Source organism: Rhineura floridana, chromosome 3, assembly GCF_030035675.1.
Source record: "Rhineura floridana isolate rRhiFlo1 chromosome 3, rRhiFlo1.hap2, whole genome shotgun sequence".
In the NCBI taxonomy this organism is placed as follows: domain Eukaryota; kingdom Metazoa; phylum Chordata; class Lepidosauria; order Squamata; family Rhineuridae; genus Rhineura; species Rhineura floridana.
In genome coordinates, this window is record NC_084482.1 from 132,728,898 (window position 1) to 132,800,986 (window position 72,089).

Here is a 72,089-nt window from a genome sequence, read left to right on the forward strand (position 1 = left end):
CCAGTGGTAAGCAGGGCAAAAATGAGCAGAATGGTAAATGTGAATTTTGCCTTTGGACAGTAGGCTAGTTTCATTGCGCTCACACACCTCTCTCTGTCCTCCATATAGGTAAGCAAGAAGCATTAACAGAGTTCAAGGACACCTTCCAGCCCAGCAAAAACCCTCAAGGATGGTGCAAAGCAAGACTGGCGAAGGGTGTGGGAGTATGGCCTTGGGAGAATCCTGACAACCAGGTAAAGGGGCCTGGAGGCCTGCATTTGGTCCCCAGGCCTGAGGTTCCCCATCCCTGGATTAGAAGTAAAGGTGCTAGCCAGTTCCTAGGGCTAGTATAATGTTTTAGGGTGGCATGGGAACAGTACAAGCTTCAAGAGGTGTGCCTCCCAGTCCCTCACTATGCTGAGGTGTGACCCTTGGAGCACACAGTGTCACCACTTGACAATAAATATGTCTTGGACCAGTTCTGTGAACAGTCAGATTCCTCTGCCGGTTGCCTTGCACATCACTTTGATTCTCTATGGGCACTAGTTCCTCTTCTGTAGAGGAAACTGGGAGGGGGGGATAGCATACAGAGGAAATGTTGATAAATTGTTGAGATCTTCCAGTCCTGCAGTAATGGGCTCATAATTAATGATAACTAGGGAAGAGATATGAGGTGGAGCTGGGTATAGAAGATATGGAATGCCAAGCATTTGATTGTTTTACTATTCTGCTTATATGGGTTTTTTTTAAATTACAGTTTATAAAGGGCTGGTGCTCCCTCTGTTAATATCTCCAACTAATGCATTTGAAGGCTTTTTATAAACACCCATAGAAGTGTAGTCCCTTTCTATGGCAACTTGTAACCACCAGATGAATGTACTGTAAAACTCTACTATGTAAGTTCACTGTTGTTAAATAACTTTACATTTGGGATTGTTCTTTTGGATGTTGCCATTTCGCTCTTTCCTCCCTATATATAATGTTTCAGGCACTACAAATACTGCAAGAGTATGTACTTCCATTGTATTCCTGTTTATATCAGCTGCCAGTAGAAATATTACTTATTACATTTATTGCTTATATCCTTCCTTTCTCCTGTTGAACCTATTATTCTGAGGTGGTCTCAAATCCAGGCACTGACTAGGAACAGACCTATTGATTATCTGCAAGCTTGCTGTATGTGTTATCATACCATACAACTATCAGTTCTTCCCTGTCCTTGTGACTTTTTCCACTTATGGCATGGAGCCAACAGGGGGGACCAGAAAAATAAGTAGCAGAGTCTCCCCAGTGGCTGCTCAGGCATGGACTCCCACTTTCCTTCCTCACTTGGCCTACACATTTGGTCTTCACAGCTTCTACAACCTACTTCCTTTTTGTGCTATAAACAAAATGTACATAGGGAAACAGAATGCGGCATACTTGCTGCACATGATCACTGATCAGTGAAGCAGAAGGCAGGGTGGCAGATCAAAGACAGCCACAACACAGAGCAATGCAAAAGTGGTGTGACTTGAATGTTAGTACTCTCTTAGATGAAAGCAGCACGCGCTCGTGCACACACACACACACACACACACACACACACAAAGAGTGCCCCAGGGGACTCTCTCCTTACCTGGCAGCATACCGATCATTTGATGGTAGATGAGCAGTGGCTCTGGGGCTTAATCATTTCCCTTCAAAGAAGGCAGAAAGTTACATGACCTCCGTGGAAGAGTGCAGGAGAACAGGAATGGAGAACAGTAGGATGGCAGGAGGAGGACCAGGCAAAAAGACAGAATGTATTTGCCATTTTCATGTTTTCTAAGCAGAAGTCTCCTGTTTGAAGATACAAGCTACCTCTATGGCCAGGGTAGGTTGTCTAGAATAGGTGCAGGGCCCTAAACTTGCTAATGTGAGGATCTGGCTGAGTTGCATTTCCATGTACCCCAGTATCACCTGCAAAATATCTGCTACAGCTGGCAGCTATGAAAAGGGGCTAAGCAGCACAGTGATTTGCTTATCCAGCCAGCACTCTCAAAGATTATAGAACCAATCTGGTAATGTTATATCATGCAGGAGAATCTGCAGCTATATTCCATGTGACCCAGTTTCCATGAGAGTTGTATTAAAAATAAAGCCGTGGTTAAAAAGTGACTGATAAATATTTTAATAGGGCCCCAGAATATTTCCCCCTCTAAAATTGATATAAATTTGCATTCATTTATTAGCTTGAAAAAGTGGAAGGAAATACTTTAAGCACTGCATCCTGAATAGTTCTGTCTCTTGAAGACTTTACACTTTTTCCTGTGTTAGCTGAACAAAGAAATGCAGAAAAATGTGGAAAATGAGCAAGGCATGAGGTATCTATTGAGTCTGATTGGCATATCTAGGTTGTCAAAGAAGTAAGCAAGGTGTAAAAGTGTATGAGTAGCTTGAAATGAGCATAACTGGATAGTAATAGCGGTAACATATGTTGCTTTTTGCATATGGGTGCTAAACAGTAGCATATTTGCAGGTGACTGAAAACCCCAGTACATTTGTGCATCATTAACAGAGATGAGACGATTGACTCACAGTGCTGTCCCTTCTTGATGACATCATAGAGTAAACCTACTTCATCAGATGCATGAAGTGTAAATACAGACATAATGAAGGAACTATACATAATCCAAGAAATAAATAAAAATAGTTGTGGAAAATCCAACTAAGAGTTTTTTTCCAGGCTACAAACCCTAGCCCTGAATTCTATATTATTTCAGTGTTTAGAGTGTCTGGGTGATGTATTTCTGGTTTATCATAAAGTAAGAGGAAACTGTGAATGCCAGAGCTTAATTCAGAGTCAGTCTTTAGAGTTTTTGTTTTGGTTTGGCATGTTCCTCCCTGCTCTGCGTTCACAATACATCTAAATGACAGGCCTTTGGAAGGAATTTTATAGAGCAGCTATGCTTAATAAAAGGGTTTGGCTAGTTCCTGCCTCTTTTCCTTTGTTTTCACTTTTGGAAAGATAATCAGATTAGGTGAGACTACTACCTTCTCTGAAAAGCTGGCTCAATGCCTGACACCTGGACTTGAAGGCCTGGCGTTCTTCAAAAGCACTTAGCATATATTGCAGGTCACAGTTATCTTCTATAAGAAACTTTCCAGTAAACTCAAACCAGTCGTACAATTGCCAAGATCGGAATGGAAACAGAGAGGATATCTCATAAAGTGTGGACAATGAAAAACTACTTTGCTCTAGTTTTGATCTTCTACTCAAGATTTACTGGGTGCCCCAGAGGCTGTATCATAAGCAGCTAAGAATCCTGCCTCTCCCATGCTGGCAATGTGAAAGCTCTTTAGTGCCCAAGATGTGGAATTGCCCTGCAATGCTTGTTTTTGTGTGTGGAGTATATGTACCCATTTGTTTAGTTTTAGAATCATGTCAGCTGTAACCCTATTAAAGCATACATTCCTATTGTGTGGAATCAAGACATAGATCGTGACAGATAGATCTTGAGACCAGCCATAGGTACCAAGAGGCTAATTTTACAAAGCTAGAAGACAAGGAAACCTCCTTCAGTTGTTCACCAGAAGACGCAGGATTTGATTAATCTTTCTACTTGTCATGGTAGACAACACCACCAAGCAGGGAGTTCATGTGTCCTACTTTTCAGAGAGTTCTGTATTTGAAGGCATGTCCAGAGACCAAGTCCAATTTAATGTTAAAGGACCATAAAGAAGGAGGTATATTGTATTTCTATTATTTAAATTATAGTAATTATTTCTAAACTTGCATCTAAACATATAAATTAGTATATACAAATCTATGTCACCTTTGTCCATTTTTGTATGGGATGCATTTCCTTCTTTTTGGCAATGCAAAAGGGATGACCCTGCCAGAAAGACACATATTGTAGCCAGAGCTTGGGAAAGTTATTTTTTTGAACTACAACTCCCACCAGCCCAGTCCAGTGGCCATGCTGGCTGGGGCTGATGGGAGTTGTAGTTCAAAAAAGTAACTTTTCCAAGCTCTGATTGTAGCATATGGATGAGTTATATTAACTCCTATGCCTTGGTTTCTATTAGTGACAGCTTAGGTTATTTTACTTGTCAGCAGAGGAATATCATGAGCAATGTATCAGCTGGACCTCCTTCCTTCCTTCCTTCCTTCCTTCCTTCCTTTTCTCTTTCCTCTTACCCTCCCTCTTCCTGAAAACTGGGGCATGCTTCCTTTGCTTCTATTTCCCCTACCTCTGCTATCTTTCCCCCTTACTGTAATGTCTTTTTAAAATTGGCAGTGTGTTCATTTATTATGTTGGAAAATTCTAAAAGAAAAAAGTGCAGTAAATAAATCTTAAATGCTACTAGAAGCCACAAATGTGGTCAAAGCATTGCCTTACACAATCAAACCTTTTGAAAATCAGAGTAATACCTGATTCTCTGGAAGCTGATGAGAGTTTGGGAAGCTGTTCTTGATATCTTTTGTAGGGCACGCCTCTGCAGGAGATGGACATCAGTAGTGTGGACTGATTAACCTCAGGCCTGCTGTGTCAACTTATTGTTTCTGAGTCCAGTGGCTGTTTTGTAAAGCGGATGAAGGGCACCATAGGCAGTGGCAGGGGAGCTGAAATAGATGGGCCTGCCAAGAATAATGCTGGCCTTAACCATGCAGTAATATGAAGAAATCACTTTGGGAATCAGATGCCCAGTGGCTGCTGTTTTCCTCTTTCCAGGAAAAGGACACTAGTCACTCCTTCTTTCCGGAAAACTTTGGGAATTATCATTCTATAAGCAGGGCCCTGCAACAGGATGTTGCAGTCTATCTCTGTTGAGTGTGTTACCTGAGCCTGTGGCTGGGGGTTTGGAAAACCAGCTAGCATTAAAGACATGAGCTCCTGCTGTAACTTTATTTATTTAAGTTACTGAAAAATGCAACCAGTCTGCATGCAAGTCAATATCTTGGGGACTGCCTGAACCCTTATACAGTATCCCAGTTCATTCACTGAGATCATCTGAAGTAGCAGCTTTGGTCATCCCGGGGATGACCATGAGTTAGAGAGGCTCATTTAACCTCGACACAAAATCGAGCCTTCAGTGTCATTAGCCCAGTCCTCTGGAATGCTCTGCCAACAGAGTTTCAGCAGGTGCCTTCTGTTTTAACTTTTGAGCACCTGCTGAAAACGTTTCTGTTCTGCCAGCTTATGCAGGCAATTAAGAACATGTTCCCCCCCCGCAACAATTGACCTTTGTTTTCCTTGCATTTTTAATGTTTTTTATTCTATGGTTGTCATTGTTTTAAATGTGTTGTAAACTGCTTTGACGTTTTTAACGATATAGTGGTATACAAGTATTTTTTATAAATAAATAAATAATAAAAGATTTCAGCGCTTGATTTGGCCTGGGAGGAGGTCTGCAGGAGCAATTTTATTTATTATTAAATTTATATCCCGCTCATCCTCCCAAAAGGAGCCCAGGGCAGCACTTCCTCCCAAATTTAGATAGACCCACCTCTGGACTACATTGCAGGGCTGTGAAAAGCTACCCGTTCAGCACAGTTGTCTCACCTGCAAGATGTGTATAACAGTCAAATTATGCTATTCTCTTAGCCCAACCTATAATGTGGAATTAAACGCAATGGATAACATGGCAGAGGTTTTGTAAGTCTGTCTCTCAGCATAAGTGTGTTATGCTTATATCCTGCTTGTGGGCTTTCCATAGGCATCTGACTGGCCACTGTAAGAACAGAATGCTGGACTAGGTAAGTCTTTGGTCTGATACAGCAGAGCTAAGATTCTTAACTTCATCCCAACTCCCAAGCTGTAGCAGAGATCTAATACCTCTGGACAACACATCGGGGTGTTGTAAACCACTCAGATCCTGGTGCAGTATTCAGTGTGAATGCTACACAAGGCTGTTGTCCTTTTTAATGTTTGTGCTTTTCAGTGTTTTGGTAGAAAACTTTGTGTATGTGTGTGTATGTGAGAGAGTGAGTGAATGAACCAGACGCTTTTAAGTATAACACTTAATAACCATTAACTCATCCGCCACATATCATGTTGGCTCATTGGATGGCTTCTTCTGCCTGCTGGGTTTGTCCAGTCCTGTTCTGACAGGTCTCTTTATCTGGCTCCAACTTACTGCCGCTTCCTCTCTGTCTCCAGTTTGTGTAGGAGGTGTTTGTCTTTCCTAACTTGTGCTGACTTCAGTGTGTGCCTGTCTGTGCCCAAACATGCACTGATAACCCAGTTTAGGACTAAAGCTCTCCTGCAGTTATTTACGTACCAAGATCTCTTTATTGTTGTTAATGGAAGTGCACAGACATTTGAAGGGCGTGGAGTGGGGGTTGTTATTTAAGGCAGATGAAGCAAAGTTTTTCATTTCTATCCAAAAGCTGTCTCAAGTTACTAAATATGCCAAGTCTGGAGCATTTCTCAGAAAAAGATATTGCCTTTCCTAAGGCAGAGTTTGACACTGGGAAGTAAATTTGAGAGAGAGAGAAGGAACAACAAATTGACCATGCTGCAAATACTAATACCTCAAATGAGAAGAGAACTGGTTGATCTTATTTATTTATTTAATTTATATCCCGCCCTCCTCCCAAAAGGAGTCCAGGGTAGCAAGTTTCAAATAGTGGCAAACTTAAAATGTAAAAAGGTCTTCCAGTTCAGGACTGGAATGGTTAATATCTGGGATATTTTAGGAACAGATTTAGGTTGCTTCCAGATATTGGCTTTCCCATCCACTCTTCCCCACTGCAGCCCACTTGCAGGCCTTGAAACACCTCTCCTCAGAAAGGATTTGGGATGTGGTGTGGTAGCCATGGTGGGAATGTGGGATTATTTATTTATTTCCAATATTTATAAACCACTTTTTCACAGTAGATGGTCACACTGCGACTTACACAACCATCAATGAAACAATCCATCAATCGACTTCCGGGAAGGGTGACTTAGCCTGTGCCTGCTTTTGAGACGGGCTCCTGCCTCAAAAGAAGCTTATTCAGATATATCAGTCAGATTTTTTCTTTTTTTGACTGATTAAACTTCTCCCGGGTAGGGAGAAACGAAGAGATTAACCTCAAAGCCTATTTTTGTTGGGACGACCAGATCTCATTAATTTATGGGACGAGGTCCAGCCGACGAAGGTGGGACGGATTTTTAACAACAAGCTCTATCTGATAAAGCGAACGTTCATCTTATCTTCTAAGAGAGAACGCACTAACAGGCAAGCACCCTTCTTTCTATATTTTTCTTTTACTTGACTTAAATTGTTGCTGTTTAAAAGAGATTTGCCAGATTGATCGGTTTTTGACATCTCACTGGGGAGCCATAACTTCTCTCTGCTACTCACTAATTAATAGCTTATCTCTGTTTTTGTTGCAAAAAGCTGTCCTGGATTTGCATTCTAAAGATATACACAGAAGAGGGATTTCTATTCCAGATTTTTATTTTGAAGAATATTATATTGTCTGAGACTACTCTCTTTTTGGTCTATTTTATTTTGACGAATCTGTTTCCTGACGACCGCCATTAATTGTTTCGATCCTGGGAACTGCATTTTGTTTACTTAAGCATGGAGAGATAAGGCTGTCTGCTCTGTTTATACTGTGATGTCACCAAGTTTGGAGTATTAACCCAATTGTTGCTGAAATAAGAAGTGGTTTTCCTATATTTTTCTTTTAAAATGGCAATTAAGAAAGTGGCTGAGAAGCTGGAAATAACTATGTTTCAGAAAATAATGGATGAGATTGAGATAACGAAACAAAACCTGCGACAGGGTTGTAAGGAGCTGAAAATTGAATTGAGTAAAATGAAGCAGGAGATTAAAGATATAGGGGTCCCTGTGAGAGAGGTGACCCTGGAAGGGGTCCCTGTGAGAGAGGAGACCCCGGAGATTGGAACAAACGTGGAACAGGAAAAAGATTTGGAGTCTATGGACTTTAGAAACAAAATCTATTGTTTGGAGACACAGGAGATTAAAGACATAGGGGTCCTTGTGAGAGAGGAGACCCTGGAGACTGGAACAGGGGTCCCTGTGAGAGAGGAGACCCTGGAGACTGGAACAGGGGTCCCTGTGAGAGAGGAGATCCCGGAGATTGGAACAAACGTGGAACAGGAACAAGATTTGGAGTCTATGGACTTTAGAAATAAAATCTATTGTTTGGAACTCAATGTTATCTCTGAAGAAATTAATGAAGATTCTAGAGATAAAGTTATCAATGGCATGGATAATCTTCTGGACTGGAATGATGTGATGGAGCCCAATATAGAGAAAATCTATGGAATTAACTGCAGCCATGTGACAATGGAAAAACTTTCAAGAGATGACCCAGTGTATTTTGAAAAAAAGAACAGAGATATGATTTTACAGCAGTATTTCAGCAACCTATTCAGAATGGATGGCAAGAAAATATTTGGGATAGAGGTAATTCCCATCAGACTCTTACTATATGACTATGGCTTTGACAGCAAGATTATTATGGAATACTGATAATGGAAGATTGGATACTGAAATTACTGGACTTAACAAGACTACTGAAGATGGAAGATGGAAAATGGAACTAATAGGGATAATAGAACAATGGCTACTGAAATTACTGAACCTAACAGATTCTGATGTGATGGATTAATTGAAATGTTTATTTTGACTATGGTTATGACAATAAGATTATCATAATTAGTAATGAGATGGATTAATCGATATGCTTATCTGGAAAAAAAAATTGATAGATATATTTCTTAAAGAATTGAAACCTCTCTTTGACTTTTTGTGGAAAGAATAAAGTAATGTTTATGAGATTTGATGATTAAGTAAGATAACTACTGGAGGAAAGTGATTTTATAATATGACTTAAGAGACAGGATTGTTATATATTATAGACTTATAACTGATTTGATCTTTGACAAATGGGAAGTCAATATTTTACTCTTTATTTTTTATTTTTGTTTTTTTTTTTTTCTCTTTTTTTCTTTTTGTTTAACTATTTTTGATTTTGTTTTTTGTCTTTGAATGTTTTATGATTTTGTCTTGTATGTTTTATGAAAATCTGAATAAAAATTATTGAAAAAAAAAAAAATGAAACAATCCATCAATCAAAATAACACAGTGTTCAAAACAAACAAAAACCACAGGTAAAATTATAAATTCAGTTAATAGGCATAGTACAACTTATCTAAAACAAGGTGCTGAAATAAAAAGATCTTTGTCAAGCACCTGAAGCTCAACAGAAATACTGAAGTATTAATGTGTGTTTAATGGGTAGAGGCAGCTTGCCATGAGCAAACACTGTCATCAGTGGCAGGCTTGTGGGGAGGCAGAGTCTAAACATCCTTTCCCCCCACAGCACAGCCCTAATCCAAAGCCACAGATATGCTCCAGGAGAGGATGATTAGATTGGGGCTGTGACACAAGGGGGAAAAGTTAGACTCCCTCCTTCCCCTATGCTCCTGGTCTCAAATTGAGCTCCTTATGACTGTGCTTAGAAGAAAATTAAGTTGGGAGAACCAGCTGAGAAGTCTTTCACATAATATCTAGTTAGGCTCAAAGAATGAAACTAAATGGGGACTGGGAGATCCATGAATAGGATATTCTGCATTTTTTTTTAAAAAAAAGATCAAAGCTGCTGTGAAGAGCCCCCAAGTATAAGGGGAGGTGTGGGTTAAGTCTTTCCTCTACACCACTTTAGCTGTAGGGGTGGAGGTGGGCGGAATTTCTTTTCTGTAATACATCTTATTTTTTATTTTTTAAAAATTGACAGGCTGAAAATTTAGAGGGGTGCCCCCCTAACCCCCCTGGCTACTGACCTGCCACTTCCCAATCGAAATCACCTCTCCCAAAGCTGTTCTTAGCCGCATAAGGCAAATTATACAGGCATCTACAAAACAAATAGCTTCGGCTAGAAGATACAATTTATTAGGGAAAAGGGCACAGAGAAAGGCTTAACCTTTCCTCCCCCAGCACTAGGGTCTGCTCTGATCAGATTCTCTCACATACGGAGTGGCTTCTTTGATTAAAGAAAAAAAAGCAATCATTGATGATCCTGTTTGCAGGTTCTAAGTGACAGTAACCACATATGTGCTGTCTGAGGCAATGGTCCATTTTATGTGCAGTTTGTGTGCTCTTGCCAAGAGTAAGTGGTAGAAGGGAAAGGAAAAGGAGGTGAGGGGAGCTAGAGACAAGGAGTGGGTCTCAACAGATGCTTAGAAATACTTCATTGAAATGAGCTCAATGCGTTTCAAGTGTACAACACTTCTTAAGGGCCTTCCTCCTTATTTGTAGGGTTAAAATTAACCTGGCAACAACAAAAAGTGGCTAGCATCCAAACCAGGAAAAAGGAGGGGCCAAAGCCAAGATGCTGGAAAAATAGAAATTTATTGTATTGTAAGCCCAACGCGTTTCAGCCTGTTAATTTTCAGGCCCCTGATGAAGGCCTGAAAATTAACAGGCTGAAACGCATTGGGCTAATACAATAAATTTCTATTTTTCCAGCATCTTGGCTTTGGCCCCTCCTTCTCTTTCCTTTTTTTAAAATTAACTTGCCCACTTAAATCAGCCCCTTAGCCAAGGTGGGGCAAATGGGGCCCCACCCCCGAGCTGTGCCCCCCATTTAAAAAAATAATTGTCTTTTTAATTTGTGCCATGGCAGACAGTGATAGCCTTCATATAAGGAATGACAGCTTGTTTAAAGAATAGGAGCAATCTAAGAGTAGGACCCTCAAAAAATTCAGTGAATAAGGCAGGGTGAGTGCCTTATCTAGAAGAACCCCCAGAAGTCTCCTCATTCAAGATTTTCCCTGACTCAGGGTAGATTTTTCATGTTCACAGTCACCCTATAATTACTTAAGTCAGTGGTTCCTAACCTCTCCCCCCACCCCTGGACCACTTGAAAACTGCCGATAGTCTTGGCGGACGACTGAATGATTTTTCTGTCTGTTGTGGCAATTATAATGTGTTGTGCCAGGCGCTGTAGGATTTTCAGTTGTGTTTTCACTGCTTATTTCATTTCTTGCATTGTATTTTATTGTATTACAATTTCCATTTCATAGAGTTCGATCCATTTCAATCATGGTTTAGACCTGGTTTTGGCACAGAAACTGCTTTGGTTGCCCTGTATAATGATTTCTGTCAGGAGATCGGGGATATGTATCCCTATTAATCCTCCTTGGCCTCTCAACGGCTTTCGACACCATCGACCATGGTATTCTTCTGGAACGACTGTCCAAGTTGGGGATGGGTGGCACTGCTCTGCAGATGGTCGTTTTTAGAGGGAGGTACTTGGGGATGCCAGTCATTTAATTCCTAGTGTTCATACTAAATTTTCTGCTAACCTGACCTTTACATACCCCTTCAGTAAGCTAACACACTTTCTGCATGGAGAAGGTGTGAGGGGGACTGTCACTGCCTTTCCTTTCCCCTGGCCTGGCCCTCATATCCCCTCACCAGTGAGTGTGTGTGTAGGGATTAGCTGGTGCTATGCACCTCTCCCCACAAAATGCCCCACTTAGAAATGTGGCTGCCCTACCTAACAAGAAAGGCTGGCTACAGGGCTGGCTTAAATGCTCATCAATAGCAACCCTTTCTTGATTTCAATATTGATTGGTTACTAAATATCCTAGTAGTTGCTATTTGACAATGACGTTCAGTGGTACTTAATATCTGACAGTGTTTTATATTTGACATTTCAATATTTATATGCAGCATTTGATATTTAACAGACAGTGATACTTCATATTTTCTCTTTGTACTTTACAATTAGTCTATATTTTATAATTAGAATTGTATATGCTGAGTACAACAAGAAGGTATCTGTGATAAAATGATAGAAGGGTGTAAGTGACAAGAGCCCATGCCACTGCGGATGTGTTCTGAGCAGGGTGAAAGTGATTCACCCACACTTCTTTTTTTGCAGAAAGTGCAGGGGAAGAGTGGTGTCAGAGGCTCAGGACCTATCCTGCACCCCTTCCTTTTCTGCCACATACTGGGGTGATGGTGGTGGAGTATGTTTGATTAGCACAGGGCAGAATGATACATAGTGATTTCATTAGGATGATACCAGACAAGTGTAAGATGTACAAAAATAGGATAGACTCTCACCATTCACAACTGGTAACCACAGAATAGAGGTTAGAACTAGTAGGATGAATCTTGAAAAATGAAAAGGGCCACATACACACAGCCAATGCAACATGAGATAGCTTGCAACATATTTTATGTTTCACAATTATGGTCTTAATTCACTGATATTTTTATTTGGAATGCTAATGCAGTTGTTCTAGTTAACTGCATTAAATTACTACTTCCTGTATTTATGGATTTTAGGAATATGTTAGCCATACTTGGAATATACCCACTGAAATAGTCTACTATTTTTGATGGATCTACTTTGAGTAGAACTTAGTTGGCTACAACCCTTTTTTATTTTGCCAAACACTTTGAAGGTTTTAACCTTTAAAGTTACCATAATCGTATTTTAAATAAATAAAACTACTTTCTGATTGAATATTTCAGAAGTGTAAGTCAGTTGCTTTTTAAATGGTTAGAGATTAATTTTCTTTAAACAGGTTCAAAATAACTAATAATGTTTTGTGGTGTTTCCCTGTGTTGTGTGTGCGTGTTATGTGCCTTTAAGTCGATTATGACATGGCAACCCTATGAATCAGCGACCTCCAATAACATTTGTTATAAACCACCCGGTTCAGAACTTGTAAGTTCAGGTCTGTGGCTTCCTTTATGGAATCAATCCATCTCTTGTTTGGTCTTCCTCTTTTTCTACTCCCTTCTGTTTTTCCCAGCATTATTATCTTTTCTAGTGAATCATGTCTTCTCATTATGTGTCCAAAGTATGATAACCTCATTTTCATCATTTTAGCTTCTAGTGATAGAACAAACTAAACTAGAACTAACACCCAATTATTTGTCTTTTTCACGGTCCGTGGTATCTGCAAGGCTCTCCTCCTACACCACATTTCAAATGAGTTGATTTTTCTCTTATCCGCTTTTTTCACTGTCCAACTTTCACATCCATATATAGAGATTGGGAATACTATGGTGTGAATGATCCTGACTTTAGTGTTCAGTGATACATCTTTGCATTGAGGATCTTTTCTAGTTCTCTCATAGCTGCCCTCCCCAGTCCTAGCCTTCTTCTAATTTCTTGGCTATTGTCTCCATTTTGGTTAACTACTGTCATTCATTGGCGATCACTCGTGGCAGAGTAAGATTGTCTTTCAAGATAAAGCCTTTAACAATGGGTCCATAAGTGGAGGCCAATTCTGGATCCACACAGCCTCCCACAGTGAAGGCACAGATTTCCAGATGGAAGATGGTCACAGTGAGGATTTGTTTGATGTGCCTTCTGCTTAGCTCGTTTGTCCCATTCGCCCTGTATTCATGCTTCTTAGAAGTCCACAGCACCTTTGATGACAGCCAACCTCCATTTGGGACATTCATGAGCCAAGACTTCCCAGTTCTCAGTGTTCATGTTACATTTTTTTTAGATTCGCTTTAAGAACATCTTTAAACCTCTTTTGCTGTCCACTGATATTCTGTTTTCCATTCTCAAGTTGAGAGTAAAGTAGCTGCTTTGGAAGACAGTGATCAGGCATTTGAACAACATGGCTGGCCCAGCGAAGTTGATGTTGAAGGATCATTGTTTCAGCACTGGTAGTCTTTGCTTCTTCCCAAATGCTAACATTAGTCCGTCTGTCTTCCCAAGTAATTTGCAGAATTTTCCAGAGGCAGCGTTGGTGGAATCTTTCAAGAAGTTGGGAGTGGCGTTTATAAATGGTCCATGTTTCACAGGTGTACAGTAAGGTTGGTAGTACAATGGCTTTGTAAATGAGCATTTTGGTCTCCCTGTGAATATCCTGATCCTCGAACACTCTACACTTCATTCGGGAGAATGCGGCACTCACAGAGCTCAGACGATGTTGAATTTCAGCATTGATGTCAGCTTTTACAGAGAGATGGCTGCCAAGATAGGGGAAGTGATCAACGTTCTCCAGCATCACACCATTAAGCTGGATTGATGGTGCTACACAGGGACTAGTTCACACCTGTTGATTAAACACTTTGGCTTTTTTAATATTAAGTGAGAGCCCAAGCTTTCCATATGCTTCTGCAAAGACATTTAGGATAGTTTGAAGATCTTTCTCTGAATGCGTGGAGACTACATTATCATTGGCATATTGAAGTTCTACGAAAGAGGTTGACATTACCATACTTTTTGCTTTCAGCCTACTGAGATTAAAAAGCTTTCCATCTGTTCAATATATGATTTCCACACCAGTAGGAATTTCCCCCTCAATAAGGTGTAGAATCATAGCAATGAAGATAGCAAATATGACACATTGCTCTATTTCTCCTTTTCTTCAGGTGAGGCTGTCAATGTGCTGAACCAGTGCCTGGCTGCGACAATGGACTGAATGAGGGCTAATAAACTGAGGCTCAATCCAGACAAGACTGAGATGCTGCTAGTGGGCAGTTCTTCTGACTGGATGTTGGATGTCCAACCTGTCCTGGATGGGGTTGCACTCCCCCTGAAGGAGCAGGTTCGTAGCTTTGGGGTTCTGCTAGAACCATCTCTGTCACTTGAGGCTCAGGTAGCCTCGGTGGCACGGAGTGCCTTCTACCAACTTCGGTTGGTGGCTCAGCTATGCCCCTATCTGGACAGGGATAATCTGGCTTCAGTTGCCCATGCTCTGGCAACCTCCAAGATAGATGACTGCAATGCACTCTACATGGGGCTGCCTTTGAAGACGGTTCGGAAGCTGCAGCTTGTGCAACAGGGACCAGACGGTTCGAACATATAACACTGATTCTGGCCCACTTGCATTGGCTGCCTGTATATTTCTGAGCTCGATTCAAGGTGCTGGTTTTAACCTATAAAGCCTTACATGGCTTAGGACCACAGTACCTGATGGAACGCCACTCCCAACATGAACCCACCTGTACATTGCGGTCATCATCCAAGGCCCTCCTACGGGTGCTTCCTCCAAGGGAAGCTGGGAGTCTGTCAACAAGGGAGAGGGCCTTTTCAGTGGTGGCCCGCAAATTATGGAATGATCTCCTTGACGTGGTGCGCCTGATGCCAACACTGTTATCGTTTCGGTGCCAGGTCAAGCCTTTCCTCTTCTCCCAGGCATTTTAGCATGTGTTTTTAAATTGCTTTTTTTAAAAATGTGTTTTTAAATTTGTATATTTGTTTTTAATGTTTTTAATTGTTGTAAACCGCTCAGAGAGCTTCGGCTATGGGGCGGTATACAAATGCAATAAATAAATAAATAAATCCCTGTTTTATGCCTGATCTGACTCTGAATGGATTGCTCTGAAAGCCATTGTTATCCAAAATTGTTGCTGTCACGTTGTTATGAAGGAGTTGCAAAATATTCACAAATTTATCAGGGCATCCAGTTTTCAGAAGGATGGTCCAGAGAGCAGTAAGACTCACAGTATCAAAGGACTTAGTCAGATCAATAAATGCCATATATAAAGGTCAATTCTGCTCTGGGCATTTTTCTTGAAGCTGTTGTGCAGTGAAGATCATGTCCACTGTCCCCCTGAACGGGCGGAAACAATTTGAGATTCAAGGAGGACATCCTCTGAGATCGGCAGGAGGCGATTTGCAAGGTTCCTTGCAAGGATTTTACCTGTGGTAGCAAGACCTCCATAGTTCCCACAATCTGTTCTATCACCCTTCTTAAAAAGGGTGATAATTATGGCATCCCTAAAGTCTTCCAGGATCTCCTCCCTCATCCAGATTTTTTCGATGAGCTTATGAAGTTGTTGTGTAAGTTTAGTCCTATCTTCAGCAGGAATCCCATCAGGTCCACTAGCTTTGTTGTTCTTCATTTGATTGATGGCTTTACTGACTTCATCCAAATTAGGGGATACTGCAAGCTCATCTCTAGTTTGTTGTTGTGGAATTTGCGAGAAGCCACAATAGAGTTAAATGCCAAGGTAATCCTTGACAAGTTCAATGACCTCATTGTCAACTTTAAAGTTACATAAATATTCTGTTGTCATTACATTAGTCTTCTTGACATTCAGCTGTAGTCCTGCTGTTTTGCTTTCATCTTTAACTTTTGTCAGCATTCATTTCAAATCATTACTGGTTTCTGCTGGCAGTATGGTATTGTCTGCATATCTTAAATTATTGTTATTTCTCCCTCCAATCTTCACAACTCCTTCATCTTGGTCCAATCCCGCTTTCCATATATATTCTGCGTATAGATTAAACAAATAGGGTGATAAAATACACCCCTGTCTCACACCCTTTCCAATTGGGAACCAATCAGCTTCTCCATATTCTGCCCTTACAGTAGCCTCTTGTCCAGAGTATTGATTGCACATCAGGATAATCAGATGCTGTGGCACCCCCATTTCTTTTAAAGCATTCCATAGTTTTTCATGATCTACACAGTCAAAGGCTTTGCTGTAGTCTATAAAGCACAGGGTGATTTTCTTCTGAAATTCCTTGGTCCGTTCCATTATCCAACGTATGTTTGCAATATGATCTCTGGTGCCTCTTCCCTTTCTGAATCCAGCTTGGACATCTGGCATTTCTTGCTCCATATATGGTAAGAGCCTTTGTTGTAGAATCTTGAGCATTACTTTACTTGGATGGAATATTAAGGCAACAGTTCGATAATTGCAGCATTCCCTGGGATCCCCTTTCTTTGGAATTGGGATGTATATTGAATGCTTACAGTCTGTGGGCCATTGCTTTATTTTCCATATTTGTCAAAATTTGGACAGGTTCACTCTCAGTAACTTGTAGCAACTCTATTGGTATGCCATCTATTCCTGGTGATCTGTTTCTTCCCAGTATTTTAAGAGCAGCTTTCACCTCACTTTCTAACATTTCTGGTTCTTCATCATATGGCTCCTCTGTGAATGAATCTATCATTCTTATTTATTATTATATATTATTTTATTTATACCCCACCCTTCCTTCCAGCCGGAGCCCAGGGCAGCAAACAGAAACACTAAAAACACTTTAAAACATCATAAAAAGACCTTAAAATACATTAAAACAAAACAACATTAAAAACAATTAAAAAAAAACTTTAAAAACATATTTTAAAAAAGGGTTAAAGATATTAAAAGACATATTAAAAGCTATTCTAACACAGACGCAGACTGGGATAGGTCTCAACTTAAAAGGCTTGTTGGAAGAGGAAAGTCTTCAAAAGGCGCCGAAAAGATAGCAAAGATGGCGCCTGCCTAATATTTAAGGAGAGGGAATTCCACAGGGTAGGTGCAACCACACTAAAGGTCCATTTCCTATATTGTACAGAATGAACCTCCTGATAAGATGGTATCTGGAGGAGGTCCTCACCTGCAGAGCACAGTGATCAACTGGGTATATAAGGGGTAAGACGGTCTTTCAGGTATCCTGGTCCTGAGCTATATAGGGCTTTGTACACCAAAACTAGACCCTTGAACTTGGCCTGGTAGGAAATGGGCAGCCAGTGCAGTTTTTTCAGCAGCGGGGTGACATGTTGGCGATACCCTGCCCCAGTGAGCAGTCTCGCCGCTGCATTTTGCACCAGCTGCAGCTTCCGGACCAACCTCAAGGGCAGCCCCACATAGAGCGCATCACAGTAATCCAGCCTAGAGGTTACCAGTGCGTTGTGGACAACAGTGGTCAGGCTATCCTGGTCCAGAAACGGCCACAGCTGTCTTATCAGCCAAAGCTGGTAAAAGGCACTCTTAGCCACAGAGGTCACCTGGGCCTCTAGCGACAAAGATGGATCCAGGAGCACCCCCAGACTATGGACCTGCTCTTTCAGAGGGAGTACAACCCCATCCAAAGCAGGCAACTGACCAATTATCCGAACTCGGAAACCACCAACCCACAGTGCCTCCGTCTTGCTAGGATTCAGACTCAGTTTATTGGCCCTCTTCGAGCCCACCACCGAGTCCAAGCACTGGTCCAGGGCTTGCACGGCCTCTCCTGATTCAGATGTTATGGAGAAATAGAGCTGGGTGTCGTCAGCATACTGCTGACACCTCGCCCCAAATCTCCTGATGACTGCTCCCAAGGGCTTCATATAGATGTTAAACAGCATGGGGGACAAGATGATACCCTGCGGCACCCCACAGTCACCCAATGCTGTTCTCTGAAAGCAACCTTGGAGATAGGATTGGAACCACTGTAAAACAGTTCCTCCAATACCCAGCTCACCAAGTCAGCCCAGAAGGATACCATGGTCAATGGTATCAAAAGCCGCTGAGAGATCAAGTAAGAATAATAGGGTCGCACTCCTTCTGTCCTTCTCCCGATAAAGGTCATCCATCAGGGCAACCAAGGCTGATTTAGTCCCATAACCAGACCTGAACCCAGACTGGGATGGGTCAAGATAATCTGTTTCATCCAAGAGTACTTGCAATTGCTGCGCCACAACCCTCTCAATCACCTTCCCTAAAAAGGGAGTATTTGCAACCGGTCGGTAGTTGTCACAAACCAATGGGTCCAGGGTGGGCTTTTTCAGGAGTGGTCGGATCACTGCCTCTTTCAAGGCGACTGGAACCACTTACTCCCACAATGATGCGTTGACCACACCCTGGATCCACTCGGTTAAACCCCCTCGGCAAGCTTTAATAAGCCAAGAAGGGCAAGGGTCCAGAGGACACGTTGCTGGTCGGAAGCACCTTGTCTACGTCATCAGGCCGCATCAACTGAAACCGTTCCCAAGAAGTTGCAGCAGACATTGCACTGGACACCTGATTGGGGACTACAGTAGATGAGGACGGGGCATCAAGACTGCTATGGAGGCGAGCAACTTTACCCTCAAAGTGCCTTGCAAACAATTCACAGTGGGCTTCCGAAGGGTCTAAAACTCCATTGCCTGCAGTTGATGCCAACAGACTCCTGACAATATGGAAAAGCTCCACCGGGCGGCTACTTGAGAATGCGATGGAGGCAGAGAAGTGGGCCTTCTTTGCCGCCCTCACTGCCACACAGTAGGCACGGTTATGATGTTTTACTCGTGCCTGATCAGCCTCACAGCACATCTTTCGCCACTTGTGCTCTATCCGTCGTCCAGCCTGTTTCATATCCCTTAGCTCACTGGTGTACCAAGGTGCAGACCGGGCTCCACAATGCTGGAGAGGGCGCTCAGGGGCAACTGTGTCAAGAGCCTGATGCTCCTCACTGTTCCACAGTGTGACAAGGGCTTCAACAGGGTCACCTGCTCTATCTATTGTGAACTCCAGCAGGGCATTCAGGAATCCAGTGGATTCCATTAGGCTTTGCGGGCGGACCATCTTAATCTGTCCACCACTCCTGCAGGGAAGGATTGGAGCCATAAGTCTAAATTTCATCAGCAGTCTTCTGTATCTTTCACAGTTGTGCAGGGGGAAGGGAGAATTCCACTTTGTGGTTTTTCCCATTACAGGGTTGCAAGAACACCTGCACTTGGCTGACTTTCTCTTCTCCTAAAGATACAGGATCAGTCCCAGGCCTTGAACCTGGCAACCCTACTCCTGACCCAGCCAGCAGCTGATGCATGAGGCTGCAAGATTGACTGCAGCCTCTCTCTGGATCCAGGGTCAGGCAGGGGGTCCCAGCCCTTGCAGCACTTACCAGGGACTTCAGCTGTCTTGAGAGACAGCATCCCAAAGGAGCAAGCAGCAAGCACCCAGATGCTCAGATACTCACTCCCAGGGAAGGTCTTCTTCAGTCCCCTAGTGCTGCAGCTGTTTTATATAGTTCTTCAGTGTATTGCTTCCATCTTCCTTTTATTGTATCTCGGTCAGTCAGTGCATTCCCCTATTGATTATTCAACATCCCTACTCATGGTTTAAATTTCCTTTTCATTTCTGTAATCTTTTGGAATAGGGCTCTTGTTCTACCTTTTTCCCATTCTCTTCTATTTCTATACAATAACTATTGTAACTGGAGAACAATAGACATGGGTGTCTTGCTAGAGGGCACTGGGTCTCTTTTCAATGGATAAAACAGAGATGGGTGGCAACAAAGTTAAACCAATCAGAAAAAATATTGTCTTAAGTGATGGTAATAATGGTCTAACCAAGACAGTGCCCAACAAATCTAAAGCTCTTGTATTTCATTAGGTTTTGAATGTTTCAGTCAATGTAAAAATAAATAAATCCACAAATATGAAATTGCAACAAATTTACCCCTCCAGCAATATTCTGTTTTAGCTTCAGTATAGCGGAAGTCTTTTCTATATGATCTAGGCATGGCATATTCTGTTTATGATGTCCATACTGGAAGTTGTTTGATATAAACAATAATATTCTGTTCCTCCCTCTGGAAAGTAGGTCTCCTCCTCCAAAGCTCTTGCAAGCCATGCAAAGCTGCTGTCTGAGCCTGAACACTTTCTCCATGGGTGAGGCCTCTTTTGTTGCTTGTAGGTCAGTGGAGAAACATGCTTGTTAAGGTAGATGAGCACTATTATCTGAGTCCATCAGCAGTGAAAGCAGAAGAATGAGTGCCGATAGCGAAAGCCAAGTTATGATATTTCTCATTATGAGACTGAATAGCTCCTGCCCACACATTACCTGGCTTTCACCACCATCATTAGTCCCTTGTCTTCATGGGAACTAACTTCCTCCCAGTGTTTTAGGTAACAAATGATCTAACCAGTTGAGTGAGTAGGCACACCCTTTGGGACCGAACAAGAAAGGCCCTTTCTTCTACTTAGCTGTTGTCATCATAGATCTACAGCTGACTGATGCTGCCGAGTAATAGTGTTTTATTTGTTTAAATAATTTTCAACCTGGCTCTTCAGCAAAAACAAAATGAAACAAAACAAAACACAGTTCACAACTGAAAATAAATGACACAAAAGGAAAATGGATTGGAAGGAAAGAAAAAAGAAGCAAACTCAGGTACTAGTTTCTAGTTACAAGTTCGTCTAATGAGTGGCTCTGATGGAAAGAGTTCAAGAAGAAGAAGAGCCAAAAGGTGCTGGTCTCTGAGTTGTGCTGATGGAGTGGCCCTGCATCCTTCTCTTTCCCCCTTTGCTACATCCTAATGGAACGGCTGCTACTAGGTGACAGTTGAAGGACAGATGAGCCTGATAGTGGCCCTGCATCTCTTTTCTCCTCTTTCTGGAGTGGTTGGGTTGTATCCAGCTAAGTTCTACTTGGGGTAGACTCACTGAAATTAATGGACCTAAGTTAGTCATGTCCAGTAATTTCAGTGGGTCTTCTCTGAGTAGGCCTGCATTGGATACAGCACAAATTTTCCCAAAACTCTTGATTTACTCATCAAAAGCTATGTGAAGTGGCTGTTGCTGACTGACCAGGTAGAGTTAGGGTTAATAATTCACACCCATAGCATCTAGAACAACATGTCACAAAGGACCCATATCTTGCCAATGTGCACATGTCCTAGCATTTCCTTTAAAACAGCTTCTTAATGAGATCACATACTTGTAAACTATTTTCCATACGAGGAATGGGTGAATCTGTCAAATTTCATTTCTCTAAATTTCTCATTTTTCCAGTCTCAGTTTTCTACATTTCCACATCAGTCTGGGACATTTTTTTAAGTCATGAAAATTAAGCATTTTATTATGAATTTCTCTCAATATACATATTTTTGTATGCAATTTTGCCTATTATACAAATGTTTATATATGGCTGCCCATTAGCTACCGGGTTAGGTTCAAGGTTCTGGTTTGGTGCACAAAGCCCTATGAAGCTTGGAACCAGGATACCTGAAAGATCGTCTTCTCCCTTATATACCCAGTTGATTACTGTGCTCTGCAGGTGAGGGCCTCCTGCAGATACCATCTTATCAGGAGGTCCATTCTGCACAACATAGCAAATGGACCTTTAGTGTAGTGGCACCAACACCTTGGAATTCCCTCCCTTTAAATATTAAACAGGCACCATCTCTGTTATCTTTTTGACACCTATTTAAGACCTTCCTCTTTCAATAAGATGGATGGAAGAAATGAATTATTATTATTATTATTATTATTAACAACAACAACAACAATATTTATATTCCACCCTTCCTCCCAGTAGGGAGTGAATTAGCAATGGACTACAGTGAATGTACAGTGAATTAGCAACCTAATCATATGACTAATCATATGACTTTCTGTATCAGTGTGGAAGTGTATTGGATGGGACGTGACAAGAATCGGCATTTAACTACTCTGGGTGGGGTTGCACTCCCTCTGAATGGGCAAGTATGTAGCTTGAGGGGTTCTCTCAGATCCCTCTGTTGGAGACATAAGTGACCTCACTAGAAAGGAGTACCTATTACTACCTTCAACTGGTATGTCAGCTTTGATAGTTCCTGGACAGGGATAGCTTAGCCACCATGATTTGTGCGCTGGTAACCTCAAGAATGGAACACCTTGCCCTTAGGGTTGGCTCAGCCACAGCAGAATGCAGTGGCTAGGTTGCTCAGTGGGGTTTCCTGCCGAGTGAGCATAACACCTGTGCTGAAGGAATTCCACTGGATGCTGATTAACTACTGAGCCAGGTTTAAGGTGTTAGCTTTGATATATAAAGGTCTAAACAGCTCGGGACGAGGTCACCTGATGGAACAGTCTTTCCCTTGTAGACTGCTCAGCTAACTGCAGTCTGTGGGTGGGGCCCTTCTGACTATTCCACAAACTGCAGAGGCAGAGGAGGGCCTGTGTTGCCTACTATGTGAAATGCTCTCTCCCTTTAAATTTGGCAAGGTGGGGTGTTTTCACTGCGAGTGAAAGTTGTACCTATTCACTCAGGCCTTTCCTGATCACTGATGCCCGTATTACCAGTTCCTAATATGCTTGGTTATTTTACTGATTTTTGCTGTTCATTATTGATTTTTATTGGATATTATTTTTGATAATGTGAACTGCTGTGATATTTTTCTGTAAACGAGAAGCAATATAAAAATCTTAATAAATTAATAGGAAATGCTGTACACATCATTCCAAAGCATTATGGTCTTATCTTGGTATCTTGTAGGGTTGTGAGATGATTGTAGTCTTGCAGGTAGAAAGTGGCTAATAGTCCTTTGAAACAGTTAGGAATGGTTTGCATTAATTTTATGAAAGGAAATCTCATTATGACACAAATATTAAAACACAATAATGTGATTGCTGTATTTTCTGTAGTATTTTGTTCAAAAAATGCCTTTTTAAAAACTGGATCTAACTTGAAGATTCCCTTTAATAATTAATATGTGTAAACATTTATTTGTGTTTCAAATACAATGCTTACCAGGGTCTGTGTCTGAAATTATGTATTGATAGTTTCACTTTAGCACCAACTCTTCATCAACAAATATGAAAATAATCATACATGCAATTGGCAAGGAAAGGTTTTTGCTCTTGAAGTATAGATTGTTCTCTGCAATTACTGGGTACCTGCCTGAGAGGGCTGATTTAAACATAAAAGAGTAAATAGCAGCCTAGTCTTCTGATGAATAGTCCCTTTTTGGCTAGAAATAGGTTTTTACAAAACTTTGAGCTGTATTTTGTTCTGAACACTGGTGGACAATGAAAACCCAACAGTGCTGAATTATTAAAAAGCGATCATTGACACCTGAAGATTGTATAATATTATTATTTATGTATTTATTTATTTATTACACTTTTATACCGCCCCATAGCCGAAGCTCTCTGGACGGTTTACAACATAAAAGCAATATACCATCACATCTGGTACAATTGATAGTAAAAGAAAATGAATATATCACATTTTAAATAAACATAACTGAACAATAAATTGCAAGCAATATACATATTCACTAATAAGCAAAAAACCTTGCGGTTTAAGAACGTACCTATAGCCCACAGGTATTTCTATCAAACTTTAAAAAGCAGGGAAATTGGGCAGCTATAGTGTATGCACCAGGGGAGCAGGAGACCTGAACTCCTCTCTGAGATATTGTGCTGTCCTACAAATTGGTCAAAATGCAAACACCATTTGGGTTGGTCTTTCACGGTCCAATCCACTTCCTGTGTAGTTTGGAAGAATTTGGTACCATGTGCCTCTGAGCATATGGTGAGTGGTGGCAACACCTGCAATCAGCCCAAATAATAGAAAGAAGACATGTGCTGTGCTGATCTTGTTTTAGCAGGGAGGAAGCAACATCATTAAGACACCACTCACCATACTTATCTACACAGTCAAAGGCTTTGCTGTATTCTTTAAAGCACACAGTGATTTTCTTCTGAAATTCCTTGCTTCATTCCATTATCCAACGTACGAGGTATGATCTCTGGTGCCTCTTCCCTTTCTAAATCCAGCTTTGACATCTAGCATTTCTTGCTCCATATATGGTAAGAGCCTTTGTTGTAGAATCTTGAGCATTACTTTACTTGGATGGGATATTAAGGCAACAGTTCGATAATTACAGCATTCCCTGGGATCCCCTTTCTTTGGAATTGGGATGTATATTGAATGTTTCTAGTCTGTGGACCATTTTTTTCTTTTCCATATTTGTTGACAGATTTTTTCAAAATTTGGACAGATTCAGTCTAACTAGCTTGTAGCAACTCTATTGGTATGCCATCTGTTCCTGGTGATTTGTTTCTTCCCAGTATTTTAAGAGCAGTTTTCACCTCACATTCTAAGATTTTTGGTTCCTCATCATACTGTTCCTCTGTGAATAAATCTGTCATCCTTGCATCTCTTTTATATAGTTCTTCATTGTATTGCTTCCATCTTCCTTTTATTTTATCTCTGTCAGTCAGTGTGCTCCCCTGTTGATTATTCAACATCCCTACTCATGGTTTAAATTTCCCTTTAATCTTTTGGAAGAGGGTTCTACCCTTTTTGTTGTCCTCTTCTATTTCTATACAGTAACTATTGTAATAGTTTTCTTTGCCCTACGCACTAGTTGCTGTATAGTTGCATTTAGGGTTCTGACCGTGTTTCTATCTCTTTTTGCTTTTTCTTTCCTTCTCTCTTTAACAATTTTAAGAGTTTCTTCAGTCATCCACTGAGATCTTTCTCTCTTTTTAACTAGAGGTATTGTCTTTTTGCCTTCTTCCCTGATAATGTCTCTGACTTCACTCCATAGTTCTACTGGTTCTCTGTCAACTAAGTTTAAAGCTTCAAATCTGTTCCTTATTTGATCTTTATATTATTCTGGGATATTATTTAAATTGTATTTTGGTGTTATGATTGCTTTGTTCTTCTTTAGTTTTACTCTGATTTTTGATACGACCAATTCATGATCTGTACCGCAGTCTGCTCCTGGTCTTGTTTTCACAGAAAGTATGGAACTTTTCCATCTTCCGCTACCAATTATATAATCAATTTGATTCCTGTATTGACCATTTGGTGATGTCCATGTGTACAGTCGCCTTTTTGGTTGCTCAGAAAATGTGTTTGCAAGAAACAAATTCTTGGCTTTACAGAATTCAATAAGTCTTTCTCCTGCTTCATTTCTATCTTCTAAGCCCCGTTTCCCCACAATTCCTAGTTCTTCTCTGTTCCCTACGTTTGCATTCCAATCCCCTATGATTATCAGCACATCTTGTTTTGGTGTATGATCAATTTCTTCCTGTACTTCTCCATCAAGTCTTTCCAATTGCTCTTCTGTGTTTGCTGTTGGAGCATAGACTTGGATGATGGTTATGTTAATAGGTTTTCCGTTTAATCTCATTGATATCACTCACTCAGACCTTGCGTTATATCTCCTATTTGCTTTTGTTGCATCACTTCTCACTATCAAAACAACACTGTTTCTTCTTAAAATCTCATTTCCTGCATAAAATATTTTGTAGTTGCCTGATTGAAAATGTCCCATTCCCGTCCATTTTAATTCACTCATGCAAGACTAGGTCACAAAACAAACACTGCTCTGGAATGAGTTTCCACTGATTTGGCCTTAACTACTGCTACCCCTACTGTGGGCCACTGAGGTGTAGAGAGTCATGGTTTATTTCAGTAAGGATTCCTCTTGAGGATTCCATCTGATTCCCTTCCATCGATGCCTACATGGCACCTGTTAACCTAGAACAAGAATGTGAGAATATGGATCTTCTCTGTACTCCCACACAGTGTTCCTGCTGAAATACCAATCATGTAACAATCTGGCACTAATCTTAGGCATGCTGATTATATTAATGATTCTTTTAATCAATTGCCTATCCTCATTTGGTGAATGCATGTGCTAGATACTCCTTATTAATGGGGAGGCACCTCGAAAGAAGATCTGATCATGCTCCCAGCGGAGCCTGAGGGTGTTGATGAGGAAGAGGAACAAGAGGAGAAAGTAGCCTCTCAAAGAAAGGAAGGATGTAAAAGCCACTTTATCTCAGACTAATTGCATCTTTATTCCTTGGGTAATAAGCATGCTCAGTGCAGCTCTTGTTTATTGTGTAAATTAGTACATTCATATCGCTTCATGCATTTGATGAAGTGGACTCCATTCCAAAAAAGCTTATTAAGGCGTAATAAATGTGTGATTCTTTCAGTTGCCAGAACACTTTGTTGTTCTTACATTTAAATTGTGTGAGAGAACTAGCAGAAGACAACTTATATTGCTGTTCAGGCAGACACTGTTTGAATGTGCAAGATATCATTGTGGCTTACTGCTGAGGATAATTCTGCATGTAGGGATTCACAATAAAGAAAACGGAAGCTCAAACACGCATGTGTATATTTTCCAGTGATTACTAAGTGTATGCATTTCTTCTGGACAGCTTAAAATAAGGAATGCTTGTTTTAAATAACCTACAGATGTGCATCCTACTAGTACATATGTGTCAAAGATCCATCCATCTATACTTTAATTGCTTAAAATATAGATTTAAAAGAATTTTGAGCACAAATTATTAAGATTTTTTTGTTGAATTATACAGATGCATACCATCTACACAGTTATATCTTTCAAAATTTTAATATAGTGGCAAAAATGCTGTTAACACAGTTCTTGCATGAAAATAACAATATAGAAAGGCCTTTTGTATTGCCATCTCTCTTCACTAAGGGCACCACCTGCTGGGAAGCTTTCATGTGCTAAGCCCACAGAAGCCTCTGTGAGCTCCCTCCCATTCATTTCAAAAGGCTTGTGTGTAAGAGAACATCTTGGTGGATTGTGTGAAACGGTCTCCTTATACCAGGGGTGTGGAACCTTTTTTAGCCCCTGAGGGCCAAATTCCCTTCTGGGCAAACCTCCGAGGACCACATGCCAGTAGTGGGGGGATCCAGTTAATGTAAATATTACTTTTGTACAGTAGACTAGTTTCTACAGACACTTACACACCCGCCCCTATCCTGCATCTGGACAACTGAGAGGGATAATCAGAATTCAAACACACATTTTAGCCAGGCAAAACATGGGGGTAAGAAGCAGTGTCAGTAAAGAGGGTGTCCTGGGGAGAGTTCCAAGGGCCAGACAGAGAGGCCTGGAAGCCCATATTCAGGCCCAGCCCTGAGGGTCCCCCCCTCCTGTCTTATACTGCCCAACTCTGATTTCTAGTGCTGAGACAAAATGGCTGAGAGGCTAGGGAATGGTGCTTTTGCTGCCCACAAGGAATTTTGGGGGCAGGATCAGTCAATGCTTTAGCCAGTCCTGGCTGATCTGCTATCTAGTATTTTCTTTTTTTTAAGGATTTAAAGATGGTTTCAAACTATTGCATATCCCTTCAAGCCCTCAAAACAAGCTGGGCTGAAAAGTCTAAATAAATATGTGTAATCGTAGGAATCAACATGATTAAGTTTCTATAGGAACATAAGGAGACAAATTCTGCAATGCAATGATTTATTGAGCTAATGCTCTAACACAGTTGAACAATTAATAACACCCTTCAAGGTGTGTGCTCCTATTATTTTACTTAAGCAAAGTGCAATACCACACCCCAAAGTAATGTTGCAAGTTCTTGAGAACCAACAATGTCTGACCAGCATGTCCACACATGTTTGGACTTGTTAAAACACCATTATCCTCCCGCCTCTTTGGCCCATGAGAACATGTTTAGTGACCCACTTGTTGGTTTTGTTTCATATATCTTATTGCATTTCCTGATTGTTTTTCCATCTGTTTACTTAAGATGTCACATTAGTGATGATTAACATCACAAAATAGAGAGTTTGATAATGGCATAGCCTGTTTGGAACTTTAATGTGAAGACTTGGAAGAGCAATGACAGTAATGACCTGACCCTATTATTTGGTCAAGCAAATAATGGCTCAGAATGCAGTATACCAGCTACCGCACCAAAATCATGGCAAAAACTATGAAATTATGTGAAGGGACTGATTTGCTGCCACAAATATTTAGGATCATAAGAACTACCTTGTGGGAGCAAACCAATATCCCCTTCTCTCAGCATTCTGTCTCCAGCCACGGTCAGTTGGATGCCTCTGGGATCTTCATGAGTAGCGTATAGCCCAGAGCTTGGAAAAGTTACTTTTTTGAACTACAACTCCCATCAGCCCAATCCAGTGGCCATGCTGGCTGGGGCTGATGGGAGTTGTAGTTCAAAAAAAGTAACTTTTCCAAGCTCTGGTATAGCCACCCCTATGTATTATCATCAACACAGGGCAGTCAGAGCTACACTTCCATTGACTGTGTATCAAATATTGGATACCAATCCTCCATGACACTTTTTTTTTAAAAAGACTACAAATGCTGTTGACCAGGGGTAGCAAAAATGGTGTCCTCCTGTTGTTTGATTACAGCTCTCATTGTCCCTGTTCATTGGCTGTGCTGGCTGAGGCTGGTGGGAATTGTAGTCCATCAATATCTGGAGGAGACCACATTGGCTATCCTTGCTACTGGCCATCACCTTATCTTGTAGCAGTGGAATTGCTATTTCAGTAATTTGTGTAAAGAAGTATTTCTTTCTGTTTTTTCCCTGTCTGGACCTACTGGAGGCTTGACTCCAAGGGACAACAAAGGGCAAAAGTGCTTCCCTTCTAAATATTTCCCCATTTCCTGTTGCACATTTTAGTCACAGTAGATTAAGATTTTTAATTCTGCTTTAAATCTGGGCTTTACATTGTTTTATTATTTAAGAAAGGTGTTTTTTAACTGACTTCTGTTTTTTTTATTGTTGACTTTAGTTCTTATATATTGTATTTTTAATATTGGTTTTGTTTGTAAGCTGCCCAAAGGAAAATTTATTGATGGGCAGTCATATAAATTTGAAATAAATGTATCGCCTAGATTAAATCTTTGCTAACCTAATAGCAACCCCTTCTTTCCCCCAAACTTTTTCTGGAGTCACTCCCTTGACCTGCTGTCAGTGACCCTGACTTCTGCTGTACATTCTGCTCTTTCTGATCATGGTATATAATTCTATCATGTCTCCCTCTATTTGTTTAGAAACCTTTCTTGTAGAGAAGATGGTTTCCAGTGTCCTTGATCCTTCTGTTTGCCATTTCTGTACCTTTTGAATGTTTGTGGTCTGTTGTCCAATGCTACAATGGCTACCATCTGTAGCTTTCCAATACCTTTCTTTTCTAGTCTTGTTGCTCTTTACCTAGAGGAGACTGGGATTGAACATAGGCTCTTATGCATAGTCTCTATCACCAAGCTCTGCATCCCTTTTCCAGCATTGTGATACCTTTTTGGGATAGAATAACCAGAAATGTATAATATACTCCTCCCCCCCGCTTTGCACATTTTCCTAATAATATTATATATGCAATTTTTTTCACTCTTTCCTCATAATTCCTAATGCTGGATTTGCTTTTTCACTGTCTCATCCCATGGAGCTGACATTTTCAGTTCTCTTCTCTGAGTAGTTAGAATCAGGATGCCAGGAAGAAGCCATGAAATCTTGGATATTCTCTCTCTTTGAAGTACCATAAAATACGATTAGTTTCTTCAGGTACTGAACTCTCTTCATTTGCATGCCCCAGAGAGCTTCACACTGTTGTCCATTATGTAGCTTTCTAGGTTTGCATAATAGCCAACAATAAAGTGGTGTGAACAAAGTCACAGCTCTTCTTGCAAAATATAATTTTATCCATGTGCTTTTAAAATGAATATATGTTCCTAATTATATAACTTCCTGTTCCTATAAACTATTTCTTCACAGCACTATTTGCGGAAGCTAGCAATTTACTTCTAAACTGAAACGTCTCTACATCAGTGGAATGTACTGTCTCATAATGAGCAGAGTTGTGGATTTATACATCCAGGTGGAAATTTTTATGAGATGTAATGATTGAAACTCCATTAGATTTAGAATCAAGGCATAAGGTTTGGACAATTTATGCAGCAAAACCCAGAAGAAACCCAAAATTGCTCCTGTAAGGCTCCCAGTTAGCCTTCCTTCTGCGCTGCTATGTAAACACCATCAGCCAGAGGACGAAGCATCTCATGAAAGAGAAGACCAGCTTGCCCCCCATCCATTGGCCAGAAAAGGTCTGCTCCAACTGCCAGCTGCCCTAGAACTGCAGAGCAGAAGAGAAGCACATCCTGGCCTTTGTCATCAGCCAGAGGATTAAGAGCTATTGGTGTGTGTGTGCGTGCAGTTTTTCATATTTGTGATTTTCTATTTTGTATGATTGCAGTCTGTTGTAATCTGCCTTGATGATTCTTCAATTAAAAAGGCAGAATCTAAATCTTTGGATAAATGAAGCAGTTGTGTCTGTAGCCAAACCCATATTCCATTTATTAATTGGGATCACAACTACCAGTGATTTCACATATGGCATTCTCTTTTAAAAGTTGCTTACCGAGCCCAATTCAAGGTGTTGGTTTTAACCTTTAAATCCCTATACGGTTTTGGACCAGTCTATCTGAAGGAGCGCCTCCAGCATCGGCAGGGATGCCGCTCAACAAGATCAGCCTCAGAAGACCTTCTCTCGATCCCACCGGTTAAAACAGCTAGGGTGGTGAGGACCAGAGGGAGGGCCTTTTCAATAGTGGCCCCCACCCTATGGAATTCTCTCCCAAATGATCTCCGCCATGCCCCTTCTATGATGAGCTTCCGCCGGACTTTGAAGACCTGGCTTTTCTGGCAGGCCTTTGGAATGGGTTAAGTTTTACTGTTGGGTTCTTAAATTTTAATTTTTTAATGTTCAATGTATTTATCTTGTACGTCGCCCAGAGTGGCTGGTCAACCAGCCAGATGGGCGACTAATAAATATAATATAATAATAATAATAATAATAAAGGAAAAATGCTGGTGTAAGAAAAACCAAACAACAACCCAGTGTATGCTGGTGAATAACATCAAGTGTAAAGAACACTTGAGTGTATACTCATTGGGAACTCACTGCCAATAGTACCTTCAGGGCTGGTCCTACCATTAGGTAGAATGAGGTACAGGCGGCCACCTCAAGTAGCTAATTTAGGTTGTCACAGAAGGGCAGCAAGTCATTAGAAGCATTTGTGGGATTTTGCTGCCTCAGGTGCCCAAATTACTTTGATGGCCTTTGGTTCTATGAACCTTAACTGTGTGTGTGTGTGCCCCATTTGCTGTTCTACCTCAGGCAGCAAAGTGCCCTGGGCTGGTCCAGGCCTTTCCAATTAAGTGTTCAAAAGAAATACTTGTGTGATTTTCACACATGGTGAACTATGTATTGAAAAAATATTAGAGTGATTCCATATTTTACATGGCAATATCCTACATTTTTTTTTTCCTGCAGCAAATATGTAGAATGTGAGCAACAGGCATGCATTCTTAAATACCCATGTTACATGCACTTCTGAGCAATGATTGGGCCATAGCACCTCAATGCATGTGCATTTAAGCATGCAAGTCTGCTATTCATACTACCAGGTTTGCTTTGGGGAGCATCAGTGTAACACCAGTGTAGTGTGAACACAATTGTGACATGAAATGTAGAGCTGTAGGTACAGCCAGAGAGGAGAAAGGGTAGCTTTTGCTAATCAATATAATGCCCTGTGTTGGTTTCGGGTGCCTTGCAGGAATTTATTTTACCCTACATTCATAAGGGAATTGTATTGATTGAAGGGCCATTTAGTGAGGATTCTTGAGGAAGGTTTGGGGAGCTTTCCCTACAATTACTACTTACTAAACTGAAAATTCTGACTCTAGAGCTTGAAAATTTTCAGCTGAAAAATAATACTGGAAATCATTTGTGATGAGCCATGTGAATGGAGAACTCCAGGGAGCAAAAACGAATCACAGGAACAGTGTGTGAATTATTTACAGGCTCTCGAAAATCAGTCACTGAATAATTAAATATGATGAACAAAGTCATTAAAAAGTGGAGATTCTCTTAGTCAGTTTATGAACGGAAAAAGCAAATGGATAATAAATTCAAATGTTTAATAAATCACTTGGTGTAAGTAGTTCAGCCAGCTCTGGTTCCACTTCATTGTAGTTTCTTCAGTGCCGCCCTGGGCTCCTACTGGGAGGAAGGGCAGCATATAAATCAAATAATACATACATACATGCAAGAGAGAAGGGGAGTTGGGAGTTGTTTCAATAGAGTTTTCGAGTGTCAATGAATAACTAATAAACTTTCTGTTTAATACTTAGTTTCTCTCTAGCTGTTTTCATTGTAATCAGACATCATAATGTGAAGTTGCTTTGAACCTAGCTCTTCTCTGACACCTTCAAAAAATGGATATAAGTTGGAACAACACCAGCGCTTTTCTGGAGCCGAGTGGCTGACAGCACTAGCAGTATAGTATAGTTTGAGTGGAAAGACACAACTTTAGTTCTTAATGTTTCAAAAAAGTTGGCAATAAGAAGGGAACAGTTCAAGTTCAGAGCAAGCTTGGGGAAGGAGGAGATTTGGTCCGTAGCTAAAACATAGCTTTGCATGGTAAAAGATCACATGTTAAATCCTCATCTGGGGCAGCTGGTGGGGGAGGGGCACTACTGCACACCTGGCCTCCTGTTAGTGGTGTCTCATTTTCTGGGAGGGAGAGGGGGTGGGGTAAGGCAGTAGGGAGGTTGGCACCGTGCAGGCATAGCAGCAGAGCCACCTACTACTACCACCCTGACCTCCCAATTGCCTCGTCCCTTCCCTCTCCCTCCCAGTAAATGCAAGGATTACACTGTTGGGAGGCCAGGTACACAACATCATCCCTCCCCACAAGCTGCCCCTGATCCCCAGCATGTCCATGCAGATGTGGGAAGATCTTTGTCTGAAATCTTGGAGAGCTGCTCTCAGTGACAACTATACTGAACTAGATGGACGAATGATTTGATTCGGTATAAGGGCAGTATCACACGTTTCTAAATTACTGTTTGTGCTCTGCACCCTAGAGGGGTGACCACATTACTTTGTTGCAGGGAAGCCAATGTAGAGTCTTGTGGCACTTTAAAGAGTAACAAATTTATTGTGGCATAAGCTTTCATGGACTAGAGTCCATTGCATGAGATGCACTGAAATCCCATTAGCCAGCTATCAGGAACGTAGGTACAGATACATGTTTTTACCAGCCAGCAAAAGGAAGCCAAAAGATGTCTCCTAGTAGATTTCCCTTGGCACAGGGTATTCCACAAGGTGGGTACCACTATTGATAAGGTCATGCTCTGGGCTCTCATGGTTCTCACCTCAGTAAACAGGGAAACATTGAGGAGGCCAGCATCTCCAGATCTCAAAGTAAGGAGGATGAACATAAAGGATTAGGTGTTTCTTAAAGTATGCTGGGCCCAGGCCATTCCAGGCTTTAAAGGAGGGATGGAAAATCTGTGACCCCGTCAGATATTGTTCAACTACCACTTCCATAATCCCTGACAATTGGCCATGCTGGCTGGTGCTGATGAAAGTTGGAGTCCATCAAAATCTTGTGGGCTATGGGTTCCCCATCCCTGCTTTTAAAAAAGCAATCTCCAGCATATTGATCTGGGCCTAGAAGCAAAATGGAAGGCAATGCAGATGAGCTAAGATTTGTGCAATGTGCTCTCTGGCCAGTCACAGTGAAAAGCCATCCCCCCTCATTTTTTCACTCAATGTAGCTAGTGAGTGGGACAAGATGGGACCAGCACTTCTAGGTTAGGATCTGCCAGCACAGACTCATTCTAGAGCAATACCCACCCATCCAGCACCCAGTGAGCTCATTCTACAAAACTTGATGTTAAAGCCACACCTTGCACAAATATTACACATGGCAAAATAAATAAATAAATTGTGAACTTACCCAACAGAATAACATTTCTCATCACTCTGGGTTGTTCAGAACTGCTGCTAGGACAATTACCTATTGTAATAACATCAGACAGGTCATTGAGTGAGCACGGAGGAAACATGCAATTAGCTTAAGGATACCTGCAGGGAAGGGAGGATGTCTGGTATATATAAGAGTTGCATATCTAAAGGAGCTGACCTCTTCTGAAGCAAGTAAGTGTGATACTGTCACCAAGCATAAAGACAGAGCTCAAGCTAGAGATATAGCTGACAAATCTGTCGATTTTGGCTTCTCTCTTTGTTATTTTTCCATTCTTTAGTCCAGTTCTTCACATTTCCACATCTGTTTGTGAATTTGTTTTTAAAATGTCCTCTTGAAAACTTTTGCCTAACATGCATGTTTTTGCAAGCAATTGTCCCACGTGTAAATACTATTACATATAAAATTATCATTGTATTCAATTTCTTTACCCAAGGCTAAGCACATCTTCATGAAACCTCAAAAATGTAATAGTGCTCATGATGTAATAGTGCTCATGAAGCTCTGTGTTAATAACAAAACAAGGAGTGAAAACTAGCAGGGCTTCCTTCTTCACAGCAATGTGAAGCCCACCATTTCATGAAGATTTGTTTTGTTTCTTTCTCCATTTATTTCAGTTCTTAAGTTGTTTATCTCCCTCTAGAGTGGCATATTTATCCTCCCTTTAAGACTCAGATTTTGTTGGTTCTTTGCTTTCAGCGTGAGATCAGAAATTACAACAATAAAATCAGTCAGAGAGAAATGACGTCCCTTACTTGCAAAGGAGATTGAAAAAAATAAAAGGAAAGGAAAATGCCACATCTCTGCTGAATTCTGCAGGAGACTACAAATGGGAACGTCCGATCCTCCAGATTTTAGTACATGCATTCATGTAGGGTAGTTATGTATGTTGGAAGCCACTGGGAAGTTTGAGGCTTTGGGTGGGGTAGCATCTTTGCACCCATTTCTGAAAACATCCAAATAAAGGGACTGTCATGAGTCCCATGGAAAGGGTATGAAATGACATGAGTGATGAGGAGCAGTCAGACTGCGAATTGGAGGAAGGCACTGGTGACATGCCTTTGGGCGTATTTGAGCCTGCAGACTCCTGAGCCATGGACCGTGATAGTTCAGCCCCTATAGACTCAGCTGTGTCTGCAGAGGCACTGCCTGTTCAGGAAGTTGCTTCTCTGCTCTCTCTTAGTCCCCCTTCCTCGCTCACGCCATCATCATCACACAGCCCTGTTCCTCCTTGGGAGGAGGACCTTGTTGGGGTGATTCAACCCCCTTCCTTGCTAATTCCGCCACTACCACCACACAGCTCCCCTCCCGAGGAGGAAGATATTGCTGAAGCAGTCTAGCCCCCCCCACTGTGGACCTGTAAGTGCTTGCGCCATCAGTCTCAGTGATCTCTCACTATCCCTCTGACAGGAGTGCTCATTTGCGCATGCTCTCTCCATAGTGACTTGCAGGCCATGCAAGTAGAGCGCCTGTCCATCCTTAATTGAAGTCGGTGAGGAGGCATGACTAGTTGCTGTGACAATGTCTGTAGCCTGGTCTAGTCATGTGTACTTAAGTTCTGTAGAGATGCTGATTACTGTGCAACCTGTAAGCTGACTCATGAAGCACTCCGAGCTGAGACCATCTATTAAACAAGTAAAAATACAAGTTCGAGTCTGACTTTCATGGGTTCGGGCAGGACAGGGACTTTTCAGGAAATTCTATGCAAATTTTATAATACAGAGCTCAGTATTTGCTGGTGATTCTCTGAGGGTACTTAGTTCCATGAAGTCTTCTGCCAAAGCTGGTGTGGGACTATCTGATAAAGGTCACACATTCTTTAGCAGTAATGATTTTTCATATATTCTTTAAAAATTCCTGATAAAGTGCTATAGGATTGTTGTTTCTTAACCCAGAATGAAGCTGGCATATATTAAATACTGTGTACAGCTAATGGGCAGATATTGATAATTTCTCTTGTGCCATGTCCACAACTTGCCTTCCCTTTTTAAAAATAATTTTCTTAGATCTCCCTGACCCCGCACACTGTTTTCCAGCCTGGATGAGAGCTGGATGTTGGTCTTTTGTTTAGCAGGTCTGCAGAATCATGGTTCGCTTTGGATTCCTATATCCTTTTATGATGCAAACGAGTAATGAGGTGGAATCCCTTTATTTATTTTCCATACTTTTTGATGGAGTGGCATCCTCCACCTGGTGACCTGCTCTGCCTGCTAGCTTTTGGGTTTCCAAAAAAACAGGTTCAGGTGCCGCATCCACATTCTGCCAGGTAGCCGGTAGTGGTGCCTTGGCGGCGGCCCAAGCAACACCTGTCGACTGCTGGCAGGGAGCAGGAGCTCTGGAGGCACCATTTCTTTTGTCTTCATGCCTGTGATTAAAGAAAATAACTCTACATCTTTCCTGTGATGAAGGGGAGGGAAGGCTGGATGAAGGACTTCAAAATATTTCTAGAATAAAAAAGATGGAGAAAGAAATAGGAAAGAGTTTCAAGTGCATGTAGAAGTGGATTCTATTATCAATTTTTGGAGTGGGATATGTTTAAAAAATTGTTAATGTTTGGAGTTGAAAGGAATTCAGCATACATAATTCGTAATAATATTCATAAAAAGAGGAATCTAACCACACTGGTCTATAGAGGCTGCTGTTCTTTCCTTCTCTCTAGCTGCTACAGAGCCTGCTCTGGATTTGCTTCTTGCCAGGGAACAAGGCCCTGTGTTTTGGGCAAGCATCAGCAGATCCATCCACTAGGCTTGTGGGACATTTGGGGCGGTATTCAACTAAAGCATCCTGTCAGTGCAAGGATTTCTGCTTGTGCAACAGGACTTCCCCCCACTCTCTCCCCCTGTGCACACCCCACATCCTCCCCATCTCTGCTCCAAAGGGTTGGGGGAACCTGTAGAAGAGCAGGTTTAGGGGGTGCACAGGAGGTGAAGGGGCGAGGAAAGTCCCATTGCACAGTGGAAATCCTTGTGCTGATGGAACCATGACATAGTGCTATGCTGGATACAACCCTTCAAGTAAAGGTTATTATGGAACTGTGGTTCTCAGTCTTAAGGTACAATGGTGTTGGGATGGAGATAACTCCCTTCCTCTTGAATTGCCAAGTGAAATCAGGCAGGTGGCTACCAAGGTGAGGAGGCCTTTTCAGTGGTGGCTCCCCAGCTATGGAATAGTCTCCACAGAGAGGCTTGCCTGGTTCCTTCTCTATCATCTGTTCAGTGTCAGGTGAAGAACTGTTTATTTGACCAGGCTTTTAAACTGTGCTTTACATCTTGTTTTACACGTCTCTGTGTGCTCTCTCTTATGCGGTCTCTGTTGCAATTAAAGGTTTTTGTTGTCTTTTATTGTTTTTGTTGAGTTTAATGATTACATATTGTAGTTTTAACATTTTCTTGCTTGTATTCTGCCCAGGGAATATTTAATAAATGAACAGATCTGAAAGAAAGCTTGAAGACAGCGTCTCCTTTCCCCATTTTGAAATAATTGGATGTGCTCTGAAAGTAAAAAAGCAATTTACTTCTTCACAAAATGTGCTTATTTATTAGTTGACCACAATGAAACCTGTCCAGCATTTCTTTGTAAGTTTGTCTGTTTATTTGTAATATGATAACTCTGTTGAATATTGAGATAGATTTGATGGACACATTCAGGACATCATTCTATGTTCTAAGTTCAAATACCAGCTCACCCTGTCCCCTCCAATTTTTGAACAAGGTAGGAAAACACACAAAGTATAATATCTGATTTGAAGACTGAACTATCAAGAAGGAATGTTCATGACAAACTGCCCACATTCCAAGTATAGAACCTAATGTGACCATGCACCTATTTTCAAGGTGGTCAGGTGTAAGATGTAAAAGACAATGCAGTGTGATATTTTGATGATCGAGATATTAGAATGAAGTTTGAGTGTCCATTCAGACACTGTTCCTCGTTTCAAACATGAATCTCAGCTCCACTGGTTTCAAAGAGGGGACAGGAAAGATGTGAAATATTGTTTATTGAATCATTAATTTCAAATATTTGTAGCCCAGTTTTCAGTTTTGGTAAAATTCCCCAAAGTGGGAATTTTAAAACAAACAACAAAAAGGTTGTGACACAAAAGCATAAAACCAGCAGGATAAAGCAAAAAAGACTCAAAGGAACAGACAGCATTAAAGCCAATGCCAGATAAAAAACAATGGATTAAAACCATTCCATGTAAAAAATAGTTCATTATTGGTCATGTCTCCTTTGAAGACAAACAGAACGCCAGTTGGGTGCATGCTACATTTCAAGTACAAATCTCAGCTTAACCCTACCCCATCAATTTTCAAAGGGAAAGGGAAGCAAAAGACAAAATCTGATGTAATATGATATCTGCCTTGGAGGCTGAGATATGAAATTAAAGTGGTGTGCATGTGCATATGTGTTCCAAACGTCATTCCACGCTTCACGCTCAGACCTGAGCTCATCTTCCACACAGTGCCAAATCCAGCATTTGAAGGCCCTCCGGGCAAGACACCCTCCATGGGCTCCCTTCCATCAATGAGCCCACCTCCTCAACACCATTATTAGGGAGTGCTCCCCTATTAGTTCTCCTGGACCTCTCAGTAGTTTTGATACCATCAGCCATGGTAATCTTCTGAACTGTTTGTCAGGGTTGGGCTTAGGAGGCAATGTTCCATGGTGGTTCTCATCCTTCCTGGATGAGCACTCTCACAAAGAGGCCTTGGGGGACTTCTGCTATGGGCATATGGGGTACCACATTGGTGGATTTCATCCTCTGTGCCTTTCAACATCTACATAAAACCAGTGGGGGAAGTATCTGGAGGTTTGGGCTGGAGTGTCACCAGTACATGGATGAGACTTTGCTTTACCTCTCATTTCTACCTTCTTCTACCAGGGAGTTTGTAGAAGTCCTAAACTGGGAGCCGTTTGGGTTGGATGAGGGCAAACAAGATCCAAGCAAGATGGAGGTGCTGTGGGTGGGTGGTTGCCTGCTCCAGAAAATGGTTTACAGTTATTCTTGGATGAGGTGCCACTCCGCCTGAAAGAACAAGTACACAGTTTGGAGGTTTCTCCTGGTCCAGGGTTGACTACTATTATGTTCTTTATGTGTGGCTGTTTTTAAAGATGGCTTGGGAATTTCAGCTGGTTCAAAATGTGACTGCCAGGGTTTTGACGGGGGCAAGGTGGTTGGATCATGTAACACCTTTATTATACTTCTTGCACTGGTTGCTGAGTTTCTGGATCTGATTTAAAGTGCTGGTTTTAACCTTGAAAGACCAAAACAAATTGGGCCCAAATTATATGAAAGACTGCTTGCATTCCTATCAACATTAAGATCAATAGCTGAGACCTTCCTAATTTGCCTGTTGCCTAAATTAGTGAAATTGCCAGGCACATGGGAGAGGGCCTTTGCAGTGGTGATCCTGTAGCACTGGAATTTATTGTTTCTCAGCCTCAGGTACACAATTACAGTCCAGCCTTTGAGAAAGGTCCTGAAGACTTAAAACAAATGTTTTGATGTACTGCTCTGTGAAATGTGAAATTGGGTTGAGATGGTTTATCTGTTATCTGGTTTATCAGCTTCTAGTGGTGAGCTACTTCTCTATTTATATTTTGTACTGCTGTTTTTTGAAAATGTATGATATAAACTGTCTTGGGGAAGCTTTGATTGGAAAGGTAGTATATAAAAATTGAATAAATGAATAAATAAGTGGCATTTCCTGCTTACTAACACCATCATCTGAGCCAGAACAAGGGGCATCTGAACAAGCAAGCTGCAGTGGTGAAGAGGAGGATCAGTTCTGGGAGGCTCTTGTCAGTGCACCTCGTGCTGGGATGTGGGCCCTTGGCAGATGCCCAACCATGTTGACCCTTGACACCACACATGTTTCCACATCTATTTTTAAGAGGGCCAGGACAATGAATGAGGACTCTCAAAGACAGCCTTATTTTATTTGTTTCTCTGTGTGTTCCAAGATGACTCAAGGCCTCAGGGCAGTTGCAAGAACCTTGATTTTATCTTCACGGTAATAACAAACCTGCAAAGTAGGTTAGATTTAGGTTCATTCCAGTTCACATGCTGCATTTGTCCAAACAAGTGTGCATCTGGGGGCAATTGGGATGGCTCATGTGCATGTGCAGGGAAAGCATGCAAGATTGTTCCTGGATCTGAAATAGCTAGAAAGAGTAAGAATGCACAGCATACTTCTGCCGCGCTTGCTGTGTTCTTGGCTTTGGAAGGAGACAGTTCATCAGTCACTGCTGCCATGACCCTGAGCTGTGCTGCCCAGTTAGAAGGGACATCACTGTTGTTTCATCACTGTCCAGACAGGGAGGGTGGAAGAAGCATAATTAATGTAAGGAATTCACCATCCAAATAAGTTATGCTGGTTTCGTCTAGTGTTGTGCTGAAACATTTCTCCTATATTTTAAAAAACATTTCCCAACAGTTAATGAGAAAACAAATTGCTTTATAAAATTGTCAAAAGGGGGAGAAAATGCCAGTGAAATTCTTATTGGTGGGGTGTAGGGATCTGTTGTGCTTGCTTTATTTTTGTTTATTTCGTTCTCCAAATCACCTCACCAGTGGTTTGTCCTCTGCAGCCTTCCTGGGTGTCCACATTTCAGTTAAAGACCAGGGGAAGATGCCGTGAGGAAACAGATGAGGAAATATAGGCAGCCAGGGAGGCTGAAGGGTGCCAGAAAAACATTTCCTGGAAATAAAAAACTCATTCACACACATCACCATTACCACCACCACCCCACTGTGACCAAACCCCTAAAAAAAAGCTCAAGTGCCCCCGAGAATGAGGCAGAAAAATGGAAGCCTCTTTCACAGAGGAAGAAAAAACTTTCAAAAACCTGGGGGGCAGATTTTGGCAGAGCTCTAGTTTCAACAGACCCATGAAAGTCTGCTGTCAAGCCATGATAGCTATATAGAGCTGCCAGATTCGGAGGCAGTATGTGCCACTGCACACCAGTTACTGGGTGAGGGACAGCAGGAAGGGCCGCTGCACTCATGCTCTGCTTATAAACATCAGGCAGGATGCTGGAGAGCAGAATGTAATAGAGACAGGCATCCACCAATCAGAGGTGCGCTGCCTCCACATAAACATTGCAAGTCATGGCCTTGAGACCATAGCTCAGCAGTTTGCTCATGCTTTGCGTGCCTAGATGTCAGGTTCAGGCCCAGGTATCTCTAGTTAAAAGGGTCAGGTGGCAGGTCCCTAGAAAGTTGCTGCCAAGGTAGACTCTTTTGGGCTAGATGGATTAAACAGCCTGACCTGGTCAAGACAGTTTCCTGTCTTCTTAGTTTTTTGTTGCAAACAGCTGTTCTATCTTTTCTCAGCCAGAAGCCTGTCTTCATGACTTCACTGAAGTTGATATGGACCTTTTTCTTAGAAAGGGAGGTTAAGTGCCCTCCATTTTCCTTGTATCTTGAGCACTAGTCATCAGTAAGCGTTGGCTGTGTCCATTAAATTTGAGCTTTTCAAACAAGTAGGAAAAGGTTTCTGAATTCCATTCCCATTCCCAAACAACTGCACACCATTCCTTTCTGGGTTTTTTTTTTATTGCTGCTGATTGATTGTTCTATTGTTTGCTTTCTTTTTCTGTTGCTTGTTTGGCTTTGATTATTACTGTGTATATTTTAAACTGATTATTTTTAACTTCTCTGTCAGCTGCTGTAGACATTGCAGTTTTGGAATTAAGAGGTGGAACTGAAATGTTTTAAATAAAATGGAAAATAACCTATACATTATTATTTGCACTATGTACATCAATGGAGAGATTTGGCTTGGGTTCAGCCCTGAGCATTCAAAAGCCTTTTGCATGCCATGCACTCTTTCTTCTTTAAAACAGAGGGATGTTTTGAGATGTTAAGTGCCCTAACAATGATTGGAACTGTGGTCGGGCTGATTAACTATGATGACAGTATTTAATGTAAAAGGCTCTCTAAATCCTCTATACAACGGCACTAATTACTTTGCAATCCGACGTGCTGCACTACCAAAGCTAATGAGACCACATCAATCCGGCTAATTATTCTTCTATTATACTGTAGTCTTTCTATGACCTTAAACACATACTCTATCTCTTGGATTGTACCCTGCTAATACTACTCTAGGCTACTCTATGCCCTAGTGTGTGCGTGCATATATGTTGAACGGATCCTGAGAAAAGAGAGGTAGCCTTAAAGCTCCCACTGCAACCACCTTGCCAATAATTTGTATAGAGATATCTGTGGTGGTGTTTGTTTCAGCAGACTTTTGTAACCACATTCCAGGAAACAATCTGAAGTGTCCCAGAGATTTTGTCTTACATCTCTTATTTCCTGCCAACCAGTGGCACATTGCTCAATTCTGAAGTGCAGAAGATAATCATGACAGCTCCATAGCTATGCCCCCCAAAGGGTCCAAAATTCAAGCAGCTGTGTCATTCTCGCTCGCTCGCTAGTTAGACATAGCAGCAGCAGCAGCACATAGCATCATACCCAATTTATTAGGATCAGCTGACAGTTATAGACAGGGCCAGCGCCTGACTTCAGGGAGCCCTTGGCAAAATGTCACAGATGAGTTGCAGAGTAAGTTCTTTGTCTCACCTCAAGGAAGACAGACATGACTATAAGGGATAAACTGGATCTTTATTTACTTGGGAAAAGGGAAAGAGAAACTAAACTCAGGAAGGCTGCTTAACTTCCTGGCCCTAAATACATTAACCCTTTAGTGGCCTTTTCTTTCTCTACAGCAGGTATTAAAGAATTTTGCTTATTCCAACAAGATCGCCCCCCCCCAAATGAGGCCACACTTTTTTCTTACCCGCTACTGTTGCTGCAGTAGAAGCAGCAACACGCTTTCTATTCTCCTTGCTGGCCTGTGGGCAGTGTTTTGGTATTCGTTGGGTAGCACTACCATTTCTGAATGGGAGCCATGCTTGATTCCCATCTGTGGTGGTCACCTGACATTTTAATTAATTTACCCAAAAATGCACTGCCCCAGCTCATTGAGCTATGGAATCTATGTTGATGTAACATGTAATCTGTGTGAATGTAACTGCAAACAGAAGATTGGCTCCCATTCAAGAGTGGCACCGCCGCCTGCCCATTGCTGAAGTGGCAGAATAAACGGTAAAACAGCATAGCTGGATGGACCAGTGAGGGGTCCTTCTGAGTGGCGGGGGCCGTCGTTCACTGCTCAGCTTGGTCAGCCTCTGGCACCAGTCATGGCTATAGAATAGTGAGCTGGCAAAGGGATGGTGTAGCAATTGGCATGTTAGGCTGGGGAGTCCTGTATTCATATCACTGACTCAGCCATTAAGTTCACTAGATGACTTTGGGGCAGTCTGATCAAAAATGGTCCAGTAGCTGGTGACAGTTAATGGTAAAATCACTGTCCTAATAGTTGTAATATTCTTGCCTGGTCTCATTTGCCTTAACCACTAGCACCCACAACTTCTACTTCAACACCCCTCGGTTCATCTTTGGCACCTGCTCTGCAAATTTACATCAACGCAGAGCTGCTGTTGAGAAGCTGTTATTAGTATTTTACTTTCTGAATGGCTCGTTTGATGAATGTTTCTGTGTTTGAAGCTCTTTCTGGGAGGAAGGGTGGGATATAACTAAAATAAATAAATAAAGTAACTTTTTGTTTTGTTTAACTGCTCTGAGACAGATGTTAAACTGCAAGTCAACAGTAACCTCATGCACCGAGAGGCTCTGCAACGTGACTGAGTTCATGGGGGTCCTAGGCAAGCTGGAAAGACCCAACACCCAGAGAGAGTAGGGGAGGAGGTCACAGGCTTGCTTGATCCTATACCTTGCTCAGCCATCTTCCCCTGAGGATGCAGTCAGAGGATGCCCCTGCAGCAGCTTCCCAAAGGCCCACTTGTCCGCCTGAATGAAGATATAGTTGAGTCAGAGCAGTAACACAGTGAGGCCAGTCCTAAGTCCTAGATCAGAAACAAACTGATCCCAAACCCCGGGACACATATGGAGCAGTTGCTGTCTGGAGCAGGAAGGTTTGGTGCAGCAAGTGTGGAGACAATTCCCAGAAAGGGAAGGAACCCAGGGAGGAAGTAGCTTGAGAACCCGGGGAAGATCTGCCTGGGCAACATCCCTCCCCCAGAATGCTATCCCTGCTCGAAACAATATTAGTTCCAGACATGCAAGAGGTGCATCTGTATAAATCCCACAGTCTGGCCTACCTCCTTAGACAGCCATAACAGGGCTATGGTAATCAGATATCTACCTGAACCACACTCATCTGTGGACAGTTCCATTGCCATTGATGAGGTGAGTCCTTTGTATTCTTGGATGGCTAAATTTAAGCATAGTCAGGTGTTCTCCATCCTTGGAGCCGGGATCTCTTCTGAAGCCACCAAATTTAAGCAAACTCAAACAGGGACACTCTGTGTTAGGGAAATGAAACAGTTCATAGAGGGTCAGTGGTAGTGACCCTCCTCAGCAGCGTGGTTTACTCAAAACACATAAGACCCAGTGGGGTGGCCACTGCTCTTAGCTGAGAGGTCAGCGTAACAGAACATGGGTGATGGTAGCCAGATTCGTGTTCCCCAGGAGGAGGTGCAGCAAGCAAATCAGTTGTCAGTAGGGATGGAAGGATATGTCAATTTCAGTTCTCTCAATTTCCCATTTTTCCAGTCTTAAATTTGGTTTTCCACATTTCTGCAGCTATTTGTGAATTTTGTTTTTACAAAAAATCCTCATGAAAAGTCTTCAGCATTTTAGGATGAATTTCTCCAAATAAATACATATTTGTATGCAGTTTTGAGAAATGTATAAGATTTGCAAGCAATTTATCATAACGTAATGCATTTTTGTATGTTATTTTCACGTTGTTATGTGCCTTCAAGTCGACTATGACTTATGGCGTCCCTATGAATCAGCGACCTCCAAGAGCATCTGTCGTGAACCACCCTGTTCAGATCTTGTAAGTTCAGGTCTGTGGCTTCCTTTATGGAGTCAATCCATCTCTTGTTTGGTCTTCATCTTTTTCTGCTCCCTTCTGTTTTTCCCAGCATTATTGTCTTTTCTAGTGAATCAGGTCTTCTCATTATGTGTCCAAAGTATGATAACCTCAGTTTCATCATTTTAGCTTCCAATGGTAGTTATTTTCACTAGTAGATATTTTCACGAATACATTAATTTTTATGTACACTTACCCCAATATATGCATTTTTTTTTTGGCAAACATTGCTTAGTTGGAGAACTATAAGTGTGAATTTCAAAGGATGGTTGTGTTTGGTTCTTAAGGTGTTTTGGAAAATGTGGATTTGACAAATTCAGCTTTAAATGGGAACTAAATTGAATTTCTCATATATCCTCAATGATAAAAAGAACCTCTGAACATATGCAGATGCCTATGGAAAGCCCAAAAGCAGGAAGTGAACACAACACCACTTTCCCCTCATCTGATTCCCAGCAACTGGCATTCAGAGGTAGAACTAATATCATGGCTAATATCTCTGACCTTAGATGTCACCCCAGCTTCCAAATGTGACATCTGTAGTGTTTTTGCATTTTCCATATTTATCAGGTGAATGTAATTCCTGTGTTGGGTGCATTCAATTTTTAAACAGCTCTCTTCTGCTTTCCACCTTTCATAAGTAACATTCACATGGGTGCTCAAGTAAATGCATGCTAGGCCCAAAAGTGTGTTTTTTAAAAGTGGAAATGCACTTTGATTGCACTCTTGTTTCCTGTTATGCCTTCTGAATGTGGTCTGGGCATGCAGGCCAAAAATAGAAGACAAGCAATAGAAAGGAGAGGGAAAAGGAAGTTGCTGTCCAAAGACAAGACAACTAATAAGATTAGAACTAAGGCTGCATTCAGATCCCTTCTAGTTTCCCGAATATATTATATTCCTGAGAAAATGGGGGCAGATTTTCTGTTGCTTTCTTTCAGGATGGGAAAGAGATTTCTCTGGGTCTCTGCTTACCTTACTGGGTCTCATCAGGAAGTGCAGCCTGCTTTGGGGGAACACGATGTGATGTAGCATCACTCAGGCACTTCAGGAAGTAGAGCTGGAGGAAAGCTGCAGAGAAAGCCTTGTCCCACGAATTTTTGTTTAAAAAAATGTTTTAAACCAAGAAAAAAAAAAGGAAAATCCTTGGAGGAGGATATCTGGTTAATTTAGGAAAGTGGCAATCTCCTCCTAAAAATTATGGAGAAACTTATCTTGTCTTCACACTTCTGACTTTTTGGGAGGGTTTTATTTTGCCCCCACTCACCAAATGAATGGCTGGGTTTTTTTGTAAATAATAATAATAATAATAAATGGCACAGGTATAGTTAGAATAGAGAGCCAGTGTGGTGTAGTGGTTAAGGTGTTGGACTATGACGTGGGAGACCAGGGTTCGAATTCTCACACAGCCATGAAGCACACTGGGTGACCTTGGGCCAGTCACTGCCTCTCAGCCTCATGAAAACCCTATTCATAGGGTCACCATAAGTCGGAATCGGCTTGAAGGCAGTACATTTACATTTACATAGTTAGAATAGTCACTTGTAGGCAGGACCTCAGAGTTGTTTTCCAAGATAATTCTGAACCTCTTTTTTCCAGTCGTATTGTCTCAAAGTCCTACTGTACATAGGCTGAACATTTCATTGTGCTATACCAACTTTCTCCAAACCATTTCCCTCTATTTGTTTTGGACTACAGGGCTGATGGTAATTATAGTCCAAAACATCAGGAGGGCACCAGGTTGGGGAAGGCTGTGTCACACAATTAAAAGCTCTCTTATCCATTCTTCTCTAACACACAGCAGTCTTTTAGAAATATAAGGAGTGCCTTGCTGGATCAATCCATGGTCCAGAGTTCCCAACCAGAATATGAAGGTAATAGCCACTCGCTGTTGTTTGCCGCTGGCACCTGATACTCCGAAGTATCCCACTTTTACTTTGCAGATTCTTGCCATTCTAAAAGAAAAAGAAAAAGTGATTGTTGGCAAATGCAAACAGTGAATTAAGTGAAATGGAACGTATCAGAGGCAGTTTACAAAAACACAAGCGCAGGTTGTCACATACATGCAGGCCAATTTCTAAATCTTCAAAACCATTTTAAAATGCTGCATACACTTAAAAAATATTATTGATTTATCTGGGCCTGAACAGTATGAGGACGTTGAAAAGAGGAAGAAAACCAAACCCAGATAGGGTTGCCAGGTCCATGGCCTGAGACTGATCCTGTATCTTTAGAAGAGAAAGTCAGCCAAGTGCAGGTGTTCTTGCAACACTGTAATGGGAAAAACCACAAGGCGGAATTCTCCCTCCCCCCTCCACAACTTTTAAAGATACAGAAGACCTCTTGGAGGCTGGGCCTGGCAACGAAGAGGTCTTTTGTATCTTTAAAAGTTGTGCTGGGGAACGGAGAATTCCACCTTGTGGTTTTTCCCACTACAGAGTTGCAAGAACACCTGCATTTGGCTGACTTTCTCTTCTCCTAAAGATACAGGATCAGTCTCAGGCCATGGACCTGGCAACCCTAAACCCAGACCAAATGTGCACTTACATGATAAGTGGTGTTTACACAGACTTCCTTAATGTGAAAGATGCATTGCTCTGGGCCTGAAATGGAAATGGACTGCCTTCAAGTCAATCCCGACTTATGGCAACCTTTGAATAGGGTTTTTATTGGAGGCGGCATTCAGAGGGGGTTTACCATTGCCTTCCTCTGAGGCTGAGAGGCAGTGACTGACCCAAGGTCACCCATTGAGCTTCATGGCTGTGTGGGGATTCGAACCCTCTCCCAAGTCGTAGACCCACACTGTAACCACTACACCACACTGGCTCTCTGCATCCAAAATATGCCTGAGATGGTAAAAACTGGGGGAAACCTAACCTTGTTGAATTATGATGTTAATGGGTACAGCCTAGTTAAAATTATAAAGCAATCAAGAACATTTTTGAAACAGCTGGAACACATCAAGAGGCAGTGAAAATGGTCATTTTAGACCCTTGTCAGAGCAGATCTCTTCTTTGTGATTTTCTTCTGGCATTTATATACAGCCCGTTCAACAAAATCCTCTGAGCTGCTTATACAACATAAAAAAGACATTCAAATCACAACACATCATAGGTTAAGACCATGTTAATGTGACAAAGAATAAAACAAAGCAAGAAATCAACATAAAAGCAGACCAAAGTTGCAGTAAATCATCACTGAACCAGCACAAAATCAGCACATAGGGAAATAATTAGTGCTCAGAACTAAAATGCACTAAAAGAAAGTAATTAAAAATCCTTGGAACATTAAAAGGTCTTCACCTGGCATCAGAAAAATTAGAATCATAGAATCATAGAATCATAGAGTTGGAAGGGGCCTTGTAGGCCATCGAGTCCAACCCCCTGCTCACAGCAGGAAATCCACAGCTAGAGCATCTCCCGCAGATAGCTGTCCAGCCTCTGCTTGAAGACATCCAGTGAAGGGGATCCCACCACCTCCCTAGGCAATCGGTTCCATTGCCGAACTGCCCTTACTGTCAAGAAGTTCATTCGAATGTCCAATCTGAATCTACGCTCCTGCAACTTAAAACCATTAGACCTAGTCCTACCCTTTGGGGCAGCAGAGAACAAATCTGTACCCTCCTCTATGTGACAGCCCTTCAGGTACTTAAAGAGTGCAATCATGTCACCCCTCAGCCTTCTCTTCACCAGACTGAACATGCCAAGTTCCTTCAACCTTTCCTCAAAAGACTTGTTCTCCATACCGGCTATCATCCTCGTTGCCCTCTTCTGAACCCGCTCTAACTTGTCTATATCTTTCTTAAAATGAGGCGCCCAGAACTGAACGCAGTATTCCAGATGAGGCCTGACTAATGCAGAATATAGTGGGACTATTACTTCCCTTGACCTGGAAACTATAGCTCTGTTTATGCAGTCCAAAACCACATTTGCCTTTTTTGCCGCAGCATCACACTGCTGGGTCATGTTCAACTTGCGATCCACTACAACTCCAAGGTCCTTCTCACACGCACTACTGCTAAGCCGGGTATTTCCCATCCTGTACCCGTGCATTTTGTTTTTGTGGCCTAAATGCAGAATCCTGCATTTGTCTTTATTGTATTTCATTTTATTAATTTCAGCCCAATTTTCTAGTCTATCCAGGTCCCTTTGGATTTTATTCCTGTCTTCCATTGTGTTAGCTATCCCTCCCAGTTTCATATCATCCACAAACTTCATAAGGCTTCCCTCCACCCCATCATCTAAGTCATTGATAAAAATATTGAAGAGTATCAGCCCCAGGACAGAACCCTGTGGCACACCACTCGAGACCTCCTTCCAGTCTGAAGCAGAGCCACCGACGACCACTCTTTGAGTATGGTTTTCCAACCTGTTGTGAATCCACCTGACAGTATTTCCATCTAGTCCGCATTTGACCAGTTTGCTAATCAAAAGGTCGTGGGGGACTTTGTCAAACGCTTTGCTGAAATCTAGATACATGACATCTACAGCATTTTCACCATCTACTAAGCTAGTGACCTGATCAAAAAAAGAGATGAGATTAGTTTGACAGGATTTTTTCTTGACAAACCCATGCTGGCTCCTACTAATCACAGCATTGTCATCTAGATAGTTGCCAATGGACTCTTTTATTATCTGTTCTAATATCTTTCCTGGTATTGAAGTCAGACTGACCGGCCTGTAATTCCCTGGATCTTCTTTTTTACCCTTTTTAAAGAGCGGGACAACGTTTGCCCATCTCCAATCCTCCAGCACCTCTCCCGTTCTCCAGGATTTCTCAAAGATGATGGCAAGAGGTTCTGAGAGTACATCCGCAAGTTCCTTCAATACTCTGGGATGCAGTTCATCAGGCCCTGGAGATTTGAACTCATTTAGGTTAACTAGGTATTTCCTGACTATCTCCTTATCAATCTTTAACTGCAATCCCGACCCCTTACTGAGATTGCTACTGATGCAAGGTTGCACACTGTTCCCTTTTTGGGAGAAAACGGCGGCAAAATAGGCGTTGAGCAGTTCTGCTTTTTCCTTGTTATCTGTCAACATTTTGCCATCCTCACTGAGCAGCAGTCCCACCATTTCCTTGGTCTTTCTCTTGCTTCAAACATATCTGAAAAACCCCTTTTTGTTGTTCCTCGCTTCCCTCGCCAGCCTCAGCTCATTCTGGGTTTTAGCTTTCCTTATGCTATTCCTGCAAGCCCGAGCCACTCGTCGGTACTCTTCCTTGGTGATGCGTCCTTCCTTCCATTCTTTATACATGCTCGTTTTTACTTTTACCTCCTCCACCAGTCTTCCGTGTAGCCACATTGGCTTTTTCCAATGTCTTCCGTTTTTCTTCCTCTTTGGAATTGTTTGCGATTGCACTTTTTGTAATACGTTCTTCATGAACTCCCACGCTTTGTGGGCTCCTTTTTTCTTTAGTCTATCTAGCCACGGGATCCTACCCATCATTTCCCTGAGCTTGCTAAAATCAGCTTTCCTGAACTCCAAGGTAGATGGCCAGGTGAGCATCTCGGGGGGCGGCATTCCATAACTGGACATCACCACAAAAAAGGTCCTCTCCCTAGTGACCACTTGCTTTAGTCCCCGATAAAGATCTTTAGGACCAGGCAGGCATATGTGAGAAGGGGTGATCCTTCAGGCCTTACCATGTCTGCACATACCACAGTGCCCTTTTAAAAGAACAATAGCTGATTGTCCAGGGCTACACTGCTGTTTCTGCTCCCGGAACTGATAAATGGCTCAAAGAATGACAAGAAAGGGAAGATGCTACTTAGGAAATCTGTGCTTTGGGTGAGGTTGGGTTCTAGGCTCTTCCATGAAAAGATAATTTATTGCCTCACTCCAGTGCTAGGACCTGTGAATTAAGACAGGAAGGCCTAAGTGCTGGTTTTAGCTATACTGTTGCTTACCTGACCACAAAGTGGCATGGTGCTGGTTTGAACGATGACCGCATGACTTGTAAACTGCCAAGCTGAGCAGCACTCCATCACTCTTGTATTGTGGCCTGCCAGCTACTTGATCCCACCTCACTGTTTTTTGCCATCCCAAGCAGGGAACAACAACAAGAGGCTGTGGTGACCACTGTGCTTAGCTGGTGAACTCTGCTTGGTGTGGTGGGTCACAGCTTGAGTAGCCCTGGTTTAAACTTTATACTCCATGTTCTCCCATGCCCCTTCCCTGTTTTTGTCTTATGCAAGTTTCTCTTACATAGAAAGCAGCCTTATCCTGGCTCAGAGACCATTCATCTGTCTAGCCCAGTCTCCTCCAGCCATCATCAGCTCTCCATGGCCTCAGCCAGACGTCCTTTCCATCACTTATCACTTATATGTAGGGAGACCAACTGAATGCAAAGCATGTGTTCTGCCATTGAACTATGGACATTGGATCACAAGGGCTTTCTCTCTGGGCCCATGGGAAGCATAGATTGCTTGTCAGACACTGATGAAGGTGTTTTTTCATTTTAAACTTGTTCAGTTTTGATATAAATTCTAGCGTTGCACTTCCAACCATTTCCTTTGGATCTTGATTGTACAGATGCTGTCCTCTTACCGCACTGCAAGAAGGAACAACATAAGCAGAGTTAGTCTGCTTATCTTCACTGTTGTTTTGCGCTGCCTGTTTGCTTGGGATAAGAGATGATAGACTTGAGTTTCAAAATTTAAGGGAGACTGTGGAGCTGTCCTGTGCAGCGTGGGTCAGCTTGAGATGATCTAGTAGACAATAACAGTGTAAGGATAATGGACAAAAGAACAGGCGTCGAGGGGAAAATACAGGCAGTGTTCCAGGGCTAACAGCTTGCAGGAATGCAGTAAACGCTATCTGTAGACAAAACACTATCCATGTGTTTACTCCAGGATCTGGAGTTTTATCGCTTCCCCGTTCATGTCATGGTCTGTTATGGTCTGGGTTGGAACTGAGGGAGGAAATGAATACCTGGTGACTAGACATATTTCAACCCTGCCTATCATGCTAGAAGTCAACCGATTGCATTTGTGGAGTTGCAGTAAATGGAGAAACTATCTCACTCCATTAAATCAATTTTCTTGAGCTTGAACCCAGAACCACATGTTTGCCAAAAACATAAGGAACTTTTTGGGTTTTGGCACTTTGTTAGGCATATACAATTCAGCTGAAGTGGCTCTCCCAGGAGTGCTTTGAAATAAAGGCAATCCAGTAGCCTATGATGTTTTGGACTAAGACATGTAAGATTAATTTCCATGGCATTTACTTCTATAAGTTTATTAACAGTGGACATAGCCAGGGGTGGAGAACTTCAGGCTGGTGGGGGGCAAATGCAGCTGTCCAGGCCTCTCTGTCTGGCCGTCAGAACTCTCCACGGGCTACACCCCCTTTCCCCAGGCAGAACCCCCTCAGTGCCCTGCTTCACGCCTCAAATATTTTTGCCTAGTTGGAATGTATCCACAAACTCGGATAATGCACCTTGCTTGCCCAGAAAGGGGTGTATGAGTGGTGTGTAGAAACTAGCTTTCTGTACAAAGGTAAAATTTACATTTGTTGCTCTGCCCACTTTTCCCTCTGGCCCCGCCCACCACTGGCAGGTGGCCCTTGGAAAGATGCCCAGAAGGGAATGTGGCCTTTGGTCTGGAAAAGGTTCTCCACCCCTGGCTTAGACAAAATTCACTTGTGTAGCCATGAAATTGTGTGTGTGACAGAGAAAGACGGAGGGATGTCCGCCATTTTCAGTTTTGTGCTGTTTTTTTTTTTTTCCAGTTCTCCACAATGCTGCCCTAGGCTTCTTTGTGAGGAAGGGCAGGATATGCATTTAATAAATAAAATTAATAATTAAAATACATTTCCACATCAGCTTTTTAAAAAAATGTCATTGTAGTGTTCATTCTCTCTCTCTCTCTCTCTCTCTCTCTCTCTCTCTCTCTCTCTCTCACACACACACACACACACACACACACACACACACACACACACACACACACACACACACATTTTGGCTAATATACCAATTTGCAAAAATCATTTTGCTAATATATGCATTTTAATGCACATTGTACCCTAGTATATGTACACATTACTTGGCTGGAGAACTGCATTGCAAAATTCAGAGAAGTGCAAATTTTGAAGGATGGCTGCGTTTCGATTTGTATATTGTTTTGGAAAGTGCGAATTTGGTAGGTTAACCTTTAAATGCAAACTGGATCAAATTTCTCCCCCCATCCCTACCTCTTGCATACAATGCTTCATGGTTCTGACTAGAAACTTGGCTCATGAAAATGAGGCTAATAAGCAGCAGATGTGAAACTGCCTTAGAGATTTGGTCTTCTAAATGCAATTTCCTTCTCAGGTCAACTAGTCATTCAAATCCTGGCCAAATAAATTTAGTGTGTCTTTTGCTTTTCTATTTGGAAAGGCACAAATAATAAACAGCCGGTGCATGTGCCCCATTTTGTTCAATGGGACTTGCTTCTAAGTAAATGGATATAGGATTGCTGACATAGTATTTACTTAGGAGTAACTACCACTGGACTCAATGGGGCATTGCTACTCTCCCAGTGGTGGATACAATTCCCAGTCTGTCTTCTGAGAGTCAAGGAAAATGAGAATATTGTGAAATGCATAGAAGGATGCTTTCAAATCAATCCTGTATAGCAGGTGTGGGGAACCTCCGGTCCACAAGCCCAATGCCAGCCCTTCATGCCTTGGCCCTTGGGACACTTTGCAGTCCACGTCCCCCACTGTGCTTACCCTGTGCCCTCCTTCAGTGCTTTTGCCTCTCTCTCTCTCTGTGTGTGTGTATAGAAGTCTCTGGTGTTTGTGTGGTTGGAATTTAGCATACTATACAAATGTAAGAGTTACACCCATTGCGCCATCCACTGGTCCCACCCACCATTGGCATGTGGCTCCCAGGAGATTGCCAATGAAGGAAAGCATCCCTCACGCAGAAAAAGGCTCCTCACCCCAGGCAAATAGAAATCATGTTGCTGAACTGGAATCCATAATTCTATGGACGCCACATTATTGAACTAGCCCAGAATACAAATCTTTATGCTTTGTGTGCCTACAGTGTACTCAGAGTGGCTGGTGGATGCAAAAGAGGCCAGGATTCCTGCACATTGAACAGCTGTGTCTTAAGAGGGAACTGCAGCCTGACAATCTACACCTGATGAAATTCCCTCTTTGATTGGGAGGCCGGGCCTGGCCTCCAAGAGGTCTTCTGTATCTTTAAAAGTTGTGCAGGGGGAAGGGAGAACTCCACCTTGTGATTTTTCCCATTACAGCACTGCAAGAACACCTGCACTTGGCTGACTTTCTCTTCTCCTAAAGATACAGGATCAGTCTCAGGCCCTGAACCTGGCAACCCTATCTTTGACACAAGTATTAAAGGTCTATGAGCCTTTTTCTCATTTGCCTGTGACCACCATAAGAATGCACCACGATACGTGAGAACTATACTTGGCTTTGCACCATGCCACAAATACCAGTTATTCATGAATTATGTTCTTTTAGGTGTAGTGGCTAGAGTGTTGGATTAGGGCATGGGAGTCCTGGGTTCAAGTCCCCATCAGCCATGGAGCTCCCTGGGTGACTTCAGGTTAGTTACAGTCTCTCAGCCTAACTTACCTCCACTGGGTTGTTATGAGGATAACATGAGGAAGAGGAGGAGAACCATGTATATCACTAGGGACATGAGAAGAGCCCTGCTAGATCAGGTCAAAGGCCCATCTGCTCCAGCATCCTGTTCTCACAGTGGCCAACCAGATGCCTGGGGGAAGCCCGCAAGCAGGACCCGAGTGCAAGAGCACTCTCCCCTCCTGCGGTTTCCAGCAACTGGCATTCAGAAGCAGTCTGCCTCCAACAGTGGAGCTCCTAGGAGGAAAGGTGGATTATCAACGTAACAATAAAATAAATAAACAATAAAAACTTTCATGCTTAGCTTTCTTAATCACATACCTTTTCTAAGGCCAAACCATACATCAAATGAATTCCAAAAGGAGGGGATTTTCTTTTGTTTACCCCTTGCCCCAGAGGCTGGGGAATTCAGGATACAATCCTATACCTACTTACCTGGCAGTGAACCTCATGGAGGTCAATGGGACTTACTTCTCAGTAAGCATGTATAGGACTGAGCTGTCATTCTAGCTTTCTAATCACAGTAGCTGGAAGGTACCACGGCGGTGCAGATTCATGTGGTTGTTTGATGTATTGGTGTCTCTTTTGCTTGCGCTAAACCTTACAGTACAGGGATCACCAATCTTTTTGGACCAGAGGGCACATTTCAAATTTTGGGAGAGTGCTGAGGGCACCAATCACAAAAAGGCTGCCATGTGGGCATGGCATATTACAAATTTAGAGAGTAATGGTGAAGCTTTTCTCATAATTGTATTGCCATACTAGAAAAGGCCTGACCTGTTGAATTTCTGCCTACCATACAGCTGCCAAAGGCACAAGAATCCTGTTTTTCCCCCAATGCCCACCCTAAACCAAAGCCTAGGTTGCCATCCTGTACCCATTTACCTGGAAGTAAGCCTCATTAAACACAAAAGACTTACTTCTGAGTAACATGTATACCATGTACTGTAAGTTAAATATACAGTGACTTCTTAATGGGTCCCTGGAAAAAACATGCCTAAGTCTCTTTGCAAAATTTTCACATCTGCCTTTTGGGGGGAGGGGGATTCTTTCACATCCACACACACTTATTGTGTAGTAGTATTTGCAGAAAACAATATATAAGAAATTCCTGATCGCAGGCAAACCCAGCAAAGGAAAAGTGCATCCTGGCTGCTAGGTAAAAAAAAGGGCACACTATGGAGATTCCAAGGACTAGAAAAAAAGAAACAGAAAAGTGCACTAAAAGGGAGGGCAAAACAGTAGTTCTTTAGGACCCCAGGAATTTCCATTGCCTGGTGTTCAAACAACTCGTCAATGACAGCTCTGACTTTACTCATTGGCTAATAATACTGACAGGCAGGCGCAGCTAGGCTGGCTCATTTCACAGAAATTGCTTAGAAGGGTACCTGCAGATTTTGCTCCATAACTTTCATTCTAGGTGGGCTAGAGGTTTACTTTTTATTTTAAATGAAAACTCTGGGCTACCTGGTGGGGACACCACTGAAGGCCTTTGCAGACACCATGGCATCTGCAGGCAACGGATTGGTGATCCCTGATATAGTGTGATGAAGACAGTTTTACCTTTAGCAAATGCAGAGAAGCTTCATTGTGACTGGTCACTCAACTTGATCAAACATGTCTGGGACATCTATTGCCCACTCAATGATTTGCTAGGAGAGTTCAGAAAATGCTGATCTCAGTAGATTTGCAAAATTACGATGAACCAATGTAGGCAGGATCACGTGCATCAGTTGTTCTTTGCTATTACCTGTCATTTCACACCAGGTGGAAGGCCTCCTAGTTTATTTAGCTTTTTTTTTTAAGACAACCTTGCTGGGAAAAACAGAAGGGAGTAGAAAACGAGGAAGGCCAAACAAGAGATGGATTGATTCCATAAAGGAAGCCACAGACCTGAACTTACACGATCTGAACAGGGTGGTTTACAACAGATGCTACTGGAGGTCGCTGATTCATAAGGTCGCCATAAGTCGTAATCGACTTGAAGACACATAACAACAACTTACTATGAGTTGCAGATAACCACAGAATGGGGAGGGTGGAAGTGTTGTGAGCCACACAGTTCTTCATAACAGAAACATAGTTGCTTTTCTTCTCCCTTTACAAATAGAGTTTGCCATAATGCCTTCCACAAGAAAGTACAGGTGACAGTCACCTAAATGATCTCACTTCCCCCTCCCCAAATCAAAGGGTGGTGGAAGTCCATAAAGGAATACATTCAATACATTAAAACAAAACAAAGTTAAAAACATTAAAAAAAGATTTAAAAACATCTTAAAAAGGGTTAAAAACATATTATTAAAGAAAACATATTAAAAGCAATTCTAACACAGATGCAGACTGGGATAGGTCTCAACTTAAAAGGCTTGTTGAAAGAGGAAAGTCTTCAAAAGGCGCCGAAAAGATAGCAGAGATGGATCTGCTCTTTCAGAGGAAGTATGACCCCATCCAAAGCAGGCAACTGACCAATTATCCGAACTCGGGAACCACCAACCCACAGCGCCTCCGTCTTGCTAGGATTCAGACTCAGTTTATTGGCCCTCATCCAGCCCACCACCGAGTCCAGGCAGCAGTCCAGGGCTTGCACGGCCTCTCCCAATTCAGATGTTATGGAGAAATAGAGGTGGGTATCTTCAGCATACTGCTGACACCTTGCCCCAAAGCTCCTGATGACTCCTCCCAAAGGCTTCATATAGATGTTAAACAGCATGGGGGAGAAGACTGCGGCACCCCACAGCACAACTGCCAGGGGGTCGAAATACAGTCACCCAATGCTATTCTCTGAGAGCGACCCTGGAGATAGGAAAACAGTTCCTCCATTACCCATGTCACCAAGTCGGCCCAGAAGGATACCATGGTCAATGGTATCAAAAGCCGCTGAGAGATCAAGTAAGAATAATAGGGTCGCACTCCCCCTGTCCTTCTCCTGATAAAGGTCATCCATCAGGGCAACCAAGGCCGATTCAGTCCCATAACCAGGCCTGAACCTAGACTGGGATGGGTCAAGATAATCTGTTTCATCCAAGAGTACTTGCAATTGCTGTGCCACAACCCTCTCAATCACCTTTAATTAAATTAAACATACATGTAAATGGCCAATTGCCAAGAAAATCCAACATGGTCACATTTGACTTCAAAAGAGGAAACTTCACAAAAATGAGGGGATTGGTAAAAAGAAAGCTGAAAAACAAAGTCCAGAGGGTCACATCACTCGAAAATGCTCGGAAGTTGTTTAAAAACACTATATTAGAAGCTCAACTGGAGTGTACACCGCAGATCAGAAAAGGTACCGCCAGGGCCAAGAAGATGCCAGCATGGTTAACGAGCAAAGTCAAGGAAGCTCTTAGAGGCAAAAAGTCTTCCTTCAGAAAATGGAAGTCTTGTCCGAATGAAGAAAATAAAAAGGAACACAAACTCTGGCAAAAGAAATGCAAGAAGACAATAAGGGATGCTAAAAAAGAATTTGAGGAGCACATTGCTAAGAACATAAAAACCAACAACAAAAAATTCTATAAATACATTCAAAGCAGGAGACCATCTAGGGAGGCGATTGGACCCTTGGATGATAAGGGAGTCAAAGGTGTACTAAAGAACGATAAGGAGATTGCAGAGAAGCTAAATGAATTCTTTGCATCTGTCTTCACAGTGGAAGATATAGGGCAGATCCCTGAACCTGAACTAACATTTGCAGGAAGTGATTCTGTGGAACTGAGACAAATAGTGGTAACGAGAGAGGAAGTTCTAGGCTTAATGGACAATATAAAAACTGACAAATCACCGGGCCTGGATGGCATCCACCGAGAGTTCTCAAAGAACTCAGATGTGAAATTGCTGATCTGCTAACTAAAATATGTAACTTGTCCCTCGGGTCCTCCTCCATGCCTGATGACTGGAAAGTGGCAAATGTAACGCCAATATTCAAAAAGGGATCCAGAGGGGATCCTGGAAATTACAGGCCAGTTAGCTTAACTTCTGTCCCTGGAAAACTGGTAGAAAGTATGATTAAAGCTAGATTAACTAAGCACATAGAAGAACAAGCCTTGCTGAAGCAGAGCCAGCATGGCTTCTGCAAGGGAAAGTCCTGTCTCAGTAACCTATTAGAATTCTTTGAGAGTGTCAACAAGCATATAGATAGAGGTGATCCAGTGGACATAGTGTACTTAGACTTTCAAAAAGCGTTTGACAAGGTACCTCACCAAAGACTTCTGAGGAAGCTTAGCAGTCATGGAATAAGAGGAGAGGTCCTCTTGTGGATAAGGAATTGGTTAAGAAGCAGAAAGCAGAGAGTTAGGAATAAACGGACAGTTCTCCCAATGGAGGGCTATAGAAAGTGGAGTCCCTCAAGGATCGGTATTGGGACCTGTACTTCTCAACTTGTTCATTAATGACCTAGAATTAGGAGTGAGCAGTGAAGTGGCCAAGTTTGCTGACGACACTAAATTGTTCAGGGTTGTTAAAACAAAAAGGGATTGCGAAGAGCTCCAAAAAGATCTCTCCAAACTGAGTGAATGGGCGGAAAAATGGCAAATGCAATTCAATATGAACAAGTGTAAAATTATGCATATTGGAGCAAAAAATCTGAATTTCACATATACGCTCATGGGGTGTGAACTGGCGGTGACCGACCAGGAGAGAGACCTCAGGGTTGTAGTGGACAGCACGATGAAAATGTCGACCCAGTGTGCGGCAGCTGTGAAAAAGGCAAATTCCATGCTACGGATAATTAGGAAAGGTATTGAAAATAAAACAGCCGATATCATAATGCCGTTGTATAAATCTATGGTGCGGCCGCATTTGGAATACTGTGTACAGTTCTGGTCGCCTCATCTCAAAAAGGATATTATAGAGTTGGAAAAGGTTCAGAAGAGGGCAACCAGAATGATCAAGGGGATGGAACGACTCCCTTACGAGGAAAGGTTGCAGCATTTGGGGCTTTTCAGTTTAGATAAAAGGCGGGTCAGAGGAGACATGATAGAAGTGTATAAAATTATGCATGGCATTGAGAAAGTGGATAGAGAAAAGTTCTTCTCCCTCTCTCATAATACTAGAACTCGTGGACATTCAAAGAAGCTGAATGTTGGAAGATTCAGGACAGACAAAAGGAAGTACTTCTTTACTCAGCGCATAGTTAAACTATGGAATTTGCTCCCACAAGATGCAGTAATGGCCACCAGCTTGGATGGCTTTAAAAGAAGATTAGACAAATTCATGGAGGACAGGGCTATCAATGGCTACTAGCTGTGATGGCTGTGCTCTGCCACCCTAGTCAGAGGCAGCATGCTTCTGAAAACCAGTTGCCGGAAGCCTCAGGAGGGGAGAGTGTTCTTGCACTCGGGTCCTGCTTGCGGGCTTCCCCCAGGCACCTGGTTGGCCACTGTGGGAACAGGATGCTGGACTAGATGGGCCACTGGCCTGATCCAGCAGGCTCTTCTTATGTTCTTATGTTCTTACCTTCCCTAAAAAGGGGGTATTTGCAACTGGTCGGCAGTTGTCACATACCAATGGGTCCAGGGTGGGCTTTTTCAGGAGTGGCCGGATCACCGCCTCTTTCAAGGCGCCTGGAACCACTCCCTCCCGCAATGATGTGTTGACCACACCCTGGATCCACTCGGTTAAACCCCCTCGGCAAGCTTTAATAAGCCAAGAAGGGCAAGGGTCGAGAGGACACGTTGCTGGCCACATCATCGCAAGCACCTTGTCTACGTCATCAGGCTGCATCAATTGAAACTGTTCCGAAGAAGTTTCAGCAGATGTTGCACTGGACACCTCATTGGGGACTACAGTAGATGTAGAGGGAGCATCAAGACTGCTACGGAGGCGAGCAAAGTGTCTTGCAAACAATTCACAGTGGGCCTCCGAAGGGTCTAAAACTCCATTGCCTGCAGTTGATGCCAACAGACTCCTGACAATAGGGAAAAGCTCCACCGGGCGGCTACTTGAGGATGAGATGGAGGTAGAGAAGTGGGCCTTCTTTGCCGCCCTTACTGCCACACAGTAGGCATGGTTATGATGTTTTACTCGTGCCTGATCAGCCTCACAGCACATCTTTCGCCACTTGTGCTCTATCCGTCGTGCAGCCTGTTTCATTGCCCTGAGCTCACTAGTATACCAAGGTGTAGACCGGGCTCCACAATGCTGGAGAGAGCGCTTGGGGATAACCGTGTCAACCATGCCCAATGCGCCTCACTGTTCCACAGTGTGACAACGGCTTCAACAGGGTCACCTGCTCTATCTACTGGGAACTCCCCCAGGGCATTCAGGAATCCAGTGGATTCCATTAGGCTCTGGGGGCGGACCATCTTAATTTGTCCACCGCCCCTGCTGGGAAGGATTAGAACCATAAGTCTAAACTTCATCAGCAGTCTTTTGTATCTTTAAAAGTTGTACAAGGAGAAGGGAGAATTCCACCTTGTGGTTTTTCCCATTACAGGGTTGCAAGAACACCTGCACTTGGCTGACTTTCTCTTCTCCTAAAGATACAGGATCAGTCCCAGGCCTTGAACCTGGCAACCCTACTCCTGACCCAGCCAGCAGCTGATGCAAGAGGCTGCAAGATTAACTGCAGCCTCTCTCTGGATCCAGGGTCAGGCAGGGGGTCCCAGTCCTTGCAGCACTTACCAGGGACTTCAGCTGTGTTGAGAGACAGCACCCCAAAGAAGCAAGCAGCAAGCACCCAGATGCTCAGATACTCATTCCCAGAGCAGGTCCTCTTCAGTCCCCTAGTGCTGCACCTGTTCCCAGGGCTGTGGAGTCAGAGGTGTGGAGTCGGAGTCGGAAGCAATTTTGGGTGGAGTCAGAGTTGGAGTCAGAGTCGGTAGAAATGTACCGACTCCGGCTTCAAAATAAAAACTTATAACAATATATGGTAAACAGGGCTGTGGAGTCGGTTGGAGTCGTGGAGTCGGAAGAAATTTTGGGTGGAGTCGGAGTTGGACAGTAGAAAAATAGAGGAGTCAGAGTCGAAGGTTTGGCGAACCGACTCCACAGCCCTGGCTGTTCCTGCTCTTAATTTCAGTTCAAGTTTCCAGACAGGTGTGTATTCTTTTGTTGCTATTGTTAAACAACTGGAAGCCAGAAGCTCTTGCTAATTGACTATAAATATCCCAGGAATCTACCAATAGATTACAATCTACCTTCTGGCCGCCCCTGCACTAAATCATTTGTATGGACACAGGCCTACTTTACAGGGTAGTAGCATGGTTCAAAGGAGTGCTTACAAGAATGAAAATATAATGGCAGAGGTAAGACTTCAAAACATTGCCAAAGAAGACATTTTTTTTTTTTAAAAGCAGTGTCATCTTTTTACTGTGTACCCAGAAACTGAGAAGAAAACAGTTGTGGATTTGCTCATCTCTGTACAGCTCTTACCTTCTGCATCAAGTGTCATGCATCTAAATTAGACACACCTGATGGTCAAACACATGACAACGACTGCTTCCATTACAAACTGCTACTAGAAGCAGCTGCATCACATGGTTTTATAGTAACACAAACCTGCCTTCTAGGTGTAATACTCTGGATCAGGATGGTTAGACGTCAGCTTTTTGGTATTATTATTACTACTACTACTACTACTACTACTACTACTACTACTACAACAACAACAAAAACCCAAGATCCACCAACCAGAGCAAACCACAAAATATTAGAATTAAATAATTCTTAGCCCAGGGATTTGTTTTTAAGGATAACAGGCAATGAAAAATGCAATATTTTAATAGCTATAATTATGATAGTAACAGAAGTTGGTGTTTTCTTTTTAAAGCTGTTTTAATTTTAATGCTTAATGCTTAAGAATCTCCAGGAAAAATGAAAAGAGTAAAACTACATTCCCCTTTCTTCCAAAACTCTATACTGAATGTAAGCCTTGACAGGAAACACTTTCAAGAAGTATAACAGGTCTGGCATGCCTTGCCTCGTTGCCAGGAAAAGGGAATGGCTTCAGTGGCGTATTTAATGTTTGTCATTGAAGCCATTTCCTTTTCCTGGCAGCAAATGCTTATGTAACGGAGATTGTACACTCGTTGAATGTTACACGTGAATAACTGTACGAGTGTACAGCTCAACTACTGGTGTACGCAAGTACACAGACTGTACACTTGTTGAATGTAACATGTGAACAGGGTATGCTTAACATGTAGCTATGGAGTTTTTTTTGTTTAATTAAATTACAGGCACAGGGGAGAATGATTCCTACTGCAAATACAGCTTGCAGTTCAGGGAAGCTCACCTCTTTACTCTCCAGCTGTGACTGGAATGGAAATTACTGATGGCTACTAATGGGAATTTTTTTTAAAGGCTCCTAACCATGTATGTGCATGTCGGGACAATTTCTTTTCTGATCTTTACTGGCAAGCTTCCCTCACTGTCCACAGCATTTACAGTAGGAATCACCTTCCCCCATGCCTGTAATGTAATTAATGCAACCCCAAAATGTTGTTACATGTTACGCAGTAATACAGTTACATAATGTGTAGCTTGGCCCTGAAACGGAGTAGTCTACATTGCTCATGATGTAGCCACCCCTGGATTTCAATGCGTTGTGTTTCCTCTCTATTGAACTGATGGGTAACCACAAAAAAGCTTCAGCCAAAAAGGGCTGACAAAAAAAAGAAAGCTCTTTGAATAATGCAACTAGTAAATAAATAAAGCTAGTCTAACAACAGGGTGCTATATACTGGATTTTCCTATGCATAATAAGGGTCAAAATCCTTTAGGCTCCAGCCTGCCTGGGAGCCCAAACAACAAAAAAGCAACTCTCAGCTTTGTTCCAGGCATAACATGGATCATATGGAGGCAATGAACACATCATTTAGACAGAAAATATCTAAGGATGGATGCTGTTTTCTGATGAAAGGGCCACATAAGCAGCAGAAACTGGATCAGGTCCAAAATGCCTGGGCAGCATATGATAAGACCAAAATGCGCTCTGAATTGCCTAAGCCACAGTTTCTTGTTTGGAGAGATGGTATTCCATCTGGACACCATGTGTGTGATGGGCAAAAGCTAGGAAACCAAAGAGAGAGCATTAAACTCTATACAAGGCCCCTGCTTTATTACTTTTTAGAGAGTGGAAACAAGTTCACCTATGTCTGCAATGGAGACTTTGTTCACGGAATGACTAAAGACTGAAATATGGCATGGTGACTGCAGACTAATTGTGATCCTGCTGTTTGTGCCCATGCAGTGGACACACGTTAAAACCATCCGGCCAACCTGATTAGCACACCTGCAGGTGGCTCTGCTGTAGTGTCAGAGTCACAGGGAAGCCTTGTCCGTCCATCAAACAGTTGATTGGACCTGTTGACCCCAGCCAACTATAAATATTCCTAGGGCAGCTGTCAGTCCTTACATGAGTGCAACAGATTATTGTGAAATTGTGCTCCTGCTTTTCTATGACCTTTATTGCTCACTACCCTTTGGGCTGCTATATTGATGGATGTTTTTATCCCAAATCATCACCCCAGCCAGTTCAGGTAGATTAACTGGTAGTAACTCCACTTGCATCTGTCACTACCTTCGTACACTAGCTATATTGGATCACCCATGCTGCTGCCCTGAGCCTTTGACAATATCCAGGAAAGGTTTAGCTTTGTGAACCCATAATTGACAGTAGTGCCACAAAAGTGACAGGATCACCAACATTCAATCAGATCCAGGCATGTAGTTGTAGCCACTCTGGGCCACTTTCTTTAAAAGTTGGGATATAAATAACTAACATAAAATTTAAAAAAATTGTCTTCCTGACTTACTGGAAAGTCACTTTAAGGATTGGTTCAGAATGTCAGTTCCTGATGTGGTGCCGTCTGCTAACACAACTGTACCACCTCAGAATTCAGAGTGACTAGGCCAAAAGCCTTCTTTCTGGTACATAATGCTTTGATACGAAGCATAGTTCTGATGTGGAAAAATGTTTTACAATATGCAAACCCCACATGAAGTCTGAGGTGATAGAGTGACTTAAGAAGATGGTACCATGTCAGAAACGGAATGTCTGTGTTAGCCCTAGATATATTTCTGCCCGAGCCTCCTTTCCTTCAACTGGGGCCAGGATGTATGTTCTGTTCTTCAAGGCTGGGCTGTGCAACTTGGTTCTTCCATTTTTATTTTTTAAATTATCTTCCAGTTCTGTGAGGATTAATGGTGAGGTGTGAATGAGACACAAATGTCAGGAATAAGGCAAGAGTTATTCCTCCCTGAATGTATACTGAGGATGTGCCACTACCTACTACAGGGCGAAAGGGACAAACGAGCTAAGCGGAAGGCACGTCAAGCAAATCCTCATCGCAACCATCTTCCATCTGGAAACCTATGTCCTCACTGTGGGAGGCTGTGTGGATCCAGAATTGGCCTCCACAGTCACTTAGGGACCCACTGTTAAAGACCTTACCCTGGAAGACAATCTTACTCAACCACGAGTGATCGCCAGTAACCTATTATGACCTTTTTTCATTGTAACCCTGGAAGCACAGCTATTGTTCTGAAGCCCTTTGTCTCTGTAGTCATAAACAAGGCGAATAAACTTGCCCATAAGTACAATAAACACAAGGTACCTGTTGGACTAATATTTGTTGAGCTGTGTGGAGCAAACACTCCCAACCCTGCCAGGAATTAGATATCCAGCAAGCCCTTTCTTTTCCACATACAGCTTCACTTTTGACCTACAAACAGCCACATCAGATTGTACTCATGACAATTAGCCAGGACAGCCAGGGGAACAGAGGCTCAAGACAGAGGGTGTCCTGAAATTTCCAAATGTTAGCTGAAGGCCACCTAACTTGTGGTGATCATCTCTTTCTCTTAAGATGACAGCTTCCTGAACAAGGCAAGTGGGTGGCCTGACACATCTGCCAGAAGCAGAAGTTGTAAGGTGATGTTTCCCTTCCCAGCCCAACTCACCTTGAGGTGGTTTGAACTAGTGCCTTGATAAACTGGAGCTCCTATTCATAACAAATGTGCCTGGAGGTGGGATGGTCAGTGGAAGAAAGTGGCCACCAATGGGCTGGTGTTGGCCCTGGGGGTGAGAGTGAACTCCTCGATAATTACCCTGCCACTGTGTCTTAACCATTTATGAATGGTTGCTATCAGTGTGTGTGTGTGTGAAGCTATATATAGTATTTGAGTTTTCTGTTTTTGCTTGCTATATGGCAGCAAGTCCCAAGTATCTGTTATGAAGGGGAAAAGTCCTGTCTCTCACTCTGAATTCTGCTCTGTGTGTGCTTTTTATTAATCTCTGGGTAAGAATTTTGATAGACTGGCCACCTCCGGGGTGTGGTTGTGGTGTCTTCAGCTCATTTCAAGGCTTCCCTTGTTGTTTCCTGCGTGGGCGTGCTGCGGTTTTTTTGTTTCTGAGAGGGAGTGTCATATGATGGGTCAGCAACTTCTGATCTCTCTGTCTGATCCCACTTCCTTCCTGAGTTTGATAAACAGTCATAGGAACTATTGATGTGTGCATATGTGTGCATGTGCCTCAGATGTTTGCTTTGGCTCTTCCAGTTCTCTGAATTTTTCAGTGATGCTCTCCAGCCAAGAAATACGCATAAAAATGCATATACTAAAGTGTGCATAAAATGCACAATAACAATATGCATATAAATGCATAATAATAGTAATAATAATACATTACATACAAAAATGTGTCCATTAGGTTTGCACAAAAATGCTGATGAGTTTTCATGAGGAGTTTTTTAAAAAAATTGCAAACTGATGTTGAAATGCGGAGAATTGAACTTAAGACTAGAAAACATGAGGAACTGAGAGAAACCAAAACTAACAGATTCACCCATCCCTAGCTTCAAGATGTGTCAGATGGTATATGATCCTATCAGGGGCACTTCCACACAATTCACTTAAAGTAGTTTAATAATCATTACTTCTCACCGGGGTACTCTTTGAGCCACAGGATCTGGTCCCTTGACAGACTGCAGCAATTCCAAGGATTCTTTAGGGGAAGCCATAGCAGCTTGATTGGTCTAAAACTGCTATAGGTTCATACTATAGGAATGTTTCAGTTCTCTTACTTGCAGCACTAAAGTATCTGGCTACTCTGGCTATGGAATCTCACAGCACAAATACATACCTTCCAACATACCAATCAACAAGGTGGTTATTGTGTATGTATAACAGTCCTGTTCTAAGACCATGATCAAGAGCCCTGCCCGCAGTTGCTGAAGACTCATCTTTGCCTGCTATATGCTGTATTGACTCTGCGAGAGACTGTCATGCACTGCATCCGGATAAGTAAGGTGTACTAATAAACATACCCATTACCGTCGTTCATTTAAGTAATTTTAGACTCTGGATTTAATGGTCTTAGAGTGTCTCCCTTCTCCCCCCATTTAGATGGTAATGTACATTAGTTCACTGTGAGCATGGTTTACAGAAATGGTCATGTGCATGCCCCCCCAAAGAGGACAGTGATAATGCTCCTGTGGCATTTGTCAAGTTATTTGGAGACATATTAGATAATTCTTCTCATTCAGTGTAGCTCCAACTATTCACTTGTGCCTCTTGGATGTGCATGTGGGTATACATAAAACTCCTCTTTGATCTTTACAGATGGGAGTCTGTTACACCTGGCATGTGTCAATAACAACTAAACTTTCTCTTTTTTGTAAAGGAGCTACTTCTCTACTATATGTAATTTATTTCTGGTTAGGAAAAAATGTACTAAATAACACATCTGTAGCAGTAAGCACAGAACAGTCAATATTCTCCAGTTGCCTCTCCCCACTGATCCCCAATCGATTCAGTTTCAAGAACCCCTTTGCACATTTATGTTTTAGATGTATGGCTAAACATGTAAATTAATGGATGGAATCAATGGCTGTTAATGATAATTAACGTAATGATACGTTAATGAAACACAGGTATACTCAGCGGAGAGCCAGGCTTGGCTTGAGTTCCCTGCCAAGCATACTTTCAGTCAGTGCCGTAACTAGCTTTTCATGTGCCCTGTGCAAGGTTTTGTTTTTGGGCCCCTTAATTTTTTTTTTTGAAAAATAATAATAAAATTATTGCTGCGTCATTGATTTGCATTCTTCTAATTTTCGCTTGTTTATTTTTGTCTTTTGTGCACCCGACAGTTGCTTGGACATTTTTGGACTAGAAAAAAACAAAAATACTATTTTTCACACTGCATGAGTATTGGTAAAAATATTAAAAAATTTAAATCGATAAAAAATCTCAAAAAATTTAAAATCATCAAATCTTCTGAAAATTTAAGAGCTTAAGTATTATGATAATCTTTTATATAAATATGTTCCTGTATTTATAATTATTTGCATTCGACGTTATCTTTACTTTAATAATAACGATAATCATGAGCTAAGTTTTTGTATGCCTTATAAATTACATTTCACAATCACATATGTATTTAATTTTTAATTTAATTTAATTTATGTACAATATAAATTTAATAAATTAAAATATCTACCCCGGTATAGAATTGTAGCAAAATAATGTAATATCGCTAAATTTAAATAGATGATTTGCCACCTTAACCTTAAAATATACGAACGTATTTTTGAGATTTTTATTATTTAATAAAGCTTACCTACCTGTTTTCACAATAACACATAAATGCGAAAACAAAGTAATTCGTTCATTATCGAATCACAAGTCGAAGTCAGACTAGTTAAACAGTGTCAACAATATTTTCAGCTGGGGTCATTGGGTAAAAAGTGGCATAAACCACGACATAAACATAAACATTTGCTCCCGTCATGCGCGTGTCGCGTCGATCAGTCCTGTGATTCAGTCATTCAGATGTTGGTGAGCAGAGGGCATCGAGGGCGTCCAGGGACTGAGCGACGCAATGACCAATCCCTAAACTGCTAAATAATGCAATGGGCTGCCTGGGCCCACTCGACGCTCTTGGTTCACTGACATCTGAACTGCACAGCAGAGCACGGCGGCAAAATTTAAAATTTGAAAATATTATATTTGATAATTTTTTTTGTCAGTTCCATTTCAGGGGGCCCTTCGTCCTGGGCCCTGGGCCTGTGCACCTGTTGTACCTGCCTAGTTACAGCACTACTTTCAGTGATGAACCTGAGTTTGTTGCTTTTATTGTGTGCTATCTGTCCTCCCCCCCCCAGTTTCTTGCTCAGAAGCCTTTTGCAAATCTCGCTGGATTATAGGTGAATAGTTGTTTCTGCTCTTTGATACCATGAAACGATAGGGGTGGCGACTCATGTGAATTCCAAGAGCTCTTCCAAGCAGTGGTGTTGACTGTGGGCCAACCACAAAAGGCCGAAGGGTAGGGACCATACAAGAAAGATACTCTGGTCTTCCACCTCTAGGCCTAGCAGGCCTACTTGTTTTAAAAAAGGGAAATGATCGACTTCCGGGAAGGGTGACTTCGCTTGTGCCTGCTTTTGAGACGGGCTCCCGCCTCAAAAGAAGCTTTTTCAGATATAAATCAGTCAGAACATTTTTTTTTTGACTGATGAAATTTCTCCCGGGCAGGGAGAAACGTAGAGATCAACCTCAAAAGCCTGTTTTTGTTGGGAGGACTGGATTTCATTAATTTATGAGAAAAGGTCCAGCCAGCAATGCCGGACGGACTTCCGAACAAGCTCTATCTGATTAATGCGACACGTTTATCTTTTCTTCAAAGAGAAAACGGACTAACAGGCAAGCACCCTTCTTTCTATCTTTTTTTTTTACTTGGTTTAAATTGTTGCAGCAAAAAGAGATTTATCAAATGAATCAGCTTTAAAGAACTTCTGGGTGAGCTATAACTCTTCTCTGTTATTCACGAAATTAACAGCTTATCTCTGCTTCTATTGCAAAAAGCTGTCCTGGAAGTGCATTCTAAAGATATAAACAGAAGAGGGATTTCTATTCCGAGGAGAAAAAAATAAAAAATATGAACTTTGGAACATTATATTGTCTGGGACTATTCTCTTTTTGGTCTATTTTATTTTGACGAATCTGCTTCTTCACGACGCCACTAACTGTTTTGATGCTGGGAACTAAATTTGTTTTGTATTCTTGAACATAGAGAGATAAGGCAGGCTGCTCTGTTTATACTGTGATGTCATCAAGCCTGGAATATTAACCCAATTGTTGCTGAAATAAGAAGTGGTTCTTCTTTATTTTTGTTTTGTTTTCGTGGTTTTAAAAATGGCAATCAAGAAAGTGGCTGAGAATCTGGAAGTAATTATGTTTCAGAAAATAATGGATGAGATTGAGATAACGAAACAAACCCTGCGACAGGGCAGTAAGGAGCTGAAAATTGAACTGAGCAAAATGACGCAGGAGCTTAAAGAAATAGGGGATCCTGTGAGAGAGGAGAATGAGATCAGAGATGAGAAAAGAAAAAATAAAGGGAAGATACAAGCCCTGGAGATTGGAACAAATGTGGAATTGGAAAAAGATCTGGAGTTTATGGATATTAGAAATAAAATCTACTGTTTGGAATTTAACGTTATCTCTGAAGAAATTAATGAAGATATTAGAGATAAAGTTATCAATGGCTTGGATAATTTTCTGGACTGGAATGACGTGATGGAGCTTGATATAGAGAAAATCTATGGAATTAACTGCAGCCATGTGACAATGGAAAAACTCTCAAGAGATGAGCCAGTGCATTTTGTAAAAAAGAAGAACAGAGATATGACTTTACAACAATATTTCAGCAACTTATTCAGAATCGATGGCAAGAAAATATTTGGGATAGAGGAAATTCCCATCAGACTCTTATTATATGACTATGGCTATGACAGCAAGATTATTATGGAATACTGATAATGGAAGATTGGACACTGAAATTACTGGACTTAACAGGACTATTGAAGATGGAAGATGGAATTAATATGGATAATGGAATAATGGCTATTGAAATTATTGGACCTAACAGATTTTGATGAGATGGATTAATCGATATGTTTATTTGGACTATGGTTATGACAATAAGATTATTATTATTATTAACGAGATGGGTTAATCGACATGTTTATTTGGAGAAAAATTGATAGATATATTTCTTAAAGAATTGAAACCTCTCTTTGACTTTTTGTGGAAAGAATAAAGTAATGTTTATGAGATTTGATGATTAATTAAGATAACTACTGGAGGAAAGTGATTTTATAATATAATTTAAGAGACAGGATTGTTATATATTGTAGACCTATAACTGATCTGCGACAAATGGGAAGTCAACATTTTATTTTTTTGTTTAATCATTTTTGTTTTGTTTTGTTTTTTGTCTTTGAATGTTTTATGATTTTGTTTTGTTTGTTTTATGAAAATTTGAATAAAAATTATTGTAAAAAAAAAAAAAAAGGGAAATGATCATCTTTTGTATGAAAGGCATACACAGCTGCCAGCCGCAGATCACAATGCCTATTTGTATTTGCCTGGAGCAGTAATGCTGCTCCTTATATAAGGATGAAAATGGTTAGAATTGGGAGGAGACCTGCAGTTATAGGCTACACAAGAATAACGAATTCATTATGAATCAATATGATGATTCACAGGGCTGGCCCTGCCATTGGTGAGACTGAGGCAGTTGCCTCAGGCAGCAGATGCTGGGGTGTGGGGGATCAGGGGCAGCTCCTTTGTCCTGAACCCCCTAGCCATTCCACTCTGTTGGAGACCAGAGCTTGTGTGTGCCACATAATATCTCACAGCCTCCCTAAACTGACCTGTGCAGTGGAGGGCACTGTTCTATCACCAGGGTTGAACTTTCAACCCAGCTGCTCTTGTACATGGAATCGGGGAGGGGGGTGAGGCATCTTTTCCTTTACCTCAGGCAGCAAAATGTCTTAGGCCAGCCCTGATGATTCCAATAAACATTTCCTATGTTCTTGTTTCAGAAGCCCTTGTTCATTTGCTCTTCTAAATTTGTAAATTAACTTGCCCACCTTTGCCCACCCTTGCTTTGGCAAACTCTCCCACCTGGCCAGCTTTCCATTTACCTCTAAAGCTTAAGTTTCTCCCTTACAGAAGTATGGACAGAATAACTCTCCAAGCTGTTGTTCCTGCTGTTTTGTTTGCGCTCAGGGTACAATGAAGCACTGGAGAGGGTTATTTCATTCATTCCAGAAAGGCTTTCTGGATACACAGAGGATGCGTTGTACTGAAGTGAAAGGCATCTTTGAAGGAGCATGTCATCTGCCCCCACTTGGCCTTGCTGGAAGACTGGAATCAAAATACCATCTCAGACTTTGCGGCACGACTTCATTCAAGCCACTTTGGATGGTTCTCACAGCTCTCACTTTGCCGAAAGAATGCTTGAACTTTCCCAAAGGCAACAGAACATTCCCCACCTCCTTGTGCTACCCCGCCCCCCGGGCTGAAGATACTCTGGAAAGCCTGATGAATGATGTCTGTAGTTGCGGAAATGTGATTGTGGAACAATGTAAGTTACGGGTTCTGGATGAGGAATTGTGTTTATCTGTTAGTAGCATAATGGCAACATAGGAAGTTGCCATTTACTGAGTCATACCATTGGTCCATCTGGCTCATTATTGTCTATATTGAGTGGCAGCACCTTGCCAGGATTTCAGACAGGATTCCCTCCCGGCCCTACCT